Below are 60948 nucleotides of genomic sequence, written 5' to 3'. Positions count from 1 at the left end.
CCTCACTAACGACGCCTTTTGCCTATTCCCTGTTTCCTATTACCTACCTATAGCCTGATCTCCCGGACGATGTTACTAGCCTTTTCCCTGACTGTACTGTTGCCCTTTTGGACCCCCTGTGCATGACCTTCTGCCTACCCCTGGACCCAGCTACCTGCCTCCTCCTGTGGTCCTCCTGTGGTCCTGCAAAAAACACCTGCTGTGCCCTGCGCTTGAAACCAGCTCTCTGTCTCCCCTCGTGTTCATTACACCATCCTGTGTGAGAAGAGAGAGAGAGAGATTGACAGATTGACAGAGATTGACAGAGAGATTGACAGAGAGAGTGAGATTGACAGAGATTGACAGAGAGAGAGAGATTGACAGAGATTGACAGAGAGAGAGAGAGATTGAGGGAGATTGAGGGAGATTGACAGATAGAGAGATTGACAGAGAGAGAGAGATTGACAGAGATTGACAGAGAGAGAGAGAGATTGAGGGAGATTGAGGGAGATTGACAGATAGAGAGATTGACAGAGAGAGAGAGATTGACAGAGATTGACAGAGATTGACAGAGATTGACAGAGATTGAAAGAGAGAGAGATTGACAGAGAAACAGAGAGACAGATATTGATTGACAGAGAGACAGAGAATGATTGACAGCGAGACAGAGAATGATTGACAGAGAGACAGAGATTGATTGACAGAGAGAGAGAGAGAGAGAGAGAGAGAGAGAGAGAGAGAGAGAGAGAGAGAGAGAGAGATTGACAGAGAGAGAGATTGACAGAGATTGATTGACAGGGAGACAGAGAGACAGAGATTGATTGATAGAGAGACAGAGATTGATTGACAGAGGCAGAGATTGATTGACAGAGAGGCAGAGATTGATTGACAGAGAGAGCGAGAGAGAGAGAGAGAGAGAGAGAGAGAGAGAAATGTTTGTCAATCGATTGCAGCAATGTATAAATCCCAGATGGGAACATTTACAAAATGGTTCTACAAAATGCATTTAAATGTTAATCAAACGAGACAGAACTGCATACAGATAGAAGAGACTCTACAGTGCATGTCAGAGCAAAAACCAGACCATGAGGTCAAAGGAATTATCCGTAGAGCTCAAAGACAGGATGGTGTCAAAGCACAGATGTGGGGAAGGGTACCAAAACATGTTTGCAGCAATGAAGGTCCCCAAGAACACAGTGGCCTCCATCATTCTTAAATGGAAGAAGTTTGGAACCACCAAGACTCTTCCTAGAGCTGGCCACCCGGCCAAACCGAGCAATCAGGGGAGACGGGCCTCGATCAGGGAGGTGGCCAAGAACCTAATGGTCACTCTGACAGAGCTCTAGAGTTCCTCTGTGGAGATGGGAGAACCTTCCAGAAGGACAACCATCTCTGCAGCACTCCACCAATGAGGTCTTTATGGTAGAGTGGCCAGATGGAAGCCACTCCTCAGTAAAAGGTACATGACAGCCCGCTTGGAGTTTGCCAAAAGGCACCTAAAGGACTCTCAGACTATGAGAAACAAGATTCTCTGGTCTGATGAAACCAAGATTGAACTCTTTGGCTTGAATGCCAAGCGTCACGTCTGGAGGAAACCTGGCACCATCCCTACGGTGAAGCATGGTGGGGGCAGCATCATGCTGTGGGAATGTTTTTCAGAGGCAGGGACTGGGAGACTAGTCAGGATCGAGGAAAAGATGAACGGAGCAAAGTACAGAAAGATCCTTGACAAAAACCTGCTCCAGAGAGCTCAGGACCTCAGACTGGGGCGAAAGTTCACCTTCCAACAGGACAACAACCCTAAGCACACAGCCAAGACAACCCAGGAGTGGCATCGGGACAAGTCTCTGAATGTCCTTGAGTGGCCCAGCAAGAGCCCGGACTTGAACCCGATCGAACATCTCTGGAGAGACCTGAAAATAGCTGTGCAGCGATGCTCCCCATCCAACCTGACAGAGCTTGAGAGGATCTGCAGAGAAGAATGGGAGAAGCTCCCCAAATACAGGTGTGCCAAGCTTGTAGCGTCATACCCAAGAAGACTCAAGGCTGTAATCGCTGCCAAAGGTGCTTCAACATATTACTGAGTAAAGGGTCTGAATACTTATGTAAATGTGATATTTCAGTTGTTGTTTTTTTATAAATTTGCAAAAATTTCTAAAAACCTGTTTTTGCTTTGTCATTATGGGGTATTGTGTGTAGATAGACGAGGGAAAAAACTATTTAATACATTTTCAAAAAAAGTCTGTAATGTAACAAAATGTGGAAAAAGTCAAGTGGTCTGAATACTTTCCGAATGCACTGTATGTCTATAGCTACACAGTATGTGGTCTCTGTGGTTTTCTGTGGTGACAAAGGCAAATCGCTAAAATGGATGATCCTGAACCAAATCACTGGACCTTAACTAAATCACTGGACCTGAACCAAATCACTGGACCTTAACTAAATCCCTGGACCTGAACCAAATCCCTGGACCTGAACCAAAATAATGCAGTGTGTGTTAATACATAATAAAACTTTCCTGAACCAACACTTGACTCCTCCCCCTTCTAGCTCTGACTTTGCTGATGGCTACTTTGAGGAAAAGTTACTTACTACGCCTGTGATATGTGGTTGTGCCACCTAGCTATCTTAAGATCAATGCACTAACTGTAAGTCGCTCTGGATAAGAGCATCGGCTTAAAGACTCAAATGTAAAATGTAAATGTGTAACGTTAATACCACTAAAGCCCACTACCTATGACCACAGCCTCTTACCTGCTAAAAAACCCTTTCAGACTTCAGTGGTGTAAAGTACTAAAGTAAAAATACTTTAAAGTACTACTTAAATCGTTTTTTGGGGGTATCTGTACTTTACTTTTTATATTTTTGCCAACTTTTACTTTTACTTCACTACATTCCTAAAGAAAAGAATATACTTTTAACTCCATGCATTTTCCCCGACACCCAAAAATACTCGTTACATTTTGACAGGAAAATGGTCCAATTCACACACTTATCAAGAGAACATCCCTGGTCATCCCTACTGCCTCTGATCTAAACGACTCAATAAACACAAATGCTTTGTTTGTAAATTATGTCTGAGTGTTGGAGTGTGCCAAAGGCTATCCGTCAATACAAAGAAAAACTCTACATTTTGCAGTCTGGTTTGCTTAATATAAGGTATTTGAAATGGTTTATATTTTTACTTTTAATACTTAAGTACATTTAAACCCAAATACTTTTAGACTTTTACTCAAGTAGTATTTTACTGGGAGACTTTCACTTTTACTTGAGTCATTTTCTATTAAAGTATCTTTACTTTTACTTAAGTATGACAATTGAGTACTTTTTCCACCACTGCTTGAAATGACACATCTGTCTAGTGCCAGACAGACACTCTGGGAGCTTCATGACTGGGGAGGCTAGAGCTATAACAACACTAGTCTCTTCCAATGCCAGTCTCTTCCCACAGCCTATACCAATGCCTGTCTCTTCCCACAGCCTATACCAATGCCAGTCTCTTCCCACAGCCTATATCAATGCCTGTCTCTTCCCACAGCCTATACCAATGCCTGTCTCTTCCCACAGCCTATACCAGTGCTAGTCTCTTCCAATGCCAGTCTCTTCCCACAGCCTATACCAATGCCAGTCTCTTCCCACAGCCTATATCAATGCCTGTCTCTTCCCACAGCCTATACCAATGCCTGTCTCTTCCCACAGCCTATACCAGTGCTAGTCTCTTCCAATGCCAGTCTCTTCCCACAGCCTATACCAATGCCTGTCTCTTCCCACAGCCTATACCAGTGCTAGTCTCTTCCAATGCCAGTCTCTTCCCACAGCCTATACCAATGCTGTGAGAGTTGACGGTGGCGGGCCTGCCTCGGCTGAGTTGAAAATGAGTTGATCTGCATTTGTCACTTTATATCCAGTCAATGATGTCATTTCCAGAGAACACCATGGACCCTGTTTGAATACTCTAAGATCCATCCTTCCTTCCTTCAGTTATCACTGTTCTGACATTGGATAACTGGTGAAAGCTACTGTGTGTCACGGAAAGAATACTATTGGAACAGGACCCCGTGTACAGTAAGTATCCGGAACCTCATCATTCCCCTTTAGCACAACTGTTGTTTTGAGTTTGGATGCACTGCAGTATTATATTGTCATTATACTCCTGTGTTTTTACAGAACATTGTCATGTTGTATTGTCATGATTCAGTAGTAGCAGCAGCAGCATCCTCACAACACAGTGCAGCCTAATCTTACCATCAAGTCCACATATAGACTGAGCCCCGGCCGCTGTTGGCTATTCATGTAATGTATAAAGTATAGTGTTTGCATGTACGCGCCACAGTCGCTGCTACCTTACAAGCACAGTTCTGTACTTTTCAATCACTCACACTTGGATACTATTCAGTGGTTTTGGGATTGTCTCACGCTGTCTCCCCCCAGAACCTCAGAGCCAGGAGGCTGGTGTACATCTGAACTGACTGATGTAGCGTGACACAGTGGTGCGCTGTGCAGCCGAGCATAGACAGCCTAATGGCAGCTGAGTGACACCATCATAAATCACAACCTCCTCTCCCCCATCACCTTGGCAACACATACAACCCAGACACTAGCAGGCATACACTTTATAAAGATTTACGTTTTATGTTGAAGACACCTCATTATTAGGCAATTAGTAGTCTATTTTATGGTTGACACATAGGATGGGTGGTGTAACTTTTCATTTCATTAGTTTAAGAATGTTATACTCTGTGTTCAGTTTTCTTAGTTTTTTATATAGTTTAGGTTTATTTGAAGAAAAGTAGCCATTTCTGCTGGTATTTCAAATACAATTAAAACATTTATAAATTATTAATAGATCTTACAAATTGTAGTGCTATTTACATTATAGTGTTAAATATAGTGTTTTACATTTAATTCCACATTGATAAGACATTGCGTGCAAAACCAGCATGCATGAGCCCATTCTGAAACTTGCTAAATTACATTTTGTATTTTGGGCAATTAATTGAAGACGCTCATGTGAACAACGTTTGTAAACTATTCCCACGCCCAAATAGATACAAGGTTTCACGTCACGTGGCACCGCCGCTTTACATTGTGTTGTTCCTGAGTGAAAAGTCTCTTGACTGAAAGCTCATGATCGTGACAAGCCTAGCTAGCAACAAAATCAGTGGGAAAATTAAGCCTTTTTTCGGTTATCTTTCGCTTTGACTTGCAGGCTTCTTGATCGCGGATAACTAGCTAGCTAAGTAGAATTAATCATGTCAAATGTTTACAAACCGCAAAAAAGTCCGCGAAACCCAAAGTGTGCCAGATGCAGAAATCATGGATTCATTGTTCAACTCAAGGGACATTCGGGACAGTGTCAATTTCTTAAATGCAACTGTTGGAAATGTTCTCTGATTGCAGAGAGAACGAAAATAATGGCATTCCAAAGACGGATCAAGAAAACTAACAAAGAAGAATCAGCACTTAATTTGACGTGGTCAAGGCCCGGTGATACAGCGGTTGATGGCACTTTGAGCGGCCGGGAGGAAAGCGCACATCTGCCTGACACATCTGGAGTGATGTTTCCTGGCCCCGGAACACGTACAGAGACAGTCATCAAGATGCCACCACAACGGTTTGAAGAGGCAGACGGTAGGACCTATGCGGAGATGGAGGTCCCCATGGCAGTGGGCCATGACAGGGCTGCCAAAGAAGGCCATGGCCCATGGATCACCCATGAACCGCAGAGAAAGTCCACCCCTGGAGGTGGTGATTATGGCGGTGAAGATGGTCGTTACGGGGCACCTTGGAGTGGGATTCAGGATGCGCCTTCAGTGATGAGTCGAAGTAAGTGGATCATTATTTTGTTGAATACATTCACTGAACATGCATGTGTTTTTGTAGCGCTACCTAACGTTACATTCATGAAAAACATAATAAAAAATAAATAAATAAACGATATATATTTTGATTTAGTTGATAAACATTGTCAACTGGGTAGCTAGCTAACATGGTTAGGTTGCTATTGAATTTTAGAGCTCTAATTTCGCGCCTTTTTATTATCTTGTTGGGATGCGTTTCAGCGTTTGTGATTATGTAGCCTGCACATAATTCTGTATGTACAAACTCCCATTTACATTTTTTTCCCTTTACTTCTCCACAAAGGCGGCCCACATTTCCCCAGCGACTATGTTATAGCGGAGTTTGGCGGTCAGAGAGACATGTACTCTGGAGAAATGGTGGCCATGCAGTTCCCCTTCAAGTTCTACTCACGCTACCCCAATGGCTACGCGGCTTGCCCAGCCATTCTGGTGAACATGCCGCTGCCACCACCAGGGCCGTTCAAGGTCGGGAATGGTCCAGTGGGTTTCCCTCACTTTCCACCATCTGGCCCGATGCACTACCCTCCTGAGGCAGGTCCTATAAACGTAAGACCAAAAACCATTAGAATTAAAAAATATATAATGAAGTAAATGTGCTGTCAAAATGGGCTTTACAGTTGAGGACATTACAGTATGCCTATGACATGACATATAAAATATTTTTTTGCAATCCATACTATGCCATGACAGTGTATGGCTATTTTTGTGAAAATTAACATTGACAACATGGAAGGATTTGCTTGTATGTGAATGTGTATGGTTTGCACCCAGGGTGGCAGAGCGCCATTCTTTGCCCCTCACCCCCATGGCAGTGACATTCGTCCTGGAAGCTACCCGGAGGAGCTGGTTCTGAGGTCGCATCCACCACCACAGCCTTCTCTACCTAAGGACAGAGAACATGGAACAAGTACGTGTGTTTGTGGCTGTTGCTGGCAATCATAATGTGTTAGTGGAATGCATAATGTCATAGAGACCACTGTCACTTGCTCTGCCACTGAGGCCTCAATGCTGCGGAGGATGTAACGACTGATAATGGCAGAACAGTGGAACATTTCCATAGTACATTAAGAGACAGGTCAAAATTGTATTATATTTCTCAGTTTCTTACAGATATTATTGGCATATATACACAGTCAAACACAATCTCAGTTCATACCATCTACCTCTACATTCTCTGATGGCTCCTGAGTGGCGCAGCGGTCTAAAGCACTGCATCTCAGTGCTAGAGGCGTCACTACAGACACTGGTTCAATTCCAGGCTGTATCACAACCGGCCGTGATTGGGACTCTCATAGGGCAGTGCGCAATTGGCCCAGCGTTGTCCGGGTTTGGACGGGGTAGCCCGTCATTGTAAATAAGAATTTGTTCTTAACTAACTTGCTTAGTTTAAATAAAGGTTAAATTAAATAAATGCATGCTCTGACCACACTTGGTGTTAACTGAGGTAGACAACTCGATTGGCGTGCTCACAATGTTGTCTTTCCTTTCTCCTACTACAGACGCACATCCCCAAAGCAGCCAAGGGTCAGAGAGCAGCTCACTGGAAAATGCCTCCTCTTCCCAGAACACTGTGTGAGGGCGAAGGTCATGTGGTTGGCATCCTTACACCATATATCCACTTGAGAAAAATCATCTTTACCCTTTCTGTTGTGCAATTATACAGGCACCAAAGACTTAGCTAAGTCACTGTTGACATTTTTACCATGTTACACCTTGTAGTGTAGTTCATTATGCACATGGGGTTTCAATTCTCATTGTACACACAATAACAACCATTGGATAAAATAACAACAACACAAAAATAATCTGCTATCATTTCTGGGGGGGGGGGGAAATGAAATTTTTTACTTTTTACAGAAGCTATTTTTGTTTAATTATTTAATTAATAATTTTTAACAGTCATATTTATAGCAGCTTGTGATAGTCAAATATAATCCCATATTTGTTTATATAAAAAAAAAAAAAAGGATTTGCCTTGTTATTTTTTGTCTTGTCTTTATCAGGAATAATGTTTTCTTCCTCATTCAGTTAATTAGTCAGTTCAGTTGTATTATATTCACAGCCATGTTGCGGTGTTCATGAAATAAAACATATAACAGAAAATCAACGCTGTCGTCATTACGTGTTCCTAAACAGCTGGTTTCATGTAAAGGCCTGTGTGATTTGATGCCGTTTTTTAGTGTAAAGTACATATAAGAAGAAGATCTCTTTGTAAAGTCTCTCTGGGTGCTTCATGTGATTCCGTTGACTGTCAGACCAGTCAAACACAACACGTCCAATTTCTTTGTATTACAGTGACTCTTGGACCAGGAGAAAATCTATACGGATTCAATGTTGAATGGCAAAAAACAGGAACACAGTGTCATTGCTAATATCACATTTGTACATAAGGAATAGCTTATAGTTTTAAGATTACCTTATAATTTTAGCCTGATCTTATTGCTCTCAGTATTTCTTAAATGTTGATCCAAATTCAGACAAGCATTACATTACACCGACCTTCACACGGGGAATATTGAATATGAGGAAGTCACAATTTTTTTTATTGATTCATGACATTTTTTTCCAGACTTCAAACAACCAGTGGGTGGATAAGCTAATTACAACCGACATTATGCGTACATGAATATTAATACAGTCTTGTGTCACAGATGAGTGTTGGGAGTTTTAAAACACAGATCAATGGATTAATTTTGAGCATAAAATTGTCTTACAGTGTTAGAGTAATGTGCAATAAAAAATGACTCTGATGTTGATATTAAAATGATAAGTAGTACTTGGATAGTATTTAAACGCCAAAGCCAATCGCATCTAGAGAATGTTCAGTATTTGGCGCCATCCAATGGTCCAGGGTTGCGCGGCATTCTCCATGGTTGCTATAGTATCGCTCCGGCTTCATGTATCCTTGGTAACCACATACACTAGAGAAACACGTCCGTTCTGCAAAACATGATGCACAAAAACATTTTTTAGAAAGACGGATTCACTTCTCTAAACGTTCCAACCGTGCATAACTTGCTAGCTAATATTAACTTTTTTGCAAAGTTTCAACTACGGACCAGGTTAGTGTCAATGCACGAGAGTGGGTGTCTCTGTATTTCAAGCCAGTTAGCTTGAATTGCAAACAGAACTTGCTCAGCTATAACGCTAACTGCTAATTTAGCCTGGCTGTATGTTTGCAATCCATGACTGGTTAGCTAAGTTTGTTATCTTTGCCTTACAGACATTCGAACAGTTGGTTCTAATAACGTGTTACCGGATTGAACAATGGCTTCGATTGTAGCCCAGTGTCACTACATCTTCGGTTTGCGGACAGGAGTAATAAATAATATTTGCTACTTCGATGAGCAGACTGTCATCTTCCCATGCGGAAACAACTGTGTACGCTACAACATTGACCAGAGATGTCAGAGGTTCATTCCAGGTAGTTGCTCCCAAATGATAACAGTATACATTTGAGCTAGTTATACTTATTTTCTCTTACAGTGTACATACAGTATCATATGCGTTTAGTTAGCTAGCTAAGTTTATTTGAAAATTATGTGTTCTCAATCAACTTGTCTGGTTTAACCCTCCTGTTGTGTTCGTTTCATCTTAATTAATTCTGTGTTCCCGGTCCAAAATGACCACCCCATTATAGCTGATTAGAAATCCATAATAATACATATATTATCACCTAATGTTGTGTTACATCTTTTTACCAACTTAAGTTCTTGTGAACATTACAAGTTTTGAACTTCTATTTGCTATTTATGGCCTGTAGGCCTCATTGACCTGAGCTCATACAACTTGTTTGTGAGTAAAATAAATCATAATGTATGGACTATTTTGACTATCAAATACTCAGATGAAACATTTTGTGTTATTTATCACAGACTACTTTGTGTCAAAGTTTAACAAGGACTCTCTCCTCCTCACCAGTGTCATGATCAAATATATGATCAAGAGTCTCACGTTTTTATTTAACCAGGTAGGCCAGTTGAGAGCAAGTTCTCATTTACAACTGCGACCTGGCCAAGATAAAGCAAAGCAGTGCGACACAAACAACAACACATGAAATAAACAAACATACAGTCAATAACACAATAGAAAAAAAGTATATATACAGTGTGTGCAAATGGCGTGAGGAGGTAAGGCAATAAATAGGCCATAGTAGCGAAGTAATTACAATTTAGCAAATTAACACTGGAGTGATAGATGTGCAGATGATGTGCAAGTAGAAATACTGGTGTGCAAAAGAGAAAAAAGTTAATAAAAACAATATGGGGATGAGGTAGGTAGATTGGATGGGCTATTTACAGATTGGCTGTGTACAGCTGCAGCGATCCATACAGTATATTGTTTGGTCATTGTGCTGCCACAGAGTGAATTGTGAGCAAGGCCTCAAAAAAGCTTTATATACCAGAGCCTCGAGAAAAGTTCTATATATTATTGAAACAATGTTGCGATTGTTTGTGAGAATGCCAACAGGTGTGGTTCCCGTGGGGAAAAGATTCTATTTGGGAAAGGTTCCCGTGGGGGTTGCCATGGAAGCCAAGTGAGGTGTGTGTGTGTGTGTTCAAACACACATGCATGTGGGGGTCTGGGAATCAATTTTACATTTACATTTTTGTCATTTAGCAGACGCTCTTATCCAGAGCGACTTACAGTAGAGTGCATACATTTTATTACATTTTACATACTGAGACAAGGACTGAGACAAGGATATCCCTACCGGCCAAACCCTCCCTAACCCGGACGACGCTATGCCAATTGTGCGTCGCCCCACGGACCTCCCGGTTGCGGCCGGCTGCGACAGCCTTGGCGCGAACCCAGCCCAGCCTGGGCGCGAACCCAGAGACTCTGGTGGCGCAGCTAGCACTGCGATGCAGTGCCCTAGACCACTGCGCCACCATTTTATACACTAATCGTAGTCTCACCCATTCATTTCTAAAGACCGGTCATTTTTGACCAGGAACACCACAGGTGTACAAAAGTGAAATAAAACACAACATTTTATGAAAATCATCAAAATGAATTTTGTGTGTTCAGATGTCCAGTGTGGACAAAGTCATGGAACCTTATGACAATAAGATTAAATGAAGTACATTTTTCAGAGAGAAAACTTGTAAATCCAATTCGACTGGAACACAGCAGGAGGGTTAAATAAAGGTATTCTTCATTAAATGAAAATGACAAAGACCAAAACCTCGTATACAACATTAGGTGTTGGTCCCAAATGGCATCCTATTCCCTATGTAGTGCACTACCCCTCAATGTTTCCTCATAGGCACAGAGAAAAGTCAGGGCATGCAGGCCCTGGCCATCAGCGCCAACCGCCGCTACCTGGCCGTGTCAGAGCGTGGTGAGAAGGGCACCATCACCGTGTACGACCTGCAGCACGAGCAGAGCCGGAAGAGAAAGGTGCTCAGTGGGGGAGAGGTCCCCGTGCTGGAATTTGTCTCCATGGCCTTCTCCCCCGACTCCAAGTACCTGATAGGGCAGGCAGGAGCCCCCGACTGGACCCTGTTCTACTGGATGTGGGAGAAGCAGAAGGTCATGGCCTCAGTGAAGACGACAGGGTCCACCAACCCCATCAACCAGGTGGGTGAGACAGATATAGGCAGACCAGAGGAGAGAAGAGACGGGAGAAGTGGGCCTCTACTTCATGATGGTATTTTATCTTGGTGAAATTAAAACAAAAGAAAAGTGTGACATTTTGAGGTACAGTTGTGGATGTATATATCTTATGGGCGCACGCGTACACACACTGACACACACACACCTATAATCGACAGACCGAAAAGCAAGCATAACCAGTGCTTGACTTGGGCAAGTAGCTCACCGGAGTACCAGCATCTCTGATTTACTACTGCTTGAGCTCCTGTTCCTCTCATAGAATATTAGCTCACAAGTATTGTGGAGCTCCTCCACCTAAATATAAACAGTACCAGCATCCAAAATGAGTACCAGCACCTATTTCAGTCCAAGTCAAGAACAGAGCATAACATACTCAACCACACACACACTGAACAACTACATAGTAGTCTAGTGGTTAGAGCGTTGGGCCAGTAACTGAAAGGTTGCTAGATTGAATCCCCCGAGCTGACAACGTAAAAAATCTGTCGTTCTGCCCCTGAATAAGGCAGTTAACCCACTGTTCCCCAGTAGGCCGTCATTGTAAATAAGAATGTGTTCTTAACTGACTTGCATAGTTAAATAAAGGTTAAATAAAGGTACAATAAAAAATAAAAAAGACCCATCATCATCTTCATTGTCTTCATCTTCATCACCCCCAGGTCAGCTTTAACCCGCAGGACAACACCCAGATCTGCGTGAGCGGCAATGGGGTCTTCAAGCTCTTCCGCTATGCTGAGGGCGCCCTGAAGCAGTCCAACTTCCTTAAGCTGGAGTCCCAGAACTTCCTGTCGCACACCTGGATGTCCGAGGAGCGTGTCATAGCGGGGACAGAGGCGGGCAGGCTGCTGGTGTTCGAGTCAGGTGACCTGCGCTGGGAGATGAGCGTCACCACCAAGCCTGCCACGCAGGAGGCAGACAGGTCAGACAGGATGACCGATCAATCAATCAAACATTTTCGTCCTTCTATCCTCTACGGTCTGCATTCCATTGACCTCTTTACTACATCTATTACAAAAAATACATGAGCCACATCAGTTAGCATCATTTGAATGAACATTCTACATTACCATGGCAATCCAGCATCATTTGAATGAACATTCTACATTACCATGGCAATCCAGCATCATTTGAATGAACATTCTACATTACCATGGCAATCCAGCATCATTTGAATGAACATTCTACATTACCATGGCAATCCAGCATCATTTGAATGAACATTCTACATTACCATGGCAATCCAGCATCAGTTGATAGAACATTCCAAAATACCATGGAAATTATTGCATCACAATAACAGGAAGCCATTGCGAGTGTACCCATGAGTTTACTAGTCAAATTGCTTCCAAGCCCATTCTATTCATAACGTTGGACTATTCTGGTTTATCAAAGTGTTATGCTATGACAACGTAGTTCTTTATTTTTTAAGCACTCGCTGCTCACTAGCATCTATTTAGAATAATGGTATTTTTCTTGTCATTTAGCAGATGACTTAGGGTTAAGTGCTTTGCTCAAGGGTATAGACAGGATTTTTTCACCTAGTCTGCTCGGGGATTTGAACCAGCGACCTTTCTGTTACTGGCGCAACGCTCTTAACTGCTAGGCTACCTGTCTGTAGAAATGCTTCCTGCAGGGGGAATCCTACCACACTTACCCCATTGACAATTGGACCGTCTGATCCTAATCATAAACAGATGTAATTCTCAAATGGATAACAAATGACTGTCCTTTCACGGCACAGACAACTAGAGAGGAGAAAGCCAGAGGAGGCCAAGTCAGAGGGGGCAGCCCCAGCCCGTATGCCCAGGGTCACAGCCATCACGTCCTACTCTAAGGGCTTTGCCTGCTCCGCCGGCCCAGGGACCGTGTGTCTGTTTGAGAAGACAGAGGAGAAGGACAACTACAGAAAGACTAGGGAGATCAGGGTAATGTCAATGTTTGGATGACATGATAACTTGACTTCTAAATGAACAAAACAGGAGGTGGTGGTGGAGGTCTCATTCATTTGAAATGTGTGTGTGTGTGTGTGTGTCAGATCCCTGCAGACCCGTGCAGCAACGAGCCGAGTCATGCGGAGCAGCAGGAGATGGTCACGCTGTGTATCAGCCCGTCAGAAGAGACCCTGGTCACCAGTACAGACCGTGGTCAGCTCTACAGCATCACCCTGTCCTCTGCTGAGATGAGCAAGGTGAGCAGTGATATAGTGAAAATATAGGCCTGTATGTATAGTACAGGAGGGCCGGAGACCCTTTTTGTTTTATCAGGAACCAGGAACCCAATTCATCAGGAACCCAACTCATAATCAGAACTCGAGTTTGATCAAAATAGCATACAAGGAGTTTTACTATGACTTTGGCAGTGCATCGCCGGACGAACCAAGTCACTGGGAAGGAACATTTTAAAGGACCTCCTCTTGGCATCAGAGAGAACATTTTGCAGTTTTCAAGCTAATTTCCTGTAATTATACACATTTTGTCATGGGGAAGAAAGAACATTAATTTCCTGTAATTATACACATTTTGTCATGGGGAAGAGAGAGAACTCTGCAGTTTTAAAGCTTAAATTACAGTGCATTTATGTTTGTTTTTAAATTCAGTATTTAAGTAACTGTCCAGTGTTTACAGATTTCTATGAAGTATGACCTATAGTTAATGACAATATGAGTGATACTTAGTTTTCTTTAAAAAAAAAAATGTATTATGTTAAAAAGCTACTTTTCTGTGATGGAATGGTGTGGGTGTACTTCAACAACAGAATGGTGTGGGGGTATACAGGTCATTAAAAAATATTCATGTGAGTAGACTGCTGATTGGCCAGCTCATCCAAGGCAGTATGAAATCCTAGCAAGCATTTTTTAAATGGTCTGTTTGAGATACAAGTTTGAGGAAAAGGAGGCTGGTGGGAGGAGCTATAGGAGGACAGGCTCATAGTAATGGCTGGAAGGAAAGGAATGCAACAGTAACAAACATAGAAACTCCATTCCATTAATTCCATTCCAGCTATTATAATGAGCCCAACCTCCTAAAGCTCCTCCCCCCAGCCTTCTCTGCCTCCAACTTGTATCTCAAACAGACCTATTTTCAGTTGATTTATTTTGAGATCTGGCCGCAGACCCCACTTTGAGAACCCCTGGTATATGATATAGACCATATGGATGTGTGCAAGGTGAACAGCTGCTATGGCATTCTATGCTAAAGCATGCTGGGCTCACAGTCAGCAGGATTAGGACCAGGTTAGGTCCAGGTTAGGTCCAGGTTAGGTTAGGTCCAGGTTAGGTCCAGGTTAGGTTAGGTCCAGGTTAGGTCCAGGTTAGGTTAGGTCCAGGTTAGGTCCAGGTTAGGTTAGGTCCAGGTTAGGTTAGGTCCAGGTTAGGTTAGGACCAGGTTAGGTCCAGGTTAGGTTAGGTCCAGGTTAGGTTAGGTTAGGTTAGGTCCAGGTTAGGTTAGGTCCAGGTTAGGTCCAGGTTAGGTTAGGTCCAGGTTAGGTCCAGGTTAGGTTAGGTCCAGGTTAGGTCCAGGTTAGGTTAGGTCCAGGTTAGGTCCAGGTTAGGTTAGGTCCAGGTTAGGTTAGGTCCAGGTTAGGTTAGGACCAGGTTAGGTCCAGGTTAGGTTAGGTCCAGGTTAGGTTAGGTTAGGTTAGGTCCAGGTTAGGTTAGGTCCAGGTTAGGTTAGCTCCAAATGGTCCTATTTTGTCCTTCTATCCTTCCTACTGTCATTCCTTCCTTCCAATCCAGAGGAATATAGTTGAGAGCCTGAGATTGAGTGTGGATATGTCTAAGTGAAGTATATTGACCATATTGGTTTCCCTTTAGACAATCCTTTCACCCGTAATGGGCACTTGTACACTCCTCCCCTTTCCATTTCAAATAATTGGATTGGTGCATGAAAGTAAGTTAACAAGTGCACACTTTGAGCAGAAGAGTAGAGAATTGGGATGTTGAAAGGCTTGTGTGCCTCATGCACTAAACTCAATTTCTCTGTGTTGTCCACCAGGGGGAGCAAGCCCACTTTGAGTTCCTGTCCCACTCGTTTCACTCCAACATCATCACAGGTCTGTCCATCTGCATCCGCAAGCCCCTCATCGCCACATGCTCCCTGGACCACTCTGTACGCATCTGGAACTTTGAGACCAAGTAAGAGATTATCTCTTTTCTTTTCAATGGGAAAAATTTCAATCTGAATTTTTAGTTCACTTCCTGATTTGACTGAATTGAAATGGAATCGACCACCAACTGTGTTCTCCATTAGTGTACGTCTGTTGTCTCTAGATTATATATTTCAGCGTTTTTCATTCCATTCCATTCTATTCATATTGTGGGACAAAACTTGAGAATAGGGTGACCATATGTCCCGTGTTTTGGCCCATTGTCCTGCGTCCCGCAACCAAACAGTCATGTCCCGCATTTTATCAACAAATTAAAACACCACTAATTTACCAAAAAAGATATACAGTACCAGTCAAAAGTTTGGACCCACCTACTCATTCAGGGGTTTTTCTTTATTTGTACTATTTTCTACATTGTAGAATAATAGTGAAGACATCAAAACTATGAAATAACACATACTGTATGGAATCATGTAGTAAGCAGAAACGTGTTCAACAAATCAAAATATATTTGAGATTCTTCAAATAGCCACCCTTTGCCTTGATGACAGCTTTGCGCACTCTTGGCATTCTCTCAACCAGCTTCACCTGGAATGCTTTTCCAACAGTCTTGAAGGAGTTCCCACATATGCTGAGCACTTGTTGGCTGCTTTTCCTTCACTCTGCGGTCCAACTCATCCCAAACCATCTCAATTTGGTTGAGGTCGGGTGATTGTGGAGGCCAGGTCATATGATGCAGCACTCCATCACTCTCCTTCTTGGTCAAATAGCCCTTACACAGCCTGGAGGTGTGTTGAGTCATTGTCCTGTTGAAAAACAAATTATAGTCCCACTAAGCGCAAACCAGATGGGATGGCGGATCGCTGCAGAATGTTTAGGTAGACATGCTGGTTAAGTGTGCCTTGAATTCTAAATAAATCACAGACAGTGTCACCAGCAAAGCACCCCCACACCATCACACCTCCTTCTCCATGCTTCACGGTGGGAACCACACAGACCACACAGATCATCCGTTCACCTACTCTACGTCTCATAAAGACATGGCGGTTGGAACCTTAAAATGTCTAATTTGTACTCATCAGACCAAAGGACAGATTTCCAACAGTCTAATGTCCATTGCTCGTGTTTCTTGGTAAGAGACTTCTTCTTATTGGTGTCCTTAAGTAGTGTTTTCTTTGCAGCAATTTGACCATGAAGGCCTGTTTCACACAGTCTCCTCTGAACAGTTGATGTTGAGATGTCTCTGTTACTTGAACGCGGTGAAGCATTTATTTGGCCTGCAAATATGAACTTATCTTCTGCAGCAGAGGTAACTCTGGGTCTTCCTTTCCTGTGGTGGTCCTCATGAAAGCCAATTTCATCATAGGTCTTGATGGTTTTTGAGACTGCACATTTTCCGCATTGACTGACCTCCATGTCTTAAACTAATGATGGACTGTCGTTTCTCTTTGCTTATTTGAGCTGTTCTTGCCATAATATGGACTTGGTCTTTTACCAAATTGGGCTATCTTCTATATACCACCCCTACCTTGTCACAACACAACTGATTGGCTCAAATGCATTTAGAAGGAAAGAAATTCCACAAATTAACTTTTAACAAGGCACACCTGTTAATTTAAATGCCTTCCAGGTGACTACCTCATGAAGCTGGTTGAGACAATGCCAAGAGTGTGCAAAGCTGTCATCAAGGCAAAGTGTGGCTACTTTGAAGAATCTAAAATCTAAAATATATTGGTATATATTGGTTACTACATGATTCCATATGTGTTATTTCATAGTTTTGATGTCTTCACTATATATGTAGAAAATAGTAAAACAAAGAAAAACCCTGAAATGAGTAGGTGTGTCCAAACTTTTGACTGTTACTGTATATATATATACATGTAGGCTACACTCTCATTGTCCCTCATTTGAGTATTTTAAATGTGGTCACCCTACTTGGGAAATCTACGCTCAATTCAAACGTTAGTGCAAATCTCCTATTGGCTCCAAAGCATGATTTACACCAAATAGATTTATAAAAAGTACTAACCTCCTGGAGCGTAGCCAATCAACCACAGGTTTATATTAACACTGTGTTCTAAATGAGAGTCTTCTCCTCCTGCCTGTGTCAGTGTGCTGGAGCTGCATAAGGAGTTCCAGGAAGAGGCCTTCAGCGTGGCCCTGCACCCTTCTGGTCTCTTCATCCTGGTGGGCTTCTCCGACAAGCTGCGCCTCATGAACCTGCTCATCGACGATGTTAGGACCTTCAAGGAGTTCACTGTCAGGGGCTGCAGAGAGGTGGGGGAAGGGTTGATGTTGGGGTGGGGTGTGTGGGGTACTGTATGTGTGTGTGTTACAGGTACTCCATGTCAAAATAAACTTCCCTATAGATACTGTCAGTTTAACTAAATGAATTCATATTGTATTGTGATCAATGGAATAATAAGCCAGGTCTTGTTGCTTGTCTGTGTTTCTCTCTTGCCAGTGTGTTTTCAGCCATGGGGGACACATGTTCGCTGCTGTCAACGGAAACCTCATCCACATCTACTCCTCCACTACATTTGACAACCTCTTAAATCTGAAGGGCCACAATGGAAAGGTGTGTTTTCCCTTAACAGGAAAATGTATGGTCCTATACTCATCAAACATCATTTCCCTCAGAGACTGTGTATGAAACCCAGCTGACTGTCACTACTACGTCTCCCTGCTGTCTGACTTGTTATTGTGTATAAATGATGTCTGTCAGGTGCGGGCCATCGTGTGGAGCACGGACGACAGTCGCCTGGTGTCGTGCGGGATGGACGGGGCCGTGTACGAGTGGAACACGCTGAACAGCAAACGCGAGTCGGAGAGCGTTCTGAAGTCCTGCAGCTACACTGGCGTCACCATCTCGCCCGATGCCAAGACTATCTTCGCTGTGGGGACAGACTGTACCCTTAAGGAGATCCAAGACTGTCAGGTGGGATTGAGGTTATACCCTCAGCTAAGGGTGGTTCCCTAGATAACACTTTGTGCAACAACTTGAATTCTCCCTTGCTCTCCTTCTAAACAACATCATTTTTTTTTTTTTAAGTTTGCCAATGAGTCAAGTCTACAAAACTTAGTTTAGGTAACTGTGTTGGGAACAAATTGTAGTCTTGGGAGTAGAAAACTGCATTTAGATTGAATGTTTCATCCACAGAGATCCATTTCTATGGTTTCATCGATGAGAAAATGTGCAGAATGTTGGCCCAGTTTCATCTTTCTCCCTCTTCTCCCTCCTCTCCCTCTCCACTGTCAGGAGAGGAAGCCACTTCTTCCCCTGCCTCGCCACTGTGAGGAGAAGAAGCCCCTAGTGGGAATGACATGGTGTACTAGCGTGATCCCAGATCTGTTTGTGCTGCCTTGCCAACTATGGCCATAGGTGTTGGCGAGACAGCATAAACTGATCTGGGACCGGGCTTGTGCTTTGTACCTATGTGACAAACTGTTCTCAGATCCTTAGGGAGGTGGCAGCGGACGACGTGGCCTACACCACCATCGCTATGTCCCGCTCGGGACGGATGCTCTTCGCAGGGACCTCCATCGGGACCGTCAGGGCCATCAAGTACCCTCTATCCACACAGAAAGACTGGATTGAGTACCAGGCCCACTCAGGGGCTGTCACCAAGGTGGGTGTGTGTCATTTTGCCCAATCCCAGAACATTCAATTGTGGAGTACCTGAAAGATCTGTTTGTGTTGTCATTCCAACCCCTTTGGACTACAGTAAGATTTGACCATACAGCACAAACAGATCTAGGAATGTCCAAATCGTGTAGATCAATTGATGCTTGAGATCTATGATATCTCAGGCCAGACTAGGACTTTTCCACCACCATCAATAAAACACCAAATTATATAATTTCTCGTGGGAGAATGGTGTCTCATCCCTCCAATAGAGTTCCAGACACCTGTAGAATCTATACCAGGGTGCATTGAAGCTGTTCTGGTGGCTCCTGCTGGCCCAACACCTTAAGACACTATGTTGGTGTTTCCTTTATTTTGGCAGTTACCTGTACTGAATGAACAAATATAAATAATGATGATCACGTTGGTCTTGTTCAGTAAGGAGAAAGTGTTTCATAACGGAATGAAACAAGGAGGTATCACCTGAACACTTAAATAAAAGCTATTCTTATTATTACCTTGTCCCCACTCAGATGGTGATCACGTTCGACGACCAGTATCTGCTGACGGTGTCTGAGGACGGCTGTCTGCTCATCTGGAAGATCATAGACAAGGAGGGCCGCGGCCTGAAGAGAGACAAGGACATCACCTACGCTGAGGAGATCCTCATCACCAAGTCAGACCTAGAGGAGAAGGTACTGGCCATGATGGATTATGGAGAAAAAGAGGGCGACATACGGGAGAGAGAAAATACAGTTAAAACATGAGATACTAGCATGTCTTTTGATTTACATCTGGTTTGCCCATTGCTACTAATGCTTTGAGTTCCATGCCTCTAGTAGGATTATGTAAATGGTTATCTTCATCGTAGTCTAGGTTGTTGCTCTTGATCATGCATTGCCTTCCTACTCTCTGTCCCCCCAAAAACTATACTCTGTTCTATTCTACTGTTTTATTCTACTCTGTTCTATTCTATTCTGTTCTATTGTACTATATTCTGTTCTATTGTACTCTATTCTACTCTGTTCTGTTCTACTGTTCTATTCTACTGTAACAGAACCAGATCATGATGGAGCTGAAGACCCGTGTGGAGGAGCTGAAGATGGAGAATGAGTACCAGCTGCGTCTGAAGGACATGAACTACAACGAGAAAATCAAGGACCTCTCAGAGAAGTTTGTCCAAGAGATCGAGTCCCTCAAGACCAAAAACCAGGTACAACCAGTGGCGATTTTATCATGTATTTTAGCATGCCCCTTGGTGGGCAAAAAAAATACATGTGGGATGCATGCCAGCAAAGCCACTACACAACACAACACTAAACAATGCATGAATTGCACTATACCACTGCTACACCTGGCTATCAGCGGAGCCTTGTCTGGCAGCGAAACAGTTCATTCAGCCTCATCTACTGACTTTAAAAATAACATAGCTGATATGGCTGACTTACTTAAACAAATGTGGTTTCTACTGACAATTGAGATGTACAAACTATGGCATAAGGGGACGACAAGCGGATCAGAGGCAATCCGTAATTTTGATTAAGACATTCATGAGCGAGCTAGGACGGACGTAGTCAATATAACTATCTGTTCAGCACTTTTGAAATGTACAGCGACAGAATTCAGAACATGGTCCGTTCTTACAGTGTTCTCCCTGTACACCAAGTCAGAACCGTAGGATAAATAAAGTGGGTATATAAGCAAACAATAAAAGCTCTTACAATATTCGATGATTACATTTCTCTAAAACAAGTTATAGGCTACATGTGCACCACCAAGTCAGAACAGTAGGTGAAATTAAGAGGGGTAAATAGACCAAATTATTAGGGTGAGGCACATGGGCTACTAACATCTTACTCCTCAACATACACTTAGTATTACTTTCTTAGCTATAATATACATATCTCCCTAATATTACATCATTTATGCAGCAGCATACAAGACAATTTTGGACTCACCTTGTTGTGCTGTGCTCACTTGAACAGGAAGGTGGAGCGGCGGTCCTTCGTGGGCAAATTTTGTCATCAGTCTGGCATTCTCTGGATTTATGGTGCGTTCAAGACAACCGGGAACTCTGAAGAAAAAAAAGGTTGAATCATGATGACGTAGTGATCTTCAGGTCGTAGCTCTTGAAAGAGTCCCGAGTTCCCGATTTACAATTCCGTGTTGGATGAAAGTTCAAAGCTTATTTTCCCAGTCGTAGCTCGTTTTTCCCGAGTTCCCAGTTGTCTTAAACTCACTAAAGTCAGATTTTGAAGTTAACAGTTGATTTGAGCGCGGCACAAATCATGCTTCATTGACAGCATGGCCAGTGTTGAATGTTTATCATTTTAAAGCCCCTTAATCAGCCACTCCACTGAATAGCAGGCTAATGATTGCTTTGCAATGCTTTCAGTTAGCCACTGATTCCTTCCAAACCAGTCATTGTTGAATTGGCGATTTCCAACTTGTTGCGTAATGTTTATGTCCAATGGCCGATGAGCACCGATATTTTTCATCTATAATTTCTCTTCATTATTTCTCTTCATATGACAAGGATTAAAAGGATTTGTCAGTAGATTGTCGACTTGATTCATGATGATGACTGCTAGCTAAGATTTTGAAAGTATGATGTTGACATGATCAGTCCAATCAAAGCTGCTGTACATATAACGTGATTTGACGTCCTTTTATCTGTGGCCAATGACCTTAAGCCTTTTTGGATGGGCACTTCTAATGTAACTCTATGGGAGCACCCAATGGGCTAGATTTTTTAAGTCTACCCTTAGACTTGGCGGTGACGTAGTGTCCCCATGAGTGACAGAACACTGAGCCAATCACAGAGCAACGCTCCGTATTTTCTGCTGGCTTGCCCCACCATCACAGAAAGAATTTTGGAGCTGCCTTACTCAAGAAAACAAAAAAGAGACCATGTTTGTATGCTGCTTTACTAACTCAATGATATATATATATTTTCTTTTGCAATGTTGGCAAACTTATATGACACGTATTAATGCCAATTTATGATTTTTTGGGGGGCTAATTTGTTGCTTGGCCCACAGTTGCGGGCTGCGGTACAGGTTTCTGGGACAAACTATCACTGGGATATGCTGTGGATAGAGCTCTGTGTCACTGGGATATGCTGTGGGTAGAGCACTGTCACTGGAATATGCTGTGGATAGAGCTCTGTGTCACTGGGATATGCTGTGGATAGAGCACTGTCACTGGGATATGCTGTGGATAGAGCACTGTGTCACTGGGATATGCTGTGGATAGAGCTCTGTGTCACTGGGATATGCTGTGGATAGAGCACTGTGTCACTGGGATATGCTGTGGATAGAGCTCTGTGTCACTGGGATATGCTGTGGGTAGAGCACTGTCACTGGAATATGCTGTGGATAGAGCTCTGTGTCACTGGGATATGCTGTGGGTAGAGCTCTGTGTCACTGGGATATGCTGTGGGTAGAGCACTGTGTCACTGGGATATGCTGTGGATAGAGCACTGTGTCACTGGGATATGCTGTGGACAGAGCACTGTGTCACTGGGATATGCTGTGGATAGAGCTCTGTGTCACTGGGATATGCTGTGGGTAGAGCTCTGTGTCACTGAGATATGCTGTGGATAGAGCACTGTGTCACTGGGATATGCTGTGGGTAGAGCACTGTGTCACTGGGATATGCTGTGGATAGAGCTCTGTGTCACTGGGATATGCTGTGGGTAGAGCTCTGTGTCACTGGGATATGCTGTGGATAGAGCTCTGTGTCACTGAGATATGCTGTGGATAGAGCACTGTGTCACTGGGATATGCTGTGGGTAGAGCACTGTGTCACTGGGATATGCTGTGGGTAGAGCACTGTGTCACTGGGATATGCTGTGGATAGAGCACTGTGTCACTGGGATATGCTGTGGGTAGAGCTCTGTGTCACTGGGATATGCTGTGGATAGAGCACTGTGTCACTACGATATGCTGTGGGTAGAGCTCTGTGTCACTGGGATATGCTGTGGATAGAGCACTGTGTCACTGGGATATGCTGTGGATAGAGCTCTGTGTCACTGGGATATGCTGTGGGTAGAGCACTGTGTCACTGGGATATGCTGTGGGTAGAGCTCTGTGTCACTGGGATATGCTGTGGGTAGAGCTCTGTGTCACTGGGATATGCTGTGGATAGAGCACTGTGTCACTACGATATGCTGTGGGTAGAGCTCTGTGTCACTGGGATATGCTGTGGATAGAGCACTGTGTCACTGGGATATGCTGTGGATAGAGCTCTGTGTCACTGGGATATGCTGTGGGTAGAGCATTGTGTCACTGGGATATGCTGTGGGTAGAGCTCTGTGTCACTGGGATATGCTGTGGGTAGAGCTCTGTGTCACTGAGATATGCTGTGGGTAGAGCACTGTGTCACTGGGATATGCTGTGGATAGAGCACTGTGTCACTGGGATATGCTGTGGGTAGAGCTCTGTGTCACTGGGATATGCTGTGGATAGAGCACTGTGTCACTGGGATATGCTGTGGGAGCACTGTGTCACTGGGATATGCTGTGGGTAGAACACTGTGTCACTGGGATATGCTTTGGATAGAGCACTGTGTCACTGGGATATGCTGTGGATAGAGCACTGTGTCACTGGAATATGCTGTGGGTAGAGCTCTGTGTCACTGGGATATGCTGTGGGTAGAGCTCTGTGTCACTGGGATATGCTGTGGGTAGAGCTCTGTGTCACTGGGATATGCTGTGGGTAGAGCACTGTGTCACTGGGATATGCTGTGGATAGAGCTCTGTGTCACTGGGATATGCTGTGGGTAGAGCACTGTGTCACTGGGATATGCTGTGGGTAGAGCTCTGTGTCACTGGGATATGCTGTGGGTAGAGCTCTGTGTCACTGGGATATGCTGTGGATAGAGCACTGTGTCACTACGATATGCTGTGGGTAGAGCTCTGTGTCACTGGGATATGCTGTGGATAGAGCACTGTGTCACTGGGATATGCTGTGGATAGAGCTCTGTGTCACTGGGATATGCTGTGGGTAGAGCACTGTGTCACTGGGATATGCTGTGGGTAGAGCTCTGTGTCACTGGGATATGCTGTGGGTAGAGCTCTGTGTCACTGAGATATGCTGTGGGTAGAGCACTGTGTCACTGGGATATGCTGTGGATAGAGCACTGTGTCACTGGGATATGCTGTGGGTAGAGCTCTGTGTCACTGGGATATGCTGTGGATAGAGCACTGTGTCACTGGGATATGCTGTGGATAGAGCACTGTGTCACTGGGATATGCTGTGGGTAGAACACTGTGTCACTGGGATATGCTTTGGATAGAGCACTGTGTCACTGGGATATGCTGTGGATAGAGCACTGTGTCACTGGAATATGCTGTGGGTAGAGCTCTGTGTCACTGGGATATGCTGTGGGTAGAGCTCTGTGTCACTGGGATATGCTGTGGGTAGAGCTCTGTGTCACTGGGATATGCTGTGGGTAGAGCACTGTGTCACTGGGATATGCTGTGGATAGAGCTCTGTGTCACTGGGATATGCTGTGGATAGAGCTCTGTGTCACTGGGATATGCTGTGGATAGAGCTCTGTATTGCACACGCATTGCCCCAATTGTTCTGCCAGTACCACGGCACAACCTAACCTTTTTAGAGTCTGCACCTGCTTCCTGTTGACGCTTGATACTGTGTGCAGTTGAGACTGTTGTGAATGTGGGGAATAAACCCAAACATGCTGCTATCCAGATAAAGTACATCTATTGAATCAAGGCTGGTGAACTGCACTGCATTTAAATCGTCTTTCTAATACTATTGACCTGGGCCTTGAAATGAAAGGGATGCAACCAATAACAAACCTTACCTGACCTCTATTAGGCCGAATGCAGGGTACTGTTTGTGAGCACTAGACTACAGTAGAGAGTGAATATGTTTTTAGCAGGCTACTCGAAGAACAGATATCTGTTTTCCTATGAGTGAAGAAGCTAAACGAGCGCTTTGTGCAGACCACATTGTCATGCCCTGATCTGTTTCACCTGTCCTTGTGCTTGTCTCCACCCCCCTCCAGGTGTCGCCCATCTTCCCCATTATCCCCTGTGTATTTATACCTGTGTTTTCTGTCTGTTGCCAGTTCGTCTTGCTTGTTTAAGCCTACCAGCATTTTGTCTCAGCTCCTGTTTTTCCCTAGTCTCTCTTTTTCTCGTTCTCCTGGTTTTTGACCTTTGACTGTCCTGACCCTGTGCCCGCCTGACCACTGCCTGTCTCTGAGCCTGCCTGCCACCTTGGCCGTTGCTCTGGGTTATCGACCCCTGCCTGCCTTGCCCTGTCGTTTGCTTGCCCCAGTGGTTACAATAAACATTGTTACTTCACACATTCTGCACTTGGGTCTTACCTTGATTCCTGATACACATCTCTTATAGGAAAGCAGATATCTGTTTTCCTATGAGTGAAGAAGCTCGACGAGCGCTTTGTGCAGACTACATCTCTTAAAGGAAAGCAGTTGTTTGTTCTTCAAGTAGCCTGCTAAAAGCAGATATCTGTTCTTCAAGTAGCCTGCTAAAAGCAGATTCACTCAGCTATTGCCTATTTCTCACAATCATTACTGTTTACTCTAATGCAGCACCTGGTATGGGACAAATGTGCAGATGTTTGTTTGTCAACACAGTACATTTTCCTTTGAGAGAACCCTTCATTCAGGGTCGTGGTCCGTCTGTTGTGCTTATATAGACATGCATATTCACAGCCTATATGTTTATATACATTATTCAGTTGCGGAGCTGGCTTCAAATACTATTTGAAATCATTTTGAATACTCTTATCTGGGCTTGACTGAGCTTCCCTGTTTCAACAGAACCAATAGAAAAAGTTTTTAAAATGACAAGGCAGGCTAAAGTAAACGTTAATTGATGAAGATAATTGAACCCAGGTCTGATCTGTTGTGTTGCAGGTCCTGAAAACGGAGAAAGAGAAGCAGGAAATGTCCCACCAGGAGGTCATGAGGGAGGTCGTGGAGAAACACTCCAGAGAGCAGCAGGATTTCGGTAAGAGAGAAATAAATTAAAAATCTACGTAACCACACGTGAATGCAATTTCTTAAGATTCAATAAAATATTCTGAAACCTTTTGACCTTAGCTGAATGTAACCTCTTAATACTTTACAACAGAACTCACCCAACAGAACATTCAGACCAAGTTTTGTATTCAATAACCCTGCTGGGCCCCGTATTTTACACCCTTCACGAGTAGTGGGTTTGATTCCTGCATGGGCCACACCGTACGGTGTAAACTGTTTAAGGTAAAGGTGTCTGTTAGAGGAACATTTTTTATAATTTTTTTATTTAACTAGGCAAGCCAGTTAAGAACAAGTTCTTATTTACAACGATGGCCTAGGAACAGTGGGTTAACTGCCTTGTCCAGGGGCAGAACGACATATGTTTACCTTGGCAGCTCGGGGGATTCGATCTAGCAACCTTTCGATTACTGGCCCAACGCTCTAACCACTAGGCTACCTGCCGCCATGTCATCATCTTCGTCATTCCCCAGAGTCGACCAGTAACCAGAAGCTGATGCTGGAGTACGAGAAGTACCAGGAGCTGCAGCTCAAGTCGCAGCTCATGCAGGAGGGCTACGAGCGGCAGCTGCAGGCCATGGAGGACAGCAAGGGCCGCGCCCTGGAGGAGCTCACCCTCTTCTACGAAGCCAAGCTCCAGGAGAAGATACTCATGCTGGGCCAGGTGAGGGGGGGTAGAGGGTAGGGACTGGGGGTCTGGGGGTGGGCGGATGGGGCTAGGATGTACCCTGGAGGGCTCACCCTCTTGTACGAGGCCAAGCTCCATCACAAACTGTCATCAAAGATACTACTCTAGAAAATAGGAAACTCAGGGCTTCTTGATCTATCAAATCCACGTTGTCATGCTGCATCACGCGGTTGATACTGTGGCTGTTTCAACTACAGCGGGTAAAGAGGAACACACAACGGTAGGCTATAGCGAATGTAACACACCAAACCACACCCGCAAAACAGCTCTCGCTCGTGGCTTCTAGCATTTCTTAATGAGCAGGCGGAAAAGCCAAGTTCAGCCCCTCTTTAAGCTTATCATATTTGTGTATCTAAGTTCTGATTTTGTGTGTGTGTGTGTGTGTGTGTGTGTGTGTGTGTGTGTGTGTGTGTGTGCGTGTGCGTGTGTGTGTCTCAGTGTCAGGACGAGTCCAGGCAGCAGGTGAGGGAGTTTGAGGAGTCCAAGAAGCAGATGGAGGAGGACGGAGACCGGGAGATCCAGGACATCCGCATCAAGTACGAGAGGAAACTACGGGTAGAGAAAGAGATCAACCTGCGCCTGAAGGGAGAGACGGGCGTCATGAGGAAAAAGGTGAATGCAAAATAACAGTTATCTTCACTCTTTCGTTCCCCACTCGTATAATAACTCTAATCCACTCATTATGTAAAAACCAGACCACAGAAAAACAGAGAACACAACGACTTATTCATATCCAGTCCTCGAATGTCTTTGAAACAATGGGTTAACTACATTCAGTATTCCATGATAAAATGCTTTTTTAGAGCTTCCACATACAGTATGTTATAGCTTCCACATACAGTATGTTATAGCTTCCACATTCAGTATGTTATAGCTTCCACATTCAGTATGTTATAGCTTCCACATACAGTATGTTAGAGCTTCCACATACAGTATGTTATAGCTTCCACATACAGTATGTTATAGCTTCCACATACAGTATGTTATAGCTTCCACATACAGTATGTTATAGCTTCCACATACAGTATGTTATAGCTTCCACATACAGTATGTTACAGCTTCCACATACAGTATGTTATAGCTTCCACATACAGTATGTTATAGCTTCCACATACAGTATGTTATAGCTTCCACATACAGTATGTTACAGCTTCCACATACAGTATGTTACAGCTTCCACATACAGTATGTTACAGCTTCCACATACAGTATGTTACAGCTTCCACATACAGTATGTTATAGCTTCCACATACAGTATGTTACAGCTTCCACATACAGTATGTTACAGCTTCCACATACAGTATGTTACAGCTTCCACATACAGTATGTTACAGCTTCCACATACAGTATGTTATAGCTTCCACATACAGTATAGACTGCTACAATATATTATATCTATGAAATATCTGTTCTATAATCTATTGAATCTCCACTTCTCATTCACACCCTTTAAACATGTCTTCTCTCTCCTGTCCCCCTCTCTGTCTTTTTCCTTCTCTGTCTTCTCCCTTCTCTGTCTTCTCCCTTCTCTGTCTTCTCCCCTCTCTGTCTTCTCCCCTCTCTGTCTTCTCCCCTCTCTGTCTTCTCCCTTCTCTGTCGTCTCCTCTCTCTGTCTTCTCCCTTCTCTGTCTTCTCCCCTCTCTGTCTTCTCCCCTCTCTGTCTTCTCCCCTCTCTGTCTTCTCCCGTGACAGTTCAGCAGCCTGCAGAAGGATATAGACGACCGCAACGTGGAGATTGAGAAGCTGAGGGTGGAGCAGCAGAAGCTACGAGGGGTCATCAAGTCCCTGGAGAAGGACATCCTGGGCCTGAAGAAAGAGATCCAGGAGAGGGACGAGACCATCCAGGATAAGGTGGGTGGTGGGTGGCTGCAGGGGGATGGGGTGGGTACAGGTACTGGAGGAACCTAGGCTAGGGGAGGGTTGGAGACGCACATTGTGGGCCTGAAGAAGGAGATCCAGGAGAGAGACGAGACCATCCAAGTCAAAGTGGGGATGGACAGGGTCCTGTTCATTAGGCATCAAACAAGAGAAAAGGGACTGAGACGGAGAAAAATAAATGTTGTTTTTTGTTTTGTGTTTTTTAACAGAAACATGAGCTACTGTAGGACACGTTCTGTATAAGGGGGCTATTGGCCTCATATGTATTGGATCCACCTTCTAGCACTAGTTATTGGTAGGGAGACGAGACACTGATTATATGAGCTTCTTCTTCTGGAACATCTTTCCTAGATACAACTGAATATGTAGTACAGCATTCTTTCATAACCCAGTAAGGTCCCTAAAGGTACCTCAAGTGCAGAGGAGGGGGGTGCAATCGCACATAGAACCTTATGGCTCTGAAATGTCATTCTGGGTTCGGCCATACGGTCCTATCTGGGTTCGGCCATACGGTCCTATCTGGGTTCGGCCATAAGGTCCTATCTGGGTTCAGTCATACGGTCCTATCTGGGTTCGGCCATAAGGTCCTATCTAGGTTCGGCCATAAGGTCCTATCTGGGTTCGGCCATAAGGTCCTATCTGGGTTCGGCCATAAGATCCTATCTGGGTTCGGCCATAAGATCCTATCTGGGTTCGGCCATACGGTCCTATCTGGGTTCGGCCATAAGGTCCTATCTGGGTTCGGCCATAAGATCCTATCTGGGTTCGGCCATACGGTCCTATCTGGGTTCGGCCATAAGGTCCTATCTGTGTTCGGCCATACGGTCCTATCTGGGTTCAGCCATACGGTCCTATCTGGGTTCAGCCATACGGTCCTATCTGGGTTCGGCCATACTGTCCTATCTGGGTTCGGCCATACGGTCCTATCTGGGTTCGGCCAGAAGGTCCTATCTGGGTTCAGCCATAAGGTCCTATCTGGGTTCAGCCATAATGTCCTATCTGGGTTCAGCCATAAGGTCCTATCTGGGTTCAGCCATAAGGTCCTATCTGGGTTCGGCCATACGGTCCTATCTGGGTTCGGCCATAAGGTCCTATCTGGGTTCGGCCATACGGTCCTATCTGGGTTCAGCCATAAGGTCATATCTGGGTTCAGCCATACGGTCATATCTGGGTTCGGCCATACGGTCCTATCTGGGTTCGGCCATAAGGTCCTATCAGGGTTCAGCCATACGGTCATATCTAGCACAGAATGATACAATTATTTCACTTTCAATAGAAAAATACAGACATTTAATGATTACATAAAGATAAATACCCTTCTTTCTAAACACATCATCCAAAGTATGAGTTCATGTTCATCACACATTTGTTAAAGCAATAGTTCCTTAAAATGACAAATACACTACACTGAGTGGACAAAACATTAAGGACACCTGCTCTTTCCATGACATAGACTGACCAGGTGAATCCAGGTGAAAGCTATGATCCCTCATTGATGTCACTTGTTAAATCCACTTCAATCAGTGTAGATGAAGGGGAGGAGACAGGTTAAAGAAGGATTTCTAAGCCTTGAGACATGTATTGTGTATGTGTGTCATTCAGAGGGTGAATGGGCAAGACAACTCAATATTAGGAAAGTGCTCCTAATGTTTGATAAACTCAGTGCATATCTTATGGAGAACTATGTTATGCTGTGGATAAAGCACTGAAAGTTAAAAAAAAGTTTGTAATTTTAGTGAAATACTCCTTCCATGGAGGTTTTCCTATTGATAAAGAACAAGACAAAAACAGCATTGCTTCTCCAAAGGGCCTAAAACATGATCTAAGGCACCTGTATTTATTTGTTTTGACCTTAAAAAGAGCTTACGTTATGTTATGGCCAGTCTTCTGAAAAAGTTGTGATAAAAAATCTAAGTCATTTATAAAGAGGACCAGAACCTATGATATCAATAATCAAGGACCTGGAACTATATGGTTTTATCTGCAGACTGTATAGTTCTGAGATAATCGGTATTGGGAACTGTTTTGTGATGTCTTCCTCTTTTTGACTCAATAAGTATATTTTCTTACATAGTTATTTTGATTGACAACCCAGTGTTGTGTGATTAGATTGCAGATAGGACCTTATAACACCGAGTTAAAAGGTGTTTGCACAGACCTTTCTGATTTTAGATGTTTTTTTAATCGTAAACGTCCTTTTTTTTTTATCTGACATGTCTCACATGTAAAGGACAGCCTGAAACTCTATGTGAATAACTCATTTTTGACCAAAATGTCAGAACTACCACAGGCCACAAACTATCACAGTAGCTATTAGTACAACAGAGACATGTTTTGGGTTATAAAAGAGGTAACAAAACTCCTCTCCTCCTTTTTGCAGGAGAAGAGAATCTACGACCTGAAGAGGAAGAACCAGGAGCTGGAGAAGTTCAAGTTTGTCCTGGACTACAAGATCAAGGAACTGAAGAAACAGATCGAGCCCAGAGAGAACGACATCAAGGAGATGAAGGAGCAGATTCAAGAGGTGAGAGACAGAGAGATCTGTTTTTAGATGGTCTCAGTGGTCCTCTGTATCTCAGTTGGTAGAGCATGGCGCGTGCAATGTTCAATTCCTGGAACCACCAGTAGGTAAAACGCATGACTAAGTCGTTTTGGATAAAAGCATTGTCTAAATGGTGTATAATATTATATGATCATACAGGTGAGCAGCAGAAAAATCAGAAATACAGACATTCTTACTGCTGATCAAAATGCTACTATCGACTGTCATAATGTTTTTACCCACCTGAATCATCAGCATTGACCGCTACATGTTCTCACTCATCGCACTTGCACATCTAACATGGGGAAAAAAGACCACAAAAAATCCACAATTTCATATAACTGATCAAAATGCCATGAAATACAGTACATTTAACATGTTACATTTACACACGAAAGCACTCAGAATAGCCTGCATTGACCCCTCTCTCTAGCCCTGTATTGACCCCTCTCTAGCCCTGCATTGACCCCTCTTTCTAGCCCTGTATTGACCCCTCTCTAGCCCTGTATTGACCCCTCTAGCCCTGCATTGACCCCTCTCTAGCCCTGTATTGACCCCTCTCTAGCACAGCATTGACCCCTCTTTCTAGCCCTGTATTGACCCCTCTCTAGCCCTGTGTTGACCCCTCTCTCTAGCCCTGTATTGACCCCTCTCTAGCCCTGCATTGACCCCTCTCTCTAGCCCTGTGTTGACCCCTCTCTCTAGCCCTGTATTGACCCCTCTCTAGCCCTGCATTGACCCCTCTCTCTAGCCCTCCATTGATCCCTCTCTCTAGCCCTGCGTTGACCCCTCTCTCTAGCCCTGCGTTGACCCCTCTCTCTAGCTCTGCGTTGACCCCTCTCTCTAGCCCTGCGTTGACCCCTCTCTCTAGCCCTGCGTTGACCCCTCTCTCTAGCCCTGCATTGACCCCTCTCTCTAGCCCTCCGTTGACCCCTCTCTCTAGCCCTGTGTTGACCCCTCTCTCTAGCCCTCCGTTGACCCCTCTCTCTAGCCCTGCGTTGACCCCTCTCTCTAGCCCTGCGTTGACCCCTCTCTCTAGCCCTCCATTGATCCCTCTCTCTAGCCCTCCATTGACCCCTCTCTCTAGCCCTCCATTGACCCCTCTCTCTAGCCCTCCGTTGACCCCTCTCTCTAGCCCTGCGTTGACCCCTCTCTCTAGCCCTCCGTTGACCCCTCTCTCTAGCCCTCCGTTGACCCCTCTCTCTAGCCCTGTGTTGACCCCTTTCTCTAGCCCTGCGTTGACCCCTCTCTCTAGCTTTGTATTGACCCCTCTCTCTAGCCCTCCACTCAACACATGAGGATGCATGTAAGATGTAAGTGGACATGAATATGATGCTGCTGCAAACTGCAATAGCCTATATTGTGAGCTCATTGAGGTTGAGTACCCGGTGCTCTCTTCATAGCAGCATACCAGTAGGCTTTAAGTATAGTGTTACCTTTTCCGTTGGTAGATGGAGGCAGAGCCAGAGTAGATGGAGGGAGAGCCAGAGTAGATGGAGGGAGAGAGAGCCAGAGTAGATGGAGGGAGAGCCAGAGTAGATGGAGGGAGAGCCAGAGTAGATGGAGGGAGAGCCAGAGTAGATGGAGGGAGAGGCAGAGTAGATGGAGGGAGAGCCAGAGTAGATGGGGGGAGAGCCAGAGTAGATGGAGGGAGAGCCAGAGTAGATGGAGGGAGAACCAGAGTAGATGGAGGGAGAGCCAGAGTAGATGGAGGGAGAGCCAGAGTAGATGGAGGGAGAACCAGAGTAGATGGAGGGAGGGAGAGCCAGAGTAGATGGAGGGAGAACCAGAGTAGATGGAGGGAGAGCCAGAGTAGATGGAGGGAGAGCCAGAGTAGATGGAGGGAGAGCCAGAGTAGATGGAGGGAGGGAGAGCCAGAGTAGATGGAGGGAGGGAGAGCCAGAGTAGATGGAGGGAGAGCCAGAGTAGATGGAGGGAGGGAGAGCCAGAGTAGATGGGGGGAGGGAGAGCCAGAGTAGATGGAGGGAGGGAGAGCCAGAGTAGATGGAGGGAGGGAGAGCCAGAGTAGATGGAGGGAGAGCCAGAGTAGATGGAGGGAGAGGCAGAGTAGATGGAGGGAGAGCCAGAGTAGATGGGGGGAGAGCCAGAGTAGATGGAGGGAGAGCCAGAGTAGATGGAGGGAGAACCAGAGTAGATGGAGGGAGAGCCAGAGTAGATGGAGGGAGAGCCAGAGTAGATGGAGGGAGAACCAGAGTAGATGGAGGGAGGGAGAGCCAGAGTAGATGGAGGGAGAACCAGAGTAGATGGAGGGAGAGCCAGAGTAGATGGAGGGAGAGCCAGAGTAGATGGAGGGAGGGAGAGCCAGAGTAGATGGAGGGAGAGCCAGAGTAGATGGAGGGAGGGAGAGCCAGAGTAGATGGGGGGAGGGAGAGCCAGAGTAGATGGAGGGAGGGAGAGCCAGAGTAGATGGAGGGAGGGAGAGCCAGAGTAGATGGAGGGAGAGCCAGAGTAGATGGAGGGAGAGCCAGAGTAGATGGAGGGAGAGCCAGAGTAGATGGAGGGAGAGCCAGAGTAGATGGAGGGAGAGCCAGAGTAGATGGAGGGAGAACCAGAGTAGATGAAGAGCCAGAGTAGATGGAGGGAGAGGCAGAGCATTGACCACTTCAGTTCTTCACTCAGTGTCACACATAAAACATTAGGAACACTTTCCTAATATGGAGTTGCATCCCCCCTCCCCTTTTGTCCTCAGAACAGTCTCAATTCGTTGGGGCATGGACTCTACAAGGTGTCAAGTGTTCCACAGGGATGCTGGCCCATGTTGACTCCAATGCTTCCCACAGTTATTAAGTTGGCTGGATGTCCTTTGGGGGGTGGACCATTCTTGAGACACATGGGAAACTGTTGAACTAACCCTACACTCATTAAAAACACACTACCCTAAGGCTGTCTCAATTCTAAAAAATATATTATTTAACCTGTCTCCTCCCCTTCAGCTACACTGATTGTAAGTAGATTTAACAAGTTACATCAATAAGGGATCAAAGCTTTCACCTGGATTCACCTGGTCATTCTATGTCACGGAAAGAGGTGTTCCTAAATAACGTTTTGTATACTCAGTTTTATGTATTGTAGCACTCATTGAGATTGACTGACTGGCCAATGGATGCTCTCTTTGTTAGATGGAGGGCGAGCTGGACCAGGTCCACAAGAGGAACACTCAGCTGGAGCTGAACATCACTGAGCTGAGACTCAAACTGAAAGCCACCGATAAGGAGATGCACAAGGAGACGCAGAGGGTGAGAGAGGCTGGAGGACGCTTGTCTGTTTTACATGAGAATTGATGAGAATCAGAGAGGTTTTGGGGGGGATTATGGGGGGAGCGAGAGAAGGCTCATACCAAATATTTCACTTCACCTCATGAAAACACTGTACATAGTAGAGAATCTTAAAGACATGGACAATAACCACCTATTCTGAAAGGGACCCCTAGCCCCTATGTCATATGCACTTGTACACTATGCATGTCTTTAACTGCTATGTACTGTATACAGTCGTGACCAAAAGTTTTGAGAATGACACAAATATTAATTTCCACAAAGTTTGCTGCTTCAGTGTCTTTAGATATTTTTGTCAGATGTTACTATGGAATACTGAAGTGTCAAAGGCTTTTATTGACAATTACATAAAGTTGATGCAAAGAGTCAATATTTTTTTCACGACCTCTGCAATCCGCCCTGGTATGCTGTCAATTAACTTCTGGGCCACATCCTGACTGATGGCAGCCCATTCTTGCATGATCAATGCTTGGTTTGTCAGAATTTGTGGGGTTTTGTTTGTCAACCTGCCTCTTGAGGATTGACCACAAGTTTTCAATGGGATTAAGGTCTGGGGGGTTTCCTGGCCATGGACCCAAAATATCGATGTTTTGTTCCCCGAGCCACTTAGTTATCACTTTTGCATTATGGCAAGATGCTCCATCATGCTGGAAAAGGCATTTTTCGTCACCAAACCGTTCCTGGATGGTTGGGAGAAGTTGCTCTCGGAGGATGTGTTGGTACCATTCTTTATTCATGGCTGTGTTCTTAGCCAAAATTGTGAGTGAGCCCACTCGGTTGGCTGAAAGCAACCCCACACATGAATGGTCTCAGGATACTTTACTGTTGGCATGACACAGGACTGATGGTAGCGCTCACCTTGTCTTCTCCGGACAAGCTTATTTCCAGATGCCCCAAACAATTGGAAAGGGGATTCATCAGAGAAAATGACTTTACCCCAGTCCTCAGCAGTCCAATCCCTGTACCTTTTGCAGAATATCAGTCTGTCCCTGATGTTCTTCCTGGAGAGAAGTGGCTTCTTTGCTGCCCTTCTTGACACCAGGCCATCCTCCAAAAGTCTTCGCCTCACTGTGCGTACAGATGCACTCACACCTGCCTGCTGCCATTCCTGAGCAAGCTCTGTACTGGTGGTGCCCCGATCTCGCAGCTGAATCAACTTTAGGAGACGGTCCTGGCGCTTGCTGGACTTTCTTGGGCGCCTTGAAGCCTTCTTCACAACAATTGAACCGCTCTCCTTGAAGTTCTTGATGATCCGATAAATGGTTGATTTAGGTGCAATCTTACTGGCAGCAATATCCTTGCCTGTGAAGCCCTTTTTGTGCAAAGCAATGATGACGGCATGTGTTTCCTTGCAGGTAACCATGGTTGACAGAGGAAGAACAATGATTCCAAGCACCACCCTTCTTTTGAAGCTTCCAGTCTGTTATTCGAACTCAATCAGCATGACAGAGTGATCTCCAGCCTTGTCCTCGTCAACACTCACACCTGTGTTAACGAGAGAATCATTGACATGATGTCAGCTGGTCCTTTTGTGGCAGGGCTGAAATGCAGTGGAAATGTTTTTGGGGGATTCAGTCAATTTGCATGGCAAAGAGGGACTTTGCAATTCATCTGATCACTCTTCATAACATTCCGGAGAATATTCAATTTGCCATCATACAAACTGAGGCAGCAGACTTTGTGAAAATTAATATTTGTGTCATTCTCAAAAGTTTTGGCCACGACTGTACTATCATGAGGTTGAATGGAAGATACAGTTAGAGCAGGGGGTCTCCGACAGGTAGATCGCCAGCTACCAGCCCAACGACGAGCAGATCGCCAATCTCAAAGTACATCATTTTTTTTATTTGTTCCGTATTTGTTTAACCTTTTATTTAGCTAGGCAAGTCAGTTAAAGAACAATTTCTTATTTACAATGACGGCCTCCCCCGGCCAAACCCTAACCCGGACGGCGCTGGGCCAATTGTGCACCGCCCTATGTTACTCCCGATCACGGCCGGTTGTGATACAGCCCGGGATCGAATCAGGGTCTGTAGTTACACCTCTAGCACTGAGATGCAGTACCTTCGACTGCTGCGCCACTCGGGAACCAATCAGACTGTCATAAACATAAAACTCCCAGCTACTATCCAATCAAAGCCACATTGAGATTATCCCACCCTTGGTTAGACACGTAACACAATATCTGCCTATTCATTTCCAGCAATATTGCCCGTCTGTCTCTGTTTGATGCGTGCGTCAGGCCTTATGTAGCCAGTTAGCGATGCTAATGATAACCAGTGTCTTGTTTGTTGACAGAAAGGCTACAAAATCCTTCTCAGCTAAATGTAAACTGCAAAGTAGGCATACCTGACAGAAAGATATCATCATTATTTGTATCATTTGGGTGGCAATTGATTTTCTAACTCTGCCATGACATGTGCTGCAGCAGTAGGCCTAACAGCAGAAACATCGCTAGACCGACACGTTCCTCTCTTGCTAGATGCACAATTAAAGGGGAATTACACTCAAAAATCTCATTTTTATTTTTTTCAGACCCAACAAATTGTCTTCTGATGTGATTTAAGCATTGACATGGACTCAGAAAAAAAAAAAATTTCTTTCAATTAACATTTTTAATATTGAGAGTAAAAAAATCCCAAACCAGGAAAAATAAAACAGAAAAACAGAATTCAGAAAAATACAAAAGAGAATTTTATGGGGCCTGTCATGCCAAATTCTGTTTATTAACCATTATATTACCAGGTATATTGACAGAAAATGCATACAGTTGAAGTCGGAAGTTTACATACACTTAGGTTGGAGTCATTAAAACTTGTTTTTCAACCACTCCACAAATTTCTTGTTAACAAACTATAGTTTTGGCAAGTCAGTTAGGACATCTACTTTGTGCATGACACAAGTAATTTTTCCAACAATTGTTACAGACATATTATTTCACTTATAATTCACTGTATCACAATTCCAGTGGGTCAGAAGTTTACATACACTAAGTTGACTGTGCCTTTAAACAGCTTGCAAAATTCCAGAAAACGATGTCATGACTTTAGAATCTTCTGATAGGCTAATTGACACCATTTGAGTCAATTTGAGGTGTACCTGTGGATGTATTTCAAGGCCTACCTTCAAACTCAGTGTCTCTTTGCTTGACATCATGGAAAAATCAAAAGAAATCAGCCAAGACCTCAGAAAACAAATTGTAGACCTCCACAAGTCTGGTTCATCCTTGGGAGCAATTTCCAAATGCCTGAAGGTACCACGTTCATTTGTACAAACAATAGTACTCAAGTATTAACACCATGGGACCACGCAGTCATCATACCACTCAGGAAGGAGACGCGTTCTGTATCCTAGAGATGAACGTACTTTGGTGCGAAAAGTGCAAATCAATCCCAGAACAACAGCAAAGGACCTTGTGAAGATGCTGGAGGAAACAGGTACAAAAGTATGTGTATCCACAGTAAAAAGAGTCCTATATTGACATAACCTGAAAGGCCACTCAGCAAGGAAGAAGCCACTGCTCCAAACTGCCATAAATAGTCAGACTACGGTTTGCAACTGCACATGGGGACAAAGATCGTACTTTTTGGAGAAATGTCCTCTGGTCTGATGAAACAAAAATAGAACTGTTTGGCCATAATGACCATCGTTATGTTTGGAGGAAAAAAGGGGGAGGCTTGCAAGCCGATGAACACCATCCCAACCGTGAAGCATGGGGGGCAGCATCATGTTGTGGGGGTGCTTTGCTGCAGGAAGGACTGGTGCACTTCACAAAATAGATGGCATCATGAGGGTGGAAAACTATGTGGCTATATTGAAGCAACATCTTAAGACATCAGTCAGGAAGTTAAAACTTGGTTGCAAAATGGGTCTTCCAAATGAACAATGACCCCAAGCTTACTTCCAAAGTTGTGGCAAAATGGCTTAAGGACAACAAAGTCAAGGTATTGGAGTGGCCATCACAAAGCCCTGACCTCAATCCTATAGAAAATTTGTGGGCAGAACTGAAAAAGCATGTGCGAGCAAGGAGGCCTACAAACCTGACTCAGTTACACCAGCTCTGTCAAGAGGAATGGGCCAAGATTCACCCAACTTATTGTGGGAAGCTTGTGGAAAGCTACCTGAAATGTTTCACTTAAGACAGGGAATTTTACTAGGATTAAATGTCAGGAATTGTGAGTTTAAATGTATTTGGCTAAGGTGTATGTAAACTTCCGACTTCAACTGTATATTGTACACCAAGGTCCCGGGGAAGAGTTGCAGGGTAGGAAATAATGTGCCTATTTGAAAGCATTAAAAAAAATTGTAGCTCGCAAACTTTCATTTTTTATAAAGTAGCTCTCGTGTTAGATAAGGTTGGAGACCGCTGAGTTAGAGTATATAGGCCTAGTTCAAAGACATAGCCCAATGTTTACATATTTTGCATTACTCATCTCATATGTATATACTGTATTCTATACTATTCTACTGTATCTTAGTCTATGCCGCTCTGACATTGCTCATCCACATATTTATATATTCTTAATTCCTTCCTTTACTTTAGATTTGTGTGTGTTGTTGTGGAATTGTTAGATATTACTGCACTGTCGGAGCTAGAAACACAAGCATTTCGCTACACCCGCAATAAAATCTTGTGAACAGGTATATGTGACCAATAACATTTGGTGAACACGTGTATGTGACCAATAACATCTGGTGAACACGTGTATGTGACCAATAACATCTGGTGAACACGTGTATGTGACCAATAACATCTGGTGAACACGTGTATGTGACCAATAACATCTGGTGAACACGTGTATGTGACCAATAACATCTGGTGAACACATGTATGTGACCAATAACATCTGGTGAACATGTGTATGTGACCAATAACATCTGGTGAACAGGTGTATGTGACCAATAACATCTGGTGAACAGGTGTATGTGACCAATAACATCTGGTGAACAGGTGTATGTGACCAATAACATCTGGTGAACAGGTGTATGTGACCAATAACATCTGGTGAACACGTGTATGTGACCAATAAAATCTGGTGAACACGTGTATGTGACCAATAAAATCTGGTGAACACGTGCATGTGACCAATAACATCTGGTGAACAGGTGTATGTGACCAATAACATCTGGTGAACAGGTGTATGTGACCAATAACATCTGGTGAACACGTGTATGTGACCAATAACATCTGGTGAACACGTGTATGTGACCAATAACATTTGATTTTAATTTGATGATGTACATAAACAAAGTATATGAATATATCTGTCGGGTAATTCCAGAAACCATCATTGTGTACTCTTGCTCTCTTCACCCAGGTGAGGGACGTGGAGGCCCTGGTACGCAGGTTCAAGACAGACCTCCATAACTGTGTAGGCTTCATCCAGGAGCCTAAGAGGTTAAAGGATAATATCAGAGAGCTCTATGACCACTACGTCCAGCAGAGTGATGTGGTGAGATGGCTATACGTGCCAGTGGACGCACGCACACACATACACACACACACACTAAAAAGTATTCTGTGTGGAAGGTTATGGCAGGATGAGACAGGACGATGATGCACACACACACACACACAGACACATATACACACACGCACTCAAGTGCTGCTCTGCATGCTGGCTCACAGACACACACTTAACACAGATTAGTTGGATGCATTTCTAAAATGTTTTTGATAAAGTACCACTTTAAGGGAATGAATTACCAGTTAGCATCCGGCATAAATATTCAGGAAACACAACACACATGCTAGTAAAATGAATGTGTGTGTGTGTGTGTAATGTCTGTGTGTAATGTGTGTGTGTGTAATGTCTGTGTGTAATGTGTGTGTGTGTTGAGGTGGACATAGTGGGTGTGGACGCAGACATCCAGAGGGAGTACAGTCGTCAGAGGGAACACCTGGAGAGGAATGTGGCGTCTCTGAAGAGGAAGCTGGCCAAAGACACAGAGGTCCACCGGACAGACAACGTCAAGATCATGAAGGTGGGAGGGAGAGACGCTCGCTAACACCAACCGAAGCCCCGTGGGCAAAATGGGTTAGGAAAAGCCATCGGTCTGAGAAGACAATGCTTCAACGTGAAAACCAGGGTTGTGTTCAGTAAGGCACACTGTAGCAAAACATTTTGTAACCGAAAACGAAAATCTGTTCTTATTAGATAAATTCAGGCAGTACCTACCCAGTTCAAAAGGTTTTCCCCCGACTGAACATGACTTTTCAACCAGAAAATTATGACGTCTACTACCCAATTTTGAGAGCTGGGAATTGACCTTCCATGATATATAGTGTGGTTTATTCACATTCCATATTCCACTAATTCAATTCCACTGATATTTCAAAATCCTAATTTCAGTTTAGCACTGATGTTCAGTTTCATGTCTCTTTTCCAGGAGAACGTGTCTCTGATAAAGGAGATCAATGATCTGAGGCGGGAACTGCGTCTGGTGAGGACTCAGGTCCACGACTATAAGAGCCAAATGGGCATCAGCAAAAAGAAACTGAGCTCCTCAGACCTCACTGGTGACTGGACCCTCACACACAACAATATCTGATATTCACTATAACCCAGATAACAGTTTGACCTGAGAGTTGATCTGTTTCTACTTGTTTTATCGGTTCATCCTGCGTTCACACTTCTGACCTTTATTTGACCTTTTTGTTCCGTCTTCAATAATGGAATCCTTTGTTGCAAACGCTTAGCTAGTAAATTTGTCCCCAGTTTATCTTCAATAGTTTTGAATACGTTCTTGTTTCTATGTAGTGATGGAACAACTTCCCATGCATTCTAAAATGAAAAAAATTAATTCATAAATTAACATTCATGCAAGAAAAATATGACCCTCTTGACCACTCTGCGTCACCGTAGTGTAAACCTAACCTCTGACCTCTGTGTCCCCATAGCGCTGACCTCTGTATCCCCAAGGCGCTGACCTCTGTATCCCCATAGCGCTGACCTTTGTATCAACATTGCACTTACCTCTGTATCCCCATAGCGCTGACCTCTGTATCCCCATAGCGCTGACCTCTGTATCCCCATAGCGCTGACCTCTGTGGAGGGGAGGGGTTTGGTGGCGAGGCTGAATTTCGAGGAGGAAGCGGAGCGTATCATCCAGCTGCAGCGCGTGGAGATCCAGAGGCTGAAGATGCAGATGCAGGGCCAGGTCCACTCCCTAAGACCCCCCTCTAGCAGCACCAAGCTGCCCGTACTCACCACTTGATCCTGGGGGAGGAGAGGAGGAGGAGGAGGAGGTTGGAGAGGGGTTGTGATGGTTAACACGAGTTAAGAGTTATTGGTTAAAAGCTAAAAGTTATTGTTTTTCTTTAAAATCATTTAGCAGAGTTTGATTGATCTTGCCTGGCACAATGGAGTGAGTAGAACAGACCATAAACGTGCATATCCAGCATTCCAGGTTGGCTCAATCAAACGCTGAGCGAAAATAAATACTATTTGAACCCAGGTCTGATTAGGATCCTGAAGGAACTCCGTTTTAATGGAATGAACCTTGGTGGACATGAACAGTAGACTTGGCATATACCCAATGAACTACATACATGTAGAGATACATGTACTGATTATACACGGAGGTAGCTGAGGGCATCTAGCCTGGTCCCAGATCTGTTTGTGCTGATTTGCATGACAACGATCATAGAAGTTGGCTATACAGCACAAACTGATCTGGGACCAGACTAGAAGCCACCTGCAGAAACACAGGGCCAGGGGATTGATCAGGTGGTCTGCCCACAATATCTATCACATAGTCACACTGAGTGAAGCATTGAAAACATAATTTCAACAGTCAAATATGAGCAGAGAGTATTTATATTATATAGTCGGGCAATAAGAAGCTATTTGTGTTATGTGTGTTGTAAATAAAGATTTTACAATTTTCCTGAAATATGTGTTTGGATGTATTACATGTCGTGTGGGGCGGCAGGGTAGCCTAGTGGTTAGAGCGTTGGACTTGTAACCGAAAGGTTGCAAGATCGAATCCCTGAGCTGACAAAGTAAACATCTGTTGTTCTGCCCCTGAACAAGGCAGTTAACCCACTGTTCCTAGGCCGTCATTGAAAATAAGAATGTGTTCTTAACTGACTTGCCTGGTTAAATAAAGGTTAAAACAAAATGTGTCATGGAGTTGACTGTAGAGTCGAATAAAACTCTCAAATACGTAACAGTATTCCGCTGATAATGTAATGATTACAACACCTAGTTATTTTGGGTACTTTCTTTCCCGAAGAATAAAACTGTTGAAAGTTCAAGAAATGTAAATTGCAACTTTGCTTCTAACCACTAAAATATACACAAATAAATCAGGATGTTAAAGGAAAGGGTATTTGTCAGTAGTATAAATAAATACACTTCAATGTAAATTCATGAGACAGGCATAAAATGTACTACACAAATGAATGTCTTATTATTAGTAGTAGTAGTAGTAGTTGTATGTGTATACAGTCTGAAGTGAGTATAGAGAACATGATTACCAGTAATGACATATATGATTGTATTCATACATTTTACAAAGTTAGAACCATAGAGGTCCTATTAACTTATTAGAGTGGTTATTAACCCTCAAAGTTTCAGAATGAGTTGAAAATGGCAGCCATCTTGGTCAGGGAGAAATGCAAACCAGTCTAATGGCAGTAGAGACATAGGTGATGAATTTCCTGCTTTTACTTATGCAGGAAAATAAAAGTATGGCATGTGATTATATCAGAAAGTGTGTAATGGAATTATAATCAACCTAAAATATTATCATATATAAATATAATAGAGTTTATATGGTTTTTATACAAATGTTCTATATAAATAGCCTCTATATGTAAAAAGACCATAAATGTAATATATATAGTACCAGTCAAAAGTTTGGACACACCTACTCATTCAAGTTTTTTTTTTTTTTTGTGACTATTTTCTACATTGTAAAATAATATGAAATAACACATATGGAGTCATGTAGTAACCAAATTAAAACTTCTTAGGGCCAGGCCCCTTTTTTCTCAATTTGAACGACGTGCCCAAAGTTAACTGCCTGTTGCTTAGGCCCTGAAGCCAGGATATGCATATAATTGGTACCATTGGAAAGAAAACACTGAAGTTTGTAGAAATGTTGAAATAATGTAGGAGAATATAACACAATAGATATGGTACGAGAAAATCCAAAGAAAAACCAACCGGAATCTTTTTTTTTTGAGAGACCATCCTCTTACAATGGGAAGTATACTGAGAATTAGCTCCCTGGATGCAATTCCTATGGCTTCCACAGGGTGTCAGCAGTCTATGTTCAAGGTTTCAGGCTTGTAACTTCAAAAACAAATAAGAAATATCACTTTTAGTACAGGGACACAGTCTTGGAAATTCGTGTTTGCGCACGCTATGAAGACAGGACGCACCTGCTAAAATTGGTTTTCTATTGAACATACTTCTTTCCGTAAGAAATATTATAGTTTGTTTACATTTTAGGGTGTCTGAGGAGTGAATAGAAATGTATTTTGACTTGTTGAAACAAAGTTTAGGGGTAGATTTTCTGATTCCTTTCTCTGCATGTTGAACGAGTGGATTACTCAAATCGATGGCTGCAACTAAACAGACTTTTTGGGATATAAAGAAGGATTTTATCTAACAAAACGACACTACATTTTATAGTTGGGACCCTTTGGATGACAAATCAGAGAAAGATTTTCAAAAAGTAAGTGAATATTTAATCGCTATTTGTGAATTTATGAAACCTGTGCCAAACAATCGCATGGCATGCTTTCGCTGTAATAGCTACTGTAAATCGGATAGTGCAGTTAGATTAACAAGAATTTAAGCTTTCAATCGATATAAGACACTTATATTTACCTAAATGTTTAATATCCATAATTTTAATGATTATTTATTTGAATTGCGCGCCCTCCAGTTTCACCGGAAATTGTCCCACTAGCGGGACGCCTAGGCTTAAGAAGTTTTTAAACAAATCAAAATATATTTTATATTTGAAATTCTTCAAAGTAGCCACCGCCTTGATGACAGCTTTGTACACCCTTGGCATTCTCTCAACCAGCTTCACCTGGAATGCTTTTCCAACAGTCTTGAAGGAGTTCCCACATATGCTGAGCACGTGTTGGCTGTTTTTCCTTCACTCTGTGGTCCAACTGATCCCAAACCATCTCAATTCGGTTGAGGTTGGGTGATTGTGGAGGCCAGGTCATCTGATACAGCACTCCATTACTCTCCTTCTTGGTCAAATAACCCTTACACATCCTGGAGGTGTGTTGGGTCATAGTCCTGTTGAAAACCAAATGATAGTCCCACTAAGCGTAAACCAGATGGGATGGTGTATCGCTGCAAAATGATGTGGTAGCCCTGCTGGTTAAGTGTGCCTTGAATTCTAAATAAATCACAGTGTCACCAACAAAGCACCATCAAACCTCCTCCTCCATGCTTCATCGATGGGGCTGTAGTGGAGCAGTTTGAGAGCTTCAAGTTCCTTGATGTCCACATCACCAACAAACTATCATGGTCAAAACACACCAAGACAGTCGTGAAGAGGGCACGACAAGACCTATTCCCCCTCAGGAGACTGAAGAAATTTGGCATGGGTCCTCAGATCCTCAAAAAGTTATACAGCTGCACCATTAGAGCATCCTGACTGGTTGCATCACTGCCTGGTATGGCAACTGCTCAGCCTCTGACTGCAAGGCACTACAGAGTGTAGTGCATATGGCCCAGTACATCACTGGGGCCATCCAGGACCTCTATACCAGGTGGTGTCAGAGGAAGGCCCTAAAAATTGTCAAAGACTCCAGCCACCCCAGTCATAGACTGTTCTTTCTGCTACCGCATGGCAAGCGGTACCGGAGCGCCAAGTCTCGGTCCAAAAGTCTTCTTAATTAACAGCTTCTTCACCCAAGCCATAAGACTCCCCCCACCCCTCTTTACGCTGCTGCTACTCTCTAGTTATTATCTATTACATTTACATTTACATTTAAGTCATTTAGCAGACGCTCTTATCCAGAGCGACTTACAAGTTGGTGCATTCACCTTATGATATCCAGTGGAACAACCACTTTACAATAGTGCATCTAACTCTTTTAAGGGGGGGGGGGGGGGGGTTAGAAGGATTACTTTATCCTATCCTAGGTATTCCTTAAAGAGGTGGTGTTTCAGGTGTTTCCGGAAGGTGGTGATTGACTCCGCTGACCTGGCGTCGTGGGGGAGTTTGTTCCACCATTGGGGTGCCAGAGCAGCGAACAGTTTTGACTGGGCTGAACGGGAGCTGTACTTCCTCAGAGGTAGGGAGGCGAGCAGGCCAGAGGTGGATGAACGCAGTGCCCTTGTTTGGGTGTAGGGCCTGATCAGAGCCTGAAGGTACGGAGGTGCCGTTCCCCTCACAGCTCCGTAGGCAAGCACCATGGTCTTGTAGCGGATGCGAGCTTCAACTGGAAGCCAGTGGAGAGAGCGGAGGAGCGGGGTGACGTGAGAGAACTTGGGAAGGTTGAACACCAGACGGGCTGCGGCGTTATAGATGAGTTGTAGGGGTTTAATGGCACAGGCAGGGAGCCCAGCCAACAGCGAGTTGCAGTAGTCCAGACGGGAGATGACAAGTGCCTGGATTAGGACCTGCGCCGCTTCCTGTGTGAGGCAGGGTCGTACTCTGCGAATGTTGTAGAGCATGAACCTACAGGAACGGGTCACCGCCTTGATGTTAGTTGAGAACGACAGCGTGTTGTCCAGGATCACGCCAAGGTTCTTAGCACTCTGGGAGGAGGACACAATGGAGTTGTCAACCGTGATGGCGAGACCATGGAACGGGCAGTCCTTCCCCGGGAGGAAGAGCAGCTCCGTCTTGCCGAGGTTCAGCTTGAGGTGGTGATCCGTCATCCACACTGATATGTCTGCCAGACATGTAGAGATGCGATTCGCCACCTGGTTATCAGAAGGGGGAAAGGAGAAGATTAATTGTGTGTCGTCTGCATAGCAATGATAGGAGAGACCATGTGAGGATATGACAGAGCCAAGTGACTTGGTGTATAGCGAGAATAGGAGAGGGCCTAGAACAGAGCCCTGGGGGACACCAGTGGTGAGAGCACGTGGTGCGGAGACAGATTCTCGCCACGCCACCTGGTAGGAGCGACCTGTCAGGTAGGACGCAATCCAAGCGTGGGCCGCGCCGGAGATGCCCAACTCGGAGAGGGTGGAGAGGAGGATCTGATGGTTCACTGTATCAAAGGCAGCCGATAGGTCTAGAAGGATGAGAGCAGAGGAGAGAGAGTTAGCTTTAGCAGTGCGGAGCGCCTCCGTGACACAGAGAAGAGCAGTCTCAGTTGAATGACTAGTCTTGAAACCTGACTGATTTGGATCAAGAAGGTCATTCTGAGAGAGATAGCAGGAGAGCTGGCCAAGGACGGCACGTTCAAGAGTTTTGGAGAGAAAAGAAAGAAGGGATACTGGTCTGTAGTTGTTGACATCGGAGGGATCGAGTGTAGGTTTTTTCAGCAGGGGTGCAACTCTCGCTCTCTTGAAGGCGGAAGGGACGTAGCCAGCGGTCAAGGATGAGTTGATGAGCGAGGTGAGGTAAGGGAGAAGGTCTCCGGAAATGGCCTGGAGAAGAGAGGAGGGGATAGGGTCAAGCGGGCAGGTTGTTGGGCGGCCGGCCGTCACAAGACACGAGATTTCATCTGGAGAGAGAGGGGAGAAAGAGGTCAAAGCACAGGGTAGGGCAGTGTGAGCAGAACCAGCGGTGTCGTTTGACTTAGCAAACGAGGATCGGATGTCGTCGACCTTCTTTTCAAAATGGTTGACGAAGTCATCCGCAGAGAGGGGGGGGGGGGGGGGGAGGATTCAGGAGGGAGGAGAAGGTGGCAAAGAGCTTCCTAGGGTTAGAGGCAGATGCTTGGAATTTAGAGTGGTAGAAAGTGGCTTTAGCAGCAGAGACAGAAGAGGAGAATGTAGAGAGGAGGGAGTGAAAGGATGCCAGGTCCGCAGGGAGGCGAGTTTTCCTCCATTTCCGCTCGGCTGCCCGGAGCCCTGTTCATAGTCACTTTAACTCTACCTACATGTACACATTACCTCGACTAACCTGTACCCTCGCAATTTGACTCTATACCGGTACCTCCTGTATATAGCCTCGCTACTGTTATTTTACTGCTGCTCTTTAATATTTTTTAATTTTAATTTTTTACTTAACACTTATTTTTCTTAAAACGGCATTGTTGGTTAAGGGCTTGTAAGTAAGCATTTCACTGTTGTATTCGGCGCATGTGACAAATATAATTTGATTTGATTTGATCACATGCACAACTCCAGTCCCTGGAGAACTACTGTAGTATACACTCCTGAAGAACTTTGCTGATGTAAACAATGGATGTTGATGATGCAACAAGCACAAAAAACAACAACAAGTAGAATGTGGATGATAAGATTGGCATGACAACTTTAGCTGTTGCAATAGTTCACAACATAGCTAAATGCAAGTTACACAAGAATAAGGTTTGAACGTGATCACTAACACGGACTAGTCTTAAGCTCTTAAAATCCCTTCAGGTTTCTATCTGATTTTGGGCTGGCTGGATGAACCCAGAGGGGATCTTGTCTAGTAGCCATGGCTGAGATGGAAACGGCACACCCCACGCCAGACTCTCTGTGTGCTGCGCCTGGACTAAATCCTGCCCCAGCGGCACGTGTTGGAGGACCAGGTGGATCTGTGGTGGTTCCTCCCGTGAACCTGCCTTTCGGTGTGCCTCGTCCTGGGCCCGGGGCTAGGCAGCGGGGGCCTCCTCTCCACCACCACCAGCCTGTCCGGGGAGTGGCACCCGGGGGTGGGCACCATGCTCTGCCTCCTAGTGCTGGCTGTCCTCCTCAAACAGCTCCTTAGCTCTGCCATCCAGGACATGAGTTGCGTTCGCAGCCGGAGACGGATAGAGTTAATGATGAGTGGTGGGCGGGCGGACCCCCCCATATTAGGACATCCTCAGTCTCAGCAGGGCTTGTTCTGAGCTGTCCTAATATGGACACCGTAAATCAGGATTTGTTCTTTTGTATGTATCGGATTAATATCACAACTTGTGTCTGTATAGATTGTGTATTCTGCTTTTTTTAATGAAATGGGGGAAATCAGGGAAAAAAGTGACACAGTCCTGAGGACTGTAAACCAGAAGGTTCATATTCTCTCCATGAGACTTTAACCCCGTTTGTACCTGGTTCTAGAATGCGTCCTTTGTCCTTTGTCCACATTCTGATTCTGATTGTGCCCACATATTCAGACAGTTGTAGACGCATTGTAATCTGTTAGTGATCGGATCATCCTGACCACCTCGGAAGGTAGTCAGACACGCTTAGTGCCTGGAAATCTTACACGTGTAGACGGATCTGAACAGTTGAAACCATTTAGGGCACTATTCAATCCGTATCGCGGAAATTCAGCATTACAGCGTGATTGAAATTTAAAGGCAATGTTCCCGCGTTAGCAGAGACCGCGTTCACGGTAAACATTGTGTGCAATCTGTAACACTTCAGCCAATCATAATTATCCGCCTTCTAAAGTCATTGAGAGGTGGTACCATTGTGTCACCTTTGACTAATGGCATCAATATGACTTAGTAAATACATTTAGATTATTTTGAAAGAACAGATGTCAAATAATTTGCAATCAGGGAGGGAGGGACCAGGATGTCTGGTCACAATGCGGACACATTGGACGTATAACAGACACATTACAATACCATGTGTGTAGACATATTTCCAAAAATGTGGGCATGATGAGAATGTGGATCAGATCAGGGCAAAGGAAGCATGTTAGCGCCAGGTGTAAAGAAGGATTTATTGTCTTAATTCTTCATCAGTGATGTTAAAGTGGCTAAAAATATTACTGAAGATTTTAAATTTTTCTACAACAGCAACGTTTCAATAATTGATTTACACAGTGCATTATAATAAAGTTATCAAATCAATATCGATGGTAACATACAAGCATTGTTCATTTTGAAGGACTATCAAAACAACATCACTTGTTGAGCATAGTGTTGAATGGATCTTGCATCTTCAACATGATTAACATTTTACATGATATAAAAAGTGTCAAAAGACTTTATACAGTACCAGTCAAAAGTTTGGACACACCTACTCATTCCAGGGTTTTTCTTTATTTGGACAATTTTCTACATTGAAGAATAATAGTGAAGGCATCAAAACTATGAAATAACACATATGGAATCATGTAGTAACCAAAAAAGTGTTAAATAAATCAAAATACATTTTAATATTTATATTTGAGATTCTTCAAAGTAGCCACCCTTTGCCTTGATGACAGCTTTGTATACTCTTGTCATTCTCTCAACCAGCTTCATGAGGAATGCTTTTCAATGTAGAAAATAGTTTAAAAAAAATAAAGATAAACTCTTGAATGAGGGTAGTAGGTGTGTCAAAACCTTTGACTGGTTCTGTACATACAAAAAAAATCTAGGATATTTATTTTGCATGGCTGTCTTCAGAAAATGAAAATCATTGCATATCAAACAGTAACAACTCATCTTCAATGTGGCTCAGGCTCATTTAGTCCCCCACTTGAAAAAATGTCCCACTTTAATTAAAGGAAACACTTTTAACTGTTAATGAAGCCTTCATAAACCCTTTTTAAAGGCGTTATTATGCCACATTTGGCAAAGAATCAGATTGTATGACCTATTATATCATCATGTTTTTATAGTATTTGCTTACAAATAAATTGTAAATCCCTATATGTAGTATTAAAAACAAAAAACAACATTTTGAGTGAGAAGTAGGCATTGGTATGCAGCCGAAAAAGAAAGGAAATTCGCGAGCACCACGATGCCTATTCGACCCATGCTCTACCAAGGTTTTCTAGCACACAGCTTTGACCTACTACAGTAGCTATGTTGGTCTATTGTACTTCAAACAATGTGTGTGCAGGTTGCTTAAGATTCAGACCTTCTCAAACAGCTTTATTAAGTATTTATGACTTGATGAATGTTCTATAAAGCCTTTAAAGTATACAGTAATTATACAGTAAGTCGTTAAGTGGGACCATGATCATTTCTCAGTATCTCTGTCATCTTTCAACATATTCTCACCTGACCTGGGTTCAAATAGTAATTGTTTTCTTAAAAATAATGTGAGTGTTTTATTGAGCCTGCCTGGAGTGCCTGTTGGGTGGGGGTTTTCACTTTTGAGACTATTCATTTGGTTCAGCTGTGTCACACAAGCTCAATTAAGTACAGCTGAAATATTCAAAAGAAATCAAATATTATTTGAACCCAGGCCTGGTCTGGACAGCATTGGACTCTATGAAGTGAACCCACAACTGTCAGCCAGTCAACTGTTAACTATTCCTTTCAACCAGTCCTCAAATCACCTCAAATCAGGAGATCATCATCACTATCCTCTCCTTCCATCCCGTCGTCCACGTGACTCTCCGCCCTCGCCCTCTCGCTGGCCTGGATGTAATTATCCTCTATGAAGCCATCGTCGTCATCTGTATCCAACCCTCGATGGGTCCTATTACCTTCACCCCCTCGGCCTACCATTCCGTGCCCAGGGAAGGTCACTTCGTCTGGGCTGTATTGGCTGGCTGTGTCCCCCTCGGGGAGCAGGGAGTGGCGGTTGCTGGCCACGAAGCGGTGGAATAGGCGGCACTTGACGGCCACCACGAGGAACAGGGAGACAGTGAAGGCGGAGGCCAGCGCTGCAGCCAGGTAGGTAAAGCCTGCGGAGGAACCAGCCACGGTGGGGTGGACAGCTGTGGGATGCAGGGGACAGGAGAATGGGGTAAATCCAGAGAATCACCAGAGAATGTTCCAATATCCACCACACAAGCATACTACATACAGCGCCTTCAGAAAGTATTCACACCCCTTTGACTTTTTCCACATTTTGTTGTGTTACAGTGGGACTAAAATGGATTTAATTGTATATTTTTTGTCAACGATCTATACAAAATACTCTGTAATGTCAAAGTGGAAGAATAAAAAATAAATATATACAGTACCAGTCAAACGTTTGGACACACCTACTCATTCCAGGGTTTTTCTTTCTTTTTTACTATTTTCTACATTGTAGAATAATAGTGAAGACATCAAAACTATGAAATAATACATATGGAATCATGTAGTAACCAAAGAAGTGTTAAACAAATCAAAGTATATTTGAGATTTGAGATTCTTCAAAATAGCCACCTTTTTCCTTGATGACAGCTTTGCACAATATTGGCATTCTCTCAACAAGCTTCACGAGGTAGTCACCTGGAATGCATTTCAATAATAATAATAATAATAAGTAATTTCCTTCTTAATGCGTTTGAGCCAATCAGTTGTGTTGTGACAAGGTAGGGGTGGTTTACAGAACATAGCCCTGTTTGGTAAAAGGGCTATGTGTAAGGGGTGCGTAACTGGTGGCAGCGAAGTCAGACGCAGGAGAGCAGAACTGGGTAATAACCGGAGCAGTTTAATAAATATATATATAACCACCGGCATCCAGAATAATAAAGAATGGGTACAAAACCCGTCGCGCACCAGACAACAATGTGCACAAGCACTTACAACAAACAATACCACACAAAGACATGGGGAAAACAGAAGGTTAAATATACAACAAGTAATGAGGGAATGAAAACCAGGTGTGTGGGAAAACAAGAAACAAGAAAATTAAAAATGGATCGGCGATGGCTAGAAGACCGGTGACGTCGACTGACGAACACCGCCCGAACAAGGAGAGGAACCGACTTCGGCAGAAGTCGTGACACTATGTTCGAACAGCTCAAATAAGCAAAGAGAAACGACAGTCCATCATTACCCTGGAATGAGTAGGTGTGTCCAAACTTTGACTGGTACTGTATATATTAATGAAAAATAAAACACTAATATATCTTGATTAGATAAGTATTGAACCGTGAGTCAATACGTGTTAGAATCACCTTTGACAGAGATTACAGCTGTGAGTCTTTCTGAGTAAGGTTTTTGCTCACTTGGATTGCTCATTGTACAATATTTGCCCATTATTCTTTAAATAATTATTCAAGCTCTGTCAAGTTGGTTGTTGAGACAGCCATTTTCAAGTCTTGCCATAGATTTTCAAGCCGATTTATGTAAAAACTGTAACTAGGCCACTCAAGAACTTTCAATGTAATCTTGGTAATCAACTCCAGTGCATATTTGGCCTTGTGTTTTAGGTAATTGTCCTGCTGAAAGGTGAATTTGTCTCCCAGTGTCTGTTGGAAAGCAGACTGAACCAGGTGCTCCTCTAGGATTTTGCCTGTGCTTAGCTCTATTTCATTTATTTTTATCCTAAAAAACGTCCTAGTCCTAGCACATTTTGGCATTTCTTATTACAAACAGGATGCATGTTTTAGCATATTTTATTCTGTACAGACTTCCTTCTTTTCACTCTGTCAATTAGGTTAGTATTGTGGAGTAACTACAATGTTGTTTATCCCTCCTCAGTTTTCTCCTATCACAGCCAATAAACTCTGTAACTGTTTTAAAGTCACCATTGGTCTCATGGTGAAATTGCTTAGCGTTTTCCATCTTCTCCGGCAACTGAGTTAGGAAGGACACCTGTATCTTTGTAGTGGACCCCCTTTTTTCCCCATCTGCCAATCAGTGCCCTAATTTGCGAACCATTGGAAAACCTTCCTGGTTTTTGTAATTAGATCTGTGCTTGAAATTCACTGCTCGACTGAGGGACCTTATAGATATTTGTATGTGTGGGGTATATGTTAAACACTGGTATTGCACACAGAGTGAGTCCATGCAACTTATTATGTGACTTGTATAAACATTTTTTTTTTAAATACTCCTGAGCTTATTTAGGCTTGTCATAACAAAATAATTTAATACCTATTGACTCAAGATATTTCAGCTTTTCGTTTTTTATTCATTTGAAAAGATTTCTAAAAAACATAATCCCACTTTGACATGATGGGGTATTGTGTGTAGATCAGTGACACAAAATCTAAATTTAATCAATTTTAAATTCAGGTTGTAACACGACAGAATGTGGAAAAAAGTCAAGGGGTGTGATTACTTTCTGAAGGCTCTGTATATTGAAGCAATGTATTGAGCATGCACCAATGTGCTAGTGTGGATATTGTAATGTAAGCATGTTTTTTGTAATTAAATGATTATGAAGAGTTACTGAACAATGTATGGTTATTTTCCACTTTGTCCACACTAATACTGTATGTAGCCTATACCAAAACTATACGCTGTGCAAGTGATGTCGTCCTGTGTCATACTTCCGGGTCCTGTAACCTAATCTTTTGAATGGGCTTGATGTTTATATCATAACATTTGTGAAACATCATCACTTAAGATATGTATAAAATTATAGTTGTGTTTGTGGATTAATTTATTTCTGCCAGTGGCCTTTAATAAAGTTTTGGTTCATTGAAGACCCTTCAAAAAGCCTACAAAAGTTAAAAAGTCTACTTCCTGGAAGGTTACTTCCTGGAAGGCTACTTCACTTTCATAGTGTATTGTGTCAAGGTGTGTCAAGGTATGCCCGTGAACTGAAACAGTGTTATTTTTTCAAAACATCCCCACACCATGATGCTGCCACCACCATGCTTCACCGTAGGGATGGTGCCAGGTTTCCTGCAGATGAGACGCTTGGCATTCAGGCCAAAGAGTTCACTCTTGGTTTCATCAGAACAGATAATCTTGTTTCTCATGGTCTGAGAGTCCTTTAGGTGCCTTTTGGCAAACTCCCAGCGGGCTGTCATGTGCCTTTTACTGAGGAGTGGTCTGTTGTTATGACACTCGAAATTCAGCTCAGGTGCATCCTGTTACCATTGATCATCCTTAAGATGTTTCTACAACTTGATTGGAGTCCACCTGTGGTAAATTCAATTGATTGGACATGATTTGGAAAGGCAAACACCTGTCTATATAAGGTCCCACAGTTGACAGTGCATGTCAGAGCAAAAACCAAGCCATGAGGTCGAAGGAATTGTTCGTAGGGCTCCGAGACAGGATTGTGTCGAGGCACAGATCTGGGGAAGGGTACCAAAATATTTTTCCAGCATTGAAGGTCCCCAAGAACACAGTGGCCTCCATCATTCTTAAATGGAAGAAGTTTGTAACCACCAAGACTCTGGCCGTCCAGCCTAGCTGAGCAATCGGGGGAGAAGGGCCTTGGTCAGGGAGGTGACCAAGAACCCAAATGGTCACTCTGACAGAGCTCCAGAGTTCCTCTGTGGAGATGGGAGAACCTTCCAGAAGGACAACCATCTCTGCAGCACTCCACCAATCAGGCCTTTATGTTAGAGTGGCCAGCCTATTTTCGCTTGTCATTATGGGGGTATTGTATGTAGATAGAATAAGGCTGTAACGTAACTAAATGTGGAAATAGTCAAGGGGTCTGAATACTTTCCGAATGCACTGCACTCTGTGAAGGTGTTAAACTTAAATGTAATTTAGGTACACTAGTGAATTTGCTTTGAGGATGACACAAATTAAATGCTTGCATTTGTCTGTTGACAGTGAATGACAAAAAAAATACAATAAAAAAACGTACTGGTTGTTGAGGCAGGGTTATTATCATATTCCATCAGGAGTTTTCTTTGAAATGCTTGACTCTTCTCCAGGACTGATTCAGGAGGATGTGCACCTGCAATAAGTGCCCCCCCAAAACAAAAGGCCACGATGGCACTGCAGCCCAGATGTTCCATGACTGTCCTGCAGAAAGAGGAAGATTTTGGTGACATGATGAGCATGAAAGAATCCACTCATTCTACCTGTTTCTAATCCTTCCTGGAATATAACTGAAAAGGGTCCGTCTTGTCAATGTCAGATGAAATGCAGACATTAGAAAAAATTTGTAAAAGGTAGGGAGTTAGTCTTAAAAGGTTTACTATTCATTATAATGCATAAACTGTACCTCTATTTTTAGGGGGGATCAGGGGGGATTAGGGGGGATCAGGATTAGGGGGGGATCAGCTTTAATATTGTGGATAGATTGTCACTTCCATCAATGTAATTATCTGCATCGTTTTCAATACCCCATTTATTTTTGGGGTAAATATATATATTTCTATATATATACATACACATACCCACATATATATATATATATATATATATATATATATATATATATATATATATATATATATATATATATATATATAAACATGCATACATATACACATACATAAATACAAATACACATACATACAGTTTAAGTCAGAAGTTTACATACACCTTAGCCAAATGCATTTAAACTCAGTTTTCACAATTCCTGACATTTAATCCAAATACAAATTCCCTGTCTTAGGTCAGTTAGGATCACCACTTTATTTTAAGAATGTGAAATGTCAGAATAATAGTAGAGAGAATGATTTATTTCAGCTTTTATTTCTTTCATCACATTCCCAGTGGGTCAGAAGTTTACATACACTTAATTAGTATTTGGTAGCATTGCCTTAAAATTGTTTAACTTGGATCAAACGTTTCGGGTAGCCTTCGACAAGCTTCCCACAATAAATTAGGTGAATTTTGCCCCATTCCTCCTGACAGACCTGGTGTAACTGAGTCAGGTTTGTAGGCCTCCTTGTTCGCACACGCTTTTTCAGTTCTGCCCACAAATTTCCCATGGGATTGAGGTCAGGGCTTAGTGATGGCCACTCCAATACCTTGACTTTGTTGTCCTTAAGCCATTTTGCCACAGCTTTGGAAGTATGCTTGGGGTCATTGTCCATTTGGAAGACCCATTTGCGACCAAGCTTTAACTTCCTGACTGGTGTCTTGAGATGTTGCTTCAATATATCCACTTAATTGTCCTTCCTCATGGTGCCATCTATTTTGTGAAGTGCACCAGTCCCTCCTGCAGCAAAGCACCCCCACAACATGATGCTGCCACCCCCGTGCTTCACAGTTTGGATGGTGTTTTCCGGCTTGCAAGCCTCCCCCTTTTTTCCTCCAAACATAACGATGGTCATTATGGCCAAACAGTTCTATTTTTGTTTCATCAGACCAGAGGACATTTCTCCAAAAAGTACAATCTTTGTCCCCATGTGCAGTTGTAAACCGTAGTCTGGCTTTTTTATGGCGGTTTTGGAGCAGTGGCTTCTTCCTTGTTGAGCGGCCTTTCAGGTTATGTCGATATAGGACTCGTTTTACTGTGGATATAGATACTTTTGTACCTGTTTCCTCCAGCATCTTCACAAGGTCCTTTGCTGTTGTTCTGGGATTGATTTGCACTTTTCGCACCAAAGTACGTTCATCTCTAGGAGACAGATCGCGTCTCCTTCCTGAGCGGTATGACAGCTGCGTGGTCCCATGGTGTTTATACTTGCGTACTATTGTTTGTACAGATGAACGTGGTACCTTCAGGCGTTTGGAAATTGCTCTTAAGGATGAACCAGACTTGTGGAGGTCTACAATTTTAGTGTATGTAATCTTCTGATCCACTGGAATTGTGATACAGTGAATTATAAGTGAAATTATTTTTCTGTATACAATTGTTGGAAAAATTACTTGTGTCATGCACAAAGTAGATATCCTAACCGACTTGCCAAAACTATAGTTTGTTAACAAGAAATGTGTGGAGTGGTTGAAAAACGAGTTTTAATGACTCCAACCTAAGTGTATGTAAACTTCCGACTTCAACTGTACATGTCTTTTTAGAATATATTTTCCTTTATTATACCCCGCAAACCCTACCACCCCTTAATATACCCCGCAAACCCTACCACCCTTTATTATACCCCGCAAACCCTACCACCCTTTATTATACCCCGCAAACCCTACCCCCCTTTATTATACCCCGCAAACCCTACCCCCCTTTATTATACCCCACAAACCCTACCACCCTTTATTATACCCCGCAAACCCTACCACCCCTTATTATACCCCGCAAACCCTACCACCCTTTATTATACCCCGCAAACCCTACCCCCCTTTATTATACCCCGCAAACCCTACCACCCCTTATTATACCCCGCAAACCCTACCCCCCTTTATTATACCCCGCAAACCCTACCACCCCTTATTATACCCCGCAAACCCTACCACCCTTTATTATACCCCGCAAACCCTACCACCCTTTATTATACCCCGCAAACCCTACCACCCTTTATTATACCCCGCAAACCCTACCACCCTTTATTATACCCCGCAAACCCTACCACCCTTTATTATACCCCGCAAACCCTACCACCCTTTATTATACCCCGCAAACCCTACCACCCTTTATTATACCCCGCAAACCCTACCACCCCTTATTATTCCCCGCAAACCCTACCCCCCTTTATTATACCCCGTAAACCCTACCACCCCTTATTATACCCCGCAAACCCTACCCCCCTTTATTATTCCCCGCAAACCCTACCCCCCTTTATTATACCCCGCAAACCCTACCACCCCTTATTATTCCCCGCAAACCCTACCACCCTTTATTATTCCCCGCAAACCCTACCACCCCTTATTATTCCCCGCAAACCCTACCACCCTTTATTATACCCCGCAAACCCTACCACCCTTTATTATTCCCCGCAAACCCTACCACCCCTCCCCGATTGGAGTAAACTAATAAACAACAACAGTTAGGCTTCTACTTCCAGCTTATACATACTATATACATTTTACAGGCACAATCTATTTAACTTCAGTTACATTTTGTTTGTTTTTAGTCCTGGCCTTCCGCTATTTCTGATGTCCAGCCAATTTGATTTCTATTTGCCATATATTTGTTACTGTGCTATTTCACAAAAACTCTGAACCTATATAAAAAAAAATATATATATATATATATATATAATTAAAAATAAAAAATTATTTAAAAAAAGATACTGTACCTCTTGATAAAGCAAGTTTAAAGTAATATTATATTCAACACAGTTGACACAACCACTAGGGTGATGCGACTTCAACCACCTCTCGTGAATCCGCCATATTGTGCACTTTTCTATGTCAAAAACACCCTGTCGTCACATGACCACCACATGCCTATAACTGACATTACTCAACAACATACTGTGGTCTCCTCTTCATATGGATTTTGGCAAATTACTTGTACATACCTGACAGACAATGACGTTGATAGACTTAATATCTTTGAGATGTTTTCCCGGCAGGTGTTCTTGTCCTCTTGTTTAGCCGACTGCAAGGAGACTTGTTGTGCCAAAGGTTGAAGGAAATGTCATTGTCTGCCCTACTCATAGCCTTAAAGAGACAGTTAATAAGTCACTTTGTAACTGGGTTTGGTTTGTCATTCATTTTTTCCTTCCTATCGCTGTCCCTTAATTTAGTCTGCTATGTAAGACTCAAGTTGGTAATTAGGTAATTAGGTTAGCAATGGATGAAATATATTCAGTGGGAAGAGTAGTATTTTCCTTGGAAATTACTTTCAGGTTGAAGCGCTATCTGTTAAACCTTCAATTCAAGGCTTGAATCAACACACAAGGAAATATTCAGTTTATTTTCAGTGTGCTTACTTTGTCCATTGTTGGTCATTTGAGAATAATGACTTCATCAATTGTAAATCTGTGGCTTGAAATTGAGGAACATACCATTTGTTTACTTTACGAATTCAGCAGTTCAGCGTTATAACCAGAAGGTGGCAGTACACTTACATGTGCCATTGCCGGTGTCCAAGTAGACCTACACCCGTGCTTCACAAACTTTTTGGGCCCACGGCCGCATTTTGATATCTGAAAATTCTTGCGATCCCAACCATGTGATTTGTTTTGTGTAATTAACAGCCAATGTTGACTTTTTAATTTGCTGCAATCAATTGAAAAACATTCTAACAGTATATCTGATTGTCTTTATCAGGTTTCAGGTAAGACCCAAGTGCAGACTGTGTGAAGTAACAATGTTAATTGCAACAACAGGAGGGAGGCAAACGACAGGTCAAGGCAGGCAGGGGCCGATAATCCAGAGTAGTGGGGCCAATGTACAGGACGGCAGGCAGGCCCAGGGTCAGGTCAGGCAAGGGTCAAAACCAGGAGGACAAGAAAAAGCGAGACTGAGGGAAAGCAGGAGCTGAGACAAACCGCTGGTTGACTTGAACAAACAAGACGAACTGGCATAGACAGACAGGAAACACAGGTATAAATACCCAGGGGATAAGTGGGGAAGATGGAAAACACCTGGAGGGGGGTGGAGACAAGCACAAGGACAGGTGAAACAGATCAGGGCGTGACAGTCTTCGCAACTCACCATGACATACAGTACTTTTAATGTGGGGAGATTGGTGTGCTTACTGCATGATGCATCCAAGCTTCTCAAAGTCAGGGGGCATGGTCGAAAGTGTGCACCTCACCTCTGCTGTCACATCCAACCTGGATCATGATTTGGTTTTAATGCAGACGAGAGCACTGAATCCAGCTTAATACAAATATGAGCTGGGCAAAGGTACCAAGAGTTTTATGATGCTTTAAGATTTAGATGCACTATTGTAAAGTGGTTGTTCCACTGGATATCATAAGGTGAATGCACCAATTTGTAAGTCGCTCTGGATAAGAGCGTCTGCTAAATGACTTAAATGTAAATGTAAATGCTTTCAAGTCAACTGGGAACTCGTAAAAATACGAGGTCAAATCATGACGTCATGGATCCTCAGATGGAAAAGTTGGAGCTCTAGAAAGAGGTCCAAGTTCCGGAGTTTGAATTCCTAGTTGGATGACCGTTTGAAAACGATTTTTCCAGTTGTCTTGAACGCACTGAGGTCGGGAAGTCTGAGATGTCCGAGTTCTCAGTTGTTTTGAACGTGGCGTTAATGCTCAGAGGGAGATGGCAGGGTATTTATTCCCTTTGAGTCAGGAACCAAAACTCCAACGTAGTGACACGTTAATGTATTCGGTCACATGACAGCTTGATCAGCTGTCAAACAGAGTGGGAAGTAGGTCCCAAAGTGCTCTTCCAAGTGTTGGAGGTGAGCAGTCATCACTAGTGTGGGACACTTACTGATGCTGTTTTCTGCTAGAAACATGCACAGCCGAGGGAAGGGGGCATAGTTTCGCTTTTGAAAGACTCTCCAATAATTATTATTTCCTCTGACTCCACTGGATTTGGTCACTCATCTGTATACTTGAGTTCAGTTTGTTCAGTTTCCCAAATATGTCTGTTACATCAGCAAGGATGCACATTTTCTTTTCATTACACAGAAAGTCAACCAAGTCCGTTTTTTTTTACATCCATTGTGAATGACAACAGTTCCTCTCTCAATGCGAAAAATCTTTCCAATACTCCCCCCTCTATAACTACCAACTACCAGTGGTGGTCGATGACGTTTAATATGAGGAAGGATATTGGATGACTGTCAACCATATTTAATTCACCCAGCTCAATGTAACATCGATAGGTTTAGGCTACCAAGTGA

General features: G+C 43.6%; 1 protein-coding gene across 1 annotated transcript; it reads left to right on the top strand.

The window, feature by feature from the left end:
* The first annotated feature begins 9107 nt into the window (after window positions 1-9107).
* cfap57 (cilia and flagella associated protein 57) lies at window positions 9108-41848 on the top strand. Its single transcript, XM_038963365.1, has 23 exons — window positions 9108-9264; window positions 11110-11423; window positions 12119-12416; window positions 12764-12792; window positions 13211-13384; window positions 13495-13647; window positions 15452-15591; window positions 17678-17843; window positions 18031-18144; window positions 18292-18504; window positions 19022-19195; window positions 19725-19886; window positions 20249-20404; window positions 26104-26197; window positions 26700-26890; window positions 27353-27526; window positions 28607-28765; window positions 31173-31316; window positions 34475-34591; window positions 39949-40083; window positions 40472-40615; window positions 41021-41150; window positions 41670-41848. The coding sequence occupies exons 1-23, from the start codon at window positions 9108-9110 to the stop codon at window positions 41846-41848; spliced, it is 3717 nt and encodes a 1238-aa protein (XP_038819293.1).
* The last annotated feature ends 19100 nt before the right edge of the window (window positions 41849-60948 follow it).

This window comes from Salvelinus namaycush, chromosome 25, assembly GCF_016432855.1.
Source record: "Salvelinus namaycush isolate Seneca chromosome 25, SaNama_1.0, whole genome shotgun sequence".
Lineage (NCBI taxonomy): Eukaryota > Metazoa > Chordata > Actinopteri > Salmoniformes > Salmonidae > Salvelinus > Salvelinus namaycush.
The sequence above is the reverse complement of the archived record's forward strand: the minus strand, read 5'-3'. Positions and strand labels throughout refer to the sequence as shown.

Excerpts from the sequence above, each read along its gene's own strand:
- cfap57 (XM_038963365.1), top strand. The coding sequence starts at position 9,108 with ATGGCTTCGATTGTAGCCCAGTGTCACTACATCTTCGGTTTGCGGACA. Across the intron at positions 13,385-13,494 it reads GAAAGACTAGGGAGATCAGG|ATCCCTGCAGACCCGTGCAG; the intron begins GTAATGTCAATG and ends TGTGTGTGTCAG. Across the intron at positions 27,527-28,606 it reads CGGGCGTCATGAGGAAAAAG|TTCAGCAGCCTGCAGAAGGA; the intron begins GTGAATGCAAAA and ends CTCCCGTGACAG.